Consider the following 59128-nt stretch of genomic DNA (forward strand, 5'->3'; position numbering starts at 1 on the left):
AGTAACTGCTGAACGAGGCGGTAATACCTCTGTTACTACCAGGTCTGGTCGTCAGGTTCGCACACCTGCATATCTGAAGGACTATAGTACATGAGTTGGTTACTGGTGATTTTGTTTGCTGGTTGTACACAGTAATGCTGTTGCACTGTGATGTGTTAAAAAAAAAAAGGTAAAGTGTAATAAGACCAGAGAATGTATTGCTAGAGTAACAGAGAAAAGAAAATACATTTATGTTGTAACTGGAGACAAATGTGTTATTCTATTTTTGAGCATATGAATACTGGAATGTTTACAAGAATGTTTGTTTACATATTGATGCACTTGAAAGTAAATGTTATTTAGGTAAGAGAAAAAAAAAAAGAGAAAGGATGTGTCAAGCAGAGTATATTATTACATGTTCCTAGGGGGACCATATTCGGTGTGGGACTCACCGGGGTCTAGTGAGGGCTGCAGTAACATGTATGTGCCTGATGTTTAATAAAGTTACAGTGAAGCAACTAAAGCTTAACGTCCATTCTGTTGAGTCTACGTCAAAGTGAGTAGAAACAGAATGAAACATCCTCAGGTCCAGACATTTACAAACTGATGTTAAAGAAGAGGAGATTTTCCCCAGTGGAAACATGGGCCTGGAAACACTTTATGGAGATCAGTTACTGTATCAGTTTCAATTTTACCAAATTTTTTACTTTAGATGGTTCATTTTCTCAGTTTAAACATTTGATATGTTTTAAATGTTCTATCATGAATTAAATCTGGGTTTATGAGTTTTACACAACATTATTTACAACATCCCAACTCTCTTTTGAATTGGGGTTGTAAGAAGTGGGTCGAGTTTGTGGTTCGGCATTTTGGATCCAGAGGGGCTCTGGTTTCCATGTGAACTGCTGTGGATGAATCTATAAGGTGATATATCTTTGATATAACATCAGGACTGTTGTTTCTTTACACGTCTTTCTCTCACGCTCTCTTTTTTTTAATGTTTTGAAGTGCATTATTTCATATCACAGCTTAAACACCAAACATGTTTTATTTTCTCCATTTGTTTTTATTTCAAAGTTTACTATAGGTCAAACTCAGTGCAGATACTCATTTCGGTGCAACACTCGCCTACTCCTGGGGCCGTTTGTAGTGAACAATGAGGAAGATCTAGTGTTTCAAAGGTCAGCAGTCCAATATGGACACTGCACAAGAGGTTTCAGGACTCTAGGGTTCCACAAGAACCTTTAAAAATTCACCAGGATTGTGAAGACCCTGCTGAATCCTCTAGGAGCATATGGGACATTTAACACCTGCCAAAGACCTTTCTTAAGCCTAAAGAAGCACACAGTCTGTACCCATGAAAGTGTTTAATGATCTACAAAACATCTACCACCCACTAATGTTACATGAACATCACAATCTTCAGATCCATTAGGAACTGATTAGAACCTGTCTCTGTACTTTCAGTCAGAACTCAAGGAGAGTCAAACCCTTTTCCAGTCAACAGGAGCCTGTAGAACTGGCGTCAGAAACTGTAAATCCTTCAGATGTTTAGGAAAACCTGGTTGACCCGGCACCAACCGCTCAGAAGCCCTTTATGTGGCAGTAGGCCTCCAGTGAGGAGAACACGATGTACATGAGCCACAAGCTGAAGAACAGGCAGGTTGTCAGGATCTTGGGCACTCGCGGTCCACCGAGCTCACCACCAATCTCTGGCCGGCGACGGTAGATGAGGACACCGATGCAGATGAAGGCAAAGATGGTGAAGAGTGTGACGGAGAAGGCCAGTGTGCCGGGGTTGACCTTAAACGGCTGACCTTTGGATTTGTGAAAAATAGCAGCGATGGACCAGGCCACGCCAATTCCCAGGAACACATTGACGGCATTACTTCCAGTCACATTTCCAATGGAAGCATCAGCATACTGGTCTTGGATGGCGGCCACCTTACTGGCAAAAGTGTCTGTGGGACAGAAAGTGGAAACAAGGCATCATGATAAAATATTCACACTTCAACCCAGATTCAGAAGAACCAGCTCATTTCATAGTTCACAGTAAAGTGATGTAATGTTCTTCTTAGATAAACATGAACGCCACCATCCTGTGGTTAAATGATCTAAACCTAGTGGTCAGAAGTAGAGCTACAACAGTATAATTTGTAAATCAAAGGCTGCATCAGGACACCGATCCTAGTTTGCGTCACACCTGGTACAGATGTTCCCAGAGCTACAAACACCACCGCGGTGACGGAGTCTTTGAGGCCAACGGTGCAGCCGAAGTGTGAGGCCAGGTCTCCGATGATGGCGGTGAGGAGGCCAATGACGGAGATGGAAACAAAGAAGCAGGCCCAGCCATTCCAGTAGTCTGTCGGAGGAACGAAGGCGAACAGGAGCTTCCAGAAGATGGTGAGGAAGTGCATGACGTAGTCGAAACAAGACGGCAGCTTCTCCTCACCATTCTCATCATCATCATCATCATCACCTGAAGAGAGGGGCAGAGCCAGGAGTCGGCATGGAGTCAAAGTACTTTGACCACAGTACTGAGGTTACATTGCAGTATGTACTCATCTAAGGTACTGTACACCTTGGCCCAATCCCAATTCACCCATTGGCCCGTCCCCTTACCCCTACCTCTCCATTTTGCGTGTTCATGTGAAGGGGTAGGGGGTGTCCCGATTCTCGATGAGTCGGGGGGGAAGGGCTAAGGGGGAGGGTTGTTTGGCCCTGGAAATTGATATTTTTCTGGACCACACTATAAATGGAGGGGTATGAGACATCTCCCATAATTCTGTTCAAATCACTGGCAAGATGGAGGTAAACACAGCAAAAAGGTGCAGCAGTGTGATGAAAGAAACACACAAATGTACATGTTTTCTTTGTAAACAACTAAATAATTTGATCAACCGTTCAATGCCGTTTCAATGAATTACACACTGCATTTCTGCGGTTTGCAGTTGACAGCCGCAAAAAGATGACCAAAGCCCCTGCAACAGAGATGGTTACAGCTGCTGACAGTATGGTGAATTCTTTTGGAAACAAAGTTGTTACATCTGTTTATAGTGGCATCGATGACTGCTGATGACGTAACAGGTTTCAAAGGGTTGTCTCATTTCATAGGGGAATGTTTCAACCCCTACCCCTTGCAATTCTGTTTCAAGGGGTAGGGGTAAGGGGGAGGGCCAAGGGGTGAATTGGGATTGGGCCCCTGTTACTAACAGTGTGTATTACTACTTGTAGTGCAGCGTTTTCTCCATTTAATAGTAGTTTTAACAGTGTGTTGTATCTTCATTCAGTAGCAGTAATATTATGTTACTCGTCCATTTGTGTAAATGCAGACTGAGCAGGATGGTTAGTTTATTTAAAGCTGTGTTGGTTTTCTGTACCAGAGTTCACTGTGATGGCCTCCACAAACTGCTCCCTCCAGCTGTTGGTCCCGATCAACAGAGCCAGGTTGGTCTTCTTAATCAGTTTGTCCACAGTGCTCTGAAAACCAGAAGGAAAACCGACATCCAGAAGACACAGATGAACCAAAGCAGATGTTTAATTTCCACCTAATGGATCAGGAATGAAGCTGGACAAAAGACCAGACACAGATGGACATAGTTTCAGTGCAGGTTCATCACCACCTCCATGTTGGATGAACCTTTTGATGACTTTATGAGTCATTGTTTCATAAACTCACCTTAAACTCGTACGACTCCTCGATGATGACCTCCAGTTTGACGTGTTCACCCAGCGTCGGTCTGCCCATCTCCGCGATCCGACGCTCCTCCTCTTCCTTTTTTGTCAAACACTCCTCACCTCCGTCCTCTGAGATGGAGGATGTAGGACAGTCAGTGGACACTATGATAAGCCCTCAAAGAAACATGACATGAACAGAATGATGACTGATGGGTGGAGGAGTGGACAGATGAACCGAATGGATGAAGGTAAAACACTGCTCATCAGGAATCAGAATCACTTCAGATTAGAGGACTTTTAATCATCTAACTGAGAAAAAGAAATGAGCGTTAACATTCTCAGCTCTATATAAAATAATGTATGGCTTAGCATAGTGGGAGTTGTAGTCCTAAATTTAGCAATAAACTTATACAAAATTCAAACCAGTCGAATATACAACTGGCAAAATGCAACCCCTGGAATCTTTCACACCTAGAGTATTGTTCATATTATATATATGTATAGTTTTTAATCTGTAAATGAATTTTAAATGTCCAAAACTAATTATGCTGAGATTACCATAGTCTATAGATGACTGTGAATGCAGCAAAAGATTAGATAATGTCATGTGTTCATGAGTTAAAGCTTTTCATTAGTAACAAACGGATGTCGTCAGTTATGACATGACATACCAACATTAAATCCAAAAATTAATAAAAAGATAAAAGATGAGAAATATTGATGAAAATATTGGTACAATGATGAAAATATTAGTACAATGCATGATAAATATATAGAAAAACACATAGTAATAAATAGAATACATTAAGCCAAGTGACATTAATCAACATTTAACTGATGAAATTTTAAGGTTTTGTTGTTTTCTGTCATTTTAAGGCACAAATTATTTTAATTCAAATTTAAATGGTAGAAAACTCCTCAAATGTTTTCAAATCTGCATTTTTGAGTATAAAATGTACCTGTAATAGTAACATTGATATATACAAATTTCATCAAAATAGTTAATGTTACCATTTTTAATGTGTAATTTTTGTTAAACATTTCTCTTGTATTTATCACTCATATATTCTGTCCAGAAGTAATTAAACAATAAAAATAAAAGTGCTGTAAGATGATCCTGAAAGTCTATGTACTAGTTATTTATTTTATAGAATATTAGGGTGTTCTATGTATTCTCATTGTTTAATTTAATTTCATTTGATTTCTAAATTAAAATTTTCTTGCTAAATTCTCTTAATTGATAAAAAGTAACTTGACCTGTTTACCTTGGTGTCGCTGCTGTTCTTCGTCGTATTCTCGTTGGTTAGTCATGAGTGACGTCAAGTTCTTGAACACCTGATTGCCCGTGGGCAGGGCCACTGAGTTAAGATATTGCTAGAGGACTTCGTTGAGGAACGCTAGGATAAGTTCTCAGAATAAAATGTCTGAAGGATGAAAATACTCGTGTTTAAGCACTTGTATAAGAGTTATTATGTAGTTGTGTTTACCCTTTAAGACTTTGTTTTAGGCCGTCGAACATATCTCTGGTTTCCAGCTAACAGTTTCTAAGTTAACAGCTAAGCTAATCCATAAGCTATTGGAAGTGAACCGGGACCATCATGGCTCCGCTTCTGGTATTGCAGGTCTTTCAATAGCCCAAAGAGGGACCAGAGGAATCCAGGTAAGACCACTGGTATCGGAGAGGTGACTACACAAATTTAACTATATTAACTATTCTTGTGTTAAAGTGAATTAGTGTTTGTTTCTTATCGATTTATATTAAATGTACCTTTACAGACTAGTTCAGTATCTGTTATTGAGGTATTATCTAATATTATAAAATGTAAAAAGTTATTTGTTTGACTTCTGTTTGTGGTGATTTCTTTCATAGAGCTGTTTTAATAGGGGTATGCTCATGCACATGAGTGTGTTTATTTGTGTCCAGAGCAGGATGTGTGTGAGAAGATCCAGTTCTTGTGATTTTGGGTGGAGGGGTCGGGGTCCGGATCTGTGGACGATGTACCTGTGATGGTGATGACGGCTGAAGGGGCGGGATGCTCTCGTCCTTGAACCTTCCTGTACACATCTTTACCTGAACAGATCAACAGGTGATTAGAGAGTGATGCAGAAGTTCAGAGCCACAGTGACAATCTCCAAAAACTCAAAACATAAAACAGAACAGGGATTCATTTTCACAAGACTTTTGAGGTCCAGGCTTTTTTCTACATTAATTTAAGTGCTTGGTTGTGGAATCTGGTGGCCCTTGTCATTTTTTAATGAAGATAAATAATTTGGTGTCAATTTGGGGCATTTAGTTGACTCGTATACATCTGAAAAACAGGAAAACAAAGCTTCCTGAAGCTGAAAATCATTAGATCTATGAAAAGGCATTTCAGTCCTTGTTTTGATGCTCTCTTCATTGATTTTAGATTAATTCATTTTGTGTGCTGCACCTAAGCCTTATAATGTTAAAGAATCCTGCAGTAGTTTAGTTTCCATTCATTTGTGTCAAAAATTTAGTGAAGTTTTGTAAAACTCCCAATAAAAAAATGCTGATTACCTCCGCTAGGAGGTATTGTGATCACTTTGCTTTGTGTGCGTGCGTGTTTATTTGTTAGCAAGATAACTCAAAAAGTTATGGACGGATTTTCATGAAATTTTCAGGAAATGTTGATACTGGCACAAGGAAGAAATGATTAAATTTTGGTGATGATTGGGGGGGGTAGATCTCTCTTGGCAGAGGTCTGCGCTCTCCGAGTGCTTTTCTTGTTTCTTCTTGTTTCCGTGACAACTGCTGTGGAAGTATTAAGAGTCGGTTTATCATGTTTCAGACTTTTCCAGTTCAGTGTAGTTATTCGTGCAATAACATCTGACCTCATCTGAGCAGCTGATTGCGGAGGTGATGGACATACAGTACCTTAGTATAGTTTTAGTTTCAGTCTATATACTGGACCTGGTCTGGATTACAGAATGTCATTTCTGATTCTGTCTCAGTTAGTCAAAGTCTTTAATTATCATTAACTTCTGCAGCTCCTCATACATGGTGGTGTTTCATAACTGTTTTTCATTTCTTTTTCCTTGTATAAATTCAACAGATGTTGTGTCTCTGCATCATTCCTTCCTTGTGGACACTAGTGTTTTCCTGAAACCACCTAAGTAAAGTAAAAAAAAAAAAAATAAAGAATTCATGCTCTCCACAGATAAAAATGTGAATAAAACAACTGAATGGAATCACACCTACTGACTCATTCAGTGATTTGACAGACAGACAGACAGATAGATAAAGAGACGGACAGATTAAGAGACATATTGTGGGTTTATCTTTGTGGAGTCACTGGTTGTGGTGTTAAGAGTTTTACTGTGATGTTTTTTGCTTTAAGTGTTTTTTTCTTAAAGTAAACATCCACAGCAGTCAGAGGTGTCTTACCAAACAGGTGTTTATCTGACAGGCGTACAGAAAACAGGAATTAATATCAAATTAATTAACATATTCATTTAATACATCACTGAAGAGAAACAACATGATGGACTTCATACCTGTTTTAACGAATCCACCTGAAAGATATGAAACCCAGAGTCAGAATGACAGTCTGAATGTGTTTTCAGTATGTGTGAAGGAAACGAACATGAGGACGCAGCGAGCAGGAAGAGAAAGGAAAGGGCAAACAAGACTGAGCTTACCAGCTTCCTGCAGCAACACAGCTGAAGAGAAGAATAAGAAGAAAAGAGGTGCGTTCACTGACAGTCAGGACAATTTTATAGCTGTTCAAAACCTGAACACAGTCTTAACAGTAACAGGATGATTTTGTTCACAATAGTAATTTTATAAATAAGTCAGGATTAAATGTTAATACAAAACAGAATCCAGTGAAACAGATGGTTTAATATCAACAAGCGAATGAGGGAATAAAACAACACAGGACTCAACACCTGTCCGCATCCGTCCAAATCTGTTCACACCTTTCCTCATCTGTCCACACCTGTCCTCTGTCAATATCTGGTCACTCCTTGTTAAAATCATCTTCTTGTTAATATAATTCCTAAGTCCTTTATGGTTGTATCCAGTTATGCAGAATCCAAATGTGGAACTGTGAGTGATGACATCTGTCTGGATTGAAACTCACACACAGACAAACGTCATGTAAAACATCAGACTCCACTGATTCTAATACACTATGTTGCCAGAAGTATTTGCTCACCTGCCTTGACTCGCATATGAATTTAAGTGACATCCCATTCCTAGTCTATGGGGTTCAATATGACGTCGGTCCACCCTTTGCAGCTATAACAGCTTCAACTCTTCTCGGAAGGCTGTCCACAAGGTTTAGGAGTGTGTTCATGGGAATTTGACCATTCTTCCAGAAGCGCATTTGTGAGGTCACACACTGATGTTGGACGAGAAGGCCTGGCTCTCAGTCTCCACTCTAATTCATCCCAAAGGTGTTCTATGGGGTTGAGGTCAGGACTCTGTGCAGGCCAGTCAAGTTCATCCACACCAGACTCTGTCATCCATGTCTTTATGGACCTTGCTTTGTGCACTGGTGCACAGTCATGTTGGAAGAGGAAGGGGCCAGCTCCAAACTGTTCCCACAAAGTTGGGAGCATGGAATTGTCCAAAATGTCTTGGTATGCTGAAGCATTCACAGTTCCTTTTACTGGAACTAAGGGGCCAAGCCCAGCTCCTGAAAAACAACCCCACACCATAATCCCCCCTCCACCAAACTTTACACTTGGCACAATGCAGTCTGACAAGTATCATTCTCCTGGCAACCGCCAAGCGCAGACCTGTCCATCAGATTGCCAGATGGAGAAGCGCGATTCGCCACTCCAGAGAACGCGCCTCCACTGCTCTAGAGTCCAGTGGCGGCGTGCTTTACACCGCTGCATCCAGCGCTTTGCATTGCATTTGGTGATGTATGGCTTGGATGCAGCTGCTTGGCCATGGAAACCCATTCCATGAAGCTCTCTGCGCACTGTTCTTGAGCTAATCTGAAGGCCACATGAAGTTTGGAGGTCTGTAGCGACTGACTCTGCAGAAAGTTGGCGACCTCTTCGCACTATGTGCCTCAGCATCCACTGACCCCGCTCCGTCAGTTTACGTGGCCTACCACTTCGTGGCTGAGTTGCTGTCGTTCCCAAACACTTCCACTTTCTTATAATACAGCTGACAGTTGACTGTGTAATATTTAGGAGCGAGGAAATTTCAAGACTGGATTTGTTGCACAGGTGGTATCCTATCACAGTTCCACGCTGGAATTCACTGAGCTCCTGAGAGCGACCCATTCTTTCACAAATGTTTGTAAAAGCAGTCTGCATGCCTAGGTGCTTGATTTTATACACCTGTAGCCATGGAAGTGATTGGAACACCTGATTATTTGGATGGGTGAGCGAATACTTTTGGCAATGTAGTGTAATAATAATAATAATAATAATAATAATAATAATACATAACTCCAATTGTCAACATGACTCTGACAACTGTCGACTTCTGCCATCAACTGTATGATTTTAAGTCTCTCTTTAAAAGCCCCTGATCAGTCTTTAACCTGTGTGGAATCAGTCCTAACTACTCTGTAAGAGTTCCAATCGATCTGTAACGAGTACTGACCAGTCCTGATAAGTCTGTAACCAGTCTGTAACTAAGTCCTTACCACTCGTGTATAAATAGTCCTAACCAGTCTTTAACAGTTTGTAACTAATTTTGATGACTTTGTGACTAGTTCTGGCCATTTTTAATCAGTCTGTAACCAGTCCTGATCAGTCTATAACTAGTCCTGACCAGTTTATTCTCATCCTGACCAGTCTAAACCAATCAAAGCTGACTGTCCATCTGCAGCTGAATGTGTTTAAAGGAGGAGGCGACAGAGCGACAATAAAGTGACCAGACCCAGACCCAGACTGGGATCAGCACCTGTCCATCTCCTCCTCTTCCAGTAGGGCTCCTGCAGTTCTATGTAGAAGGTCGCCTGCTTATCGTACTGCTCACCATCAATTATTCTAACAGCTATGGTCTTCCTGTGGACAAAACACAGTGGGGGTGGGATGGGGGGGTCAGAGGTAAGAGGTCATGCACTAGTACAGTGATGGATGAGGTTTGACGGGACTCTGACAGGAGATGATTTCCACGTGATTCTGAAGATGCAATGAACAACGTTAAAGTCACAACAAAGGAAAACACTATGGAAAGGACGTCACTTGTGTCCCTCATGATTAACTTTTTGCTAAAGTTATTAGAAAATAGTTATAGATTGAATTATAATACACTATTCTTATTTATCTCACTGTTTCAGGAAAGTTTAGCTGTTAATTAAAAGTTAGTGAATTAGAATTATTTATTTTCAAGAATCATGACATTTCTCCGGATGGGAGTTAAAATAAACTTAAATAACCTTTATTTTATTTGTTTGTTAGTTTATCAGGATGAAGGTGAAACAGTCACTGACAAACTGTTCATTTCCTGTTTATGTCGATACTTTAATGAAAACATGTAGATAATCCATAACCACCCTCTGTGGATGTTGTCTAATGTTAATTCATTGTGACTTTAAGTGATGTTTTAAATTATCTTTTTCCTCGATTTCAGTGAGTTTGGGTTAACAGGGGTCAAAGGTTGCAGACGGGGTTAGGAGGTGGGGCTACAGGTGACAGGTGACCCCCACCTTTCCTCTCACTCATCTCCAGAAGCTGAGGCTCTCCAATCTCCAGGAAGAAATTCTTGTTTTTCTCGTATTCTTCGTCATCGATTATATTGATCTGAATAGTTTTGCTGAAACAGAAAAATAATAAGACAGAGAAAAAGGCAGGAATCTGAGGCATGACGCGATGGAAAACAAGACGAACAGTGAAAACTGACCATATTTAAGTAAAGAACCAAAGGTGAACAACTGGACTTCAACAACAAATGTCCAATCACAGAACTTCACATTCTCCTTTTCATACTCAGCAAAATCTACTTCGTACATCAAACTGAAACAACAGACTAACAAAAACTAAAAACCCCATGAAATAAAAGAGGATGAGTCTGTGGAGGTTCCAGTTCAGACCAGTCTGACTGTTTCTGTTGGATCAGATCGATGGAGGTCACAGATGATGGGAAGTTGATCCTGATCTGCCTCCAGCGCTGGACGTTTCTTCGGCTTCAGGCAACGGCTGCTCTGATTGGAGGATCCATCCTCTAATGTATGGCCTCCAGTCACTCCATGTTTTATGAATTGGAGCAGATTGATGGATTTGAAGGTTACTGCTCACATTTTCCATCATATGGAATGTAACGGAGCTTCAGACCCAATGAACTTCACTGTAAACGTCCATGGGGGGCCATCATAGGGACTTCCTGCATCGGTTGATTTAACCTTGGTCATGTGGATGGGTGGAGCCTTTTCATTAGTTACTGTACATTAATAATCAGTTATTGAACCAGGCAGTAAAACAAAAAAAATGCAACCAAAACCTGGTGATAAACAGAGAGATATGATTCACATAATGTAGCTATAAAAAAAAGTATAATAACAAACAAAAAAACCTGGGAAGAAACACGTAAAACAAAAAACCTCAAGCCAAGAAAAGACAGGAAAGAGATGCTAAAAAAAATGATGCAAAATTATGGAATATACATAAACACATCACTGTATCCATTAGAATATGATGAAGCTGCATCACTCAGACACCATCATAGAGATAAAACTATGTTCAACACTGTCATGTTCTGACCTTTAACCCAGAATGAATTATATTAAAGGAAAAATAAGATCTGATGTCATCTGTGGCCACTTTCTGACAGAGACAGAAACTTCATATGTTGGTTCCTCAACTGTTTTATTTTGAAGTTATGCTTTCTGTTTCATATTGTAAAGTTGTGTGTTTCTGTTGTTTTCTTTCGTACCATTTAAGGGCTTTACAGGGTTATTCAAAAAGAATGAACTGATTTCAGTACGCAATATTTTAATAAGGAAAAGCAATAGAAAACTCCAGCGGAGTCACAAGTATTCTACTCACAATCAACTTTTATTTCTTGTCTTACAAGTGTTCAATGTGGCCACCACCTGCAGCACGAGCAACATCAGTGCGATAAGAGGATTCCTCCCAGACGTGTATTAGCATATCATGATCTACTGAGTTGATTGCCGTTGTTATTTGATGTTTAAGGTCATCAAGGTTAGTGGGTAGCGGTGGAACATAAACTTAGAAAACTCCCCTTGCAAATGGTCACTGACCAATGATGATGCTTGAGAACTGAAGCAATGCGTCATGAAATCGGTTCATTCTTTTTGATTAACCCTGTATATTAACCCCATGTCTTCCCTGTCACATTGTCTATTGTCTCTTCATGTTCATGGTTCTGTCATGTTCTTTGTCTTTGGATTTTCCGTTACTCATTGGTTTGTTTTGTGAGTTTGGGTTTTTGCCTGTTCACTATTGTTCTTCTGCTTCATGTCACCTGACTGTGTTTTGGAGACTGTTTCTGATCATTGGATGAAGATTGTTCCTGTGGACTAACCTAACCTGTTTTCCTCTGATCATTTCTCTAAGAAACTTCACATTTACTCAGACATGAATCCATATCTTGGAGATGTTTTAAGGGTCAAACTGTTGATCTATTAGTTTCCCAGAGTGTTGTCACACCATAGTGGGATTGGTCAGTGTGATTGATTTCATTTAGGGGGCGTTGTCTGCAGTCATTGTCTAGTTTATTCATAGTATGTCATTTTTTCTATTTAAGTCCTGTTTATTGTGACAGAGAAACCAGATGAAATGATCTGGAGTGGCTGTAACATTGTGATGGGATTTGATATTGGAGTGATTAGGACCTGTCATGGTGTCTAACTGTACAAGGCAGTAGTGGCAGGTTTGGAGGAAGCCCCCAGAATGAAGGTGACCTCCCCCATTGCTGGCTCTGAGGCCTGATGGGAACAGGCTGCTCTCATCCATCTGCTTTATGGGCCTAGAGCAGCAGAGCAGCCGCTGACGATGACCAGGATCCCCACACTGCTCCACAATGCCTGCCCTAAAAAGGAAGAGACCAACACAGCAGCCGCCAGATGTTTATCTGCCTGACACGACAGCAAAAACACAAGGACCCACTGAGACAAAAGACACAAGAGATGAATGCCAGCAAAGGCAGGAGAGAGGCTGACAGATCAGCTACGACGGCAGCCAAAGAAACCCAAGAAAACCGGAGAGACCCACAAAAACTGCATAAAGAAAACAAAAGGACCAATCAACAACAAAACCAAAGAAACTGAAGAAAAAAAACCCAAAGAAACACTGAATGTAAACATGACATCCATTTCTCAGAATGAGGCCAACTCAACTTTCATTTCCCTTCATGCAGTGGAGGCGATTTGAGTCTGAATTCAAGTTCGTCATGAAAATTTATTTGAGGTTATACATTAAAAATACCTACAAAGAAAGTGGTAGATGTTCAGTTGGTTTATGTTCATTGTCCTGATGTACATTCTTAACCTTCTCCTCCTCAGTTTTAGATGTTTGGTGTAAAAACAGGAAGTTATGGAGCTATATCTGTCTCTCTCTCTCTGCTTGGATTGGTATACTCATAACACTGCTAAGTTCAAAACGACACAGCGAACTGGAGCCCATTTGAGAGTTTGACAGAATTGTTTGTGGATGATGTTCTGATGTTGATCTGGTTCAGATCCAGTCCACATGGGATCCTAATAAAAGTAACGTGTATTGAGGCGTGATGATGAGTGTCAGTCTATATAAGGCTCTGCCAGCAGCTCCATCCATTAATAAACCAACACCTTCCTCAATCATTGTGTTTATGGTGTCATTACATTCCAACTGCTGGAAAACTCTGCCAGCCGCCACCGCTATGATCGGCATGCAAACCTGGAGGAACGGTCACATGACCTGGAGGAGGTGGAGTTATGGAAGCCCAGTGGCAGAGATTAGTAAAAACAGTGTGTGATGGTCAAATGAAGCTTAAATGGGATTTGTGTCATCTAATAATTTATGTGTTCACTGAAGGAAAAGACAGATCTGATCCGTCAGTTTTACATCCTGCATGTTTGTAGATCATCTTCATCCAATATTCATTCTTTCTAATATGGTCCAACAATCATCTTTCTTATGTTTTAACACTTCTCAACAAATTCATCATTAAGACAAAGAAAATGTAGAACAGAGACTTGAATCAAAAGATGACTGAAACCTCAGGTTCCTCTGAATCAAAAGTTTAACACCATAAACAGAGCAGATTCACTGGTTCCAAACATCATCCTTGGTCTTTAAGGGTTAAAGGAATCCTGTCACAACTGAAAACTCCTATTTCTGATAGTAGAAGTGAGATGAAATTGTACATCAAACCACTTTCAACGCATCATAGTTTCAGGCAACTTCCCAGTTTGACAAAAAGCTGAGAGTTTAGTTCATGTTGAGTCTGTTCTGTTGAAATGATCAAAAAGCAACTTCTCAATTTTAGGTAAAATCAAACATGTTTGCCACATGAACTCAGTCTAAAACTAGGAAAAAAACCATTGTGATTATTATATTGATTACTGAGAATAAAACATCCAGAGTAAAAACGCATATACCAAACTACATCTCCCACAGTTCTAGGGTTTTTAAAATCTTCACAGAACCAGTTTTCCAATATGGGGACTCAGTCAGTCTGAACGTGTATTTCATTTGTTCTGTGAATAAAATTAGATGATAAACTGGAGATGTTCAGTGAAGTTCTGTGATTGGCTCAGAGCTGATAAAGACAAGCAGACAATGGACAAGAAGATCAATCAACAGAAACCTACAACACAAAAGTCAACACCCCGGAAAGATTTGTCAGTTTGGCTTTTAATGTAAACCACGCAAACAGCAATTAAAGTTTTACTTGGGCACAGAAACATTTTCTTATTCCCTGAAGTTGTCATACCATGTTTTTTGTTCATCTCATGTATTTCTTAATGGAAGTCAAATTTCCTTCAATGTGGAACAATGAAGTAAATCTTTGATGGAATTATTTACAGATGTTTATTCGTATTTTAAAGAATGTATTTTGTCCAGTTGTTTAATGCTGCCCTGATAGATTCTAAAGGCTGTTCCATGTCAGCAGCAGAAAACAGCCTCAATAGCATTAATCCATCCATATCTGTCCACAGATATACAGATTGATGTGACTGACCCAGTGAAAGTTAATGCTTTGAATGTGAACGCACCTGGATCTGGATGGATCTGCTAGACCAAATCCACCCTCTCAGATTCATCTGGTCCTCAGGATAATTCAACACATGAAAATTTTGTGTTTCTGCATCAGTTTACAGTAAATATATAAACTTATTCTTACCAGATTTCATCGTTGTCGAATTCGAGGACTCCATGTGTGTCCTCAAAATCCTCACCACCTCCTTTCGCTGTCCCTTCCATGGTTTTATACGGCACCACCACGACTCCGCGGGCTCCGGAGGTCCGGATCACTTTCACTTCCATCATCCCAATGCTCTCGCTCACTGTCACCACCGGCTCCTCAAATGTGAAGATCCCTGCGTGGTCGTCATCAAAAATGGTGACAGTGGCCGTGCATGGCAGACCTAAGCCAGCAGGGGCATCCACGTGTTTTATCTGAGAGTCTGACAGGACCTTCACGTTGCTGAGGTGAACCAAGAAGTGTTCATCCTCCTCAAAGATGTCATCATCAATGATGTTAATGCGGATTTCCTTTTCAGTCTCACCTGGTTTGAAAACCACAGTTCCTTCAGTGAAGCAGTAGTCTGAGCCAGCATTTGCTGTGCCGTCTTCAGTCCGGTAATCCACAGACACCATGCTGGTGAGGTCCCCACCTTGTCGCACCACGTTCAGGGCTACACTGCCACAGTTCTCCAGACACTGGTAGGTACCCGGGTCAAAGAAGATCTTGGAGGCAAAGTTGTTGGCAGAAACCTCGGTGCAGATATTGTGCTGGACAGCCCTCTTGGCCTGGTCGGCGGCGTGCTTCTTCAAGATATTTCCAGCCCCGGTCATGATCCTGGTGGCCTGGCAGCGGTAAAAAGCCCGACTCTTTTGTTGCTGGTTTAAAACTTGGTAGTTGGCAAGCTCCATCAGCTGTTCCATCTCCTTCTCCGGGTGTTTTTGTTTGAGTTCCTTCAGGATGGCAGCCACTTCTCTGCGGGCTTCTTCCTCATCCAACTCCTTAACATCAAAGCCCAACTCTCCATCGATGAACTCTTCGCCATTTGCTTTTAGCATTTTTCCATCCATTTCAACATCAACCTTTGATGGCATCTCTGGTTCTCCCTCAGTTTCAATGATCATACCTTTTTGTTTCCCTGCTCGGTATCGTTTGTACACATATTTGTAGAAGAGCAGTCTGCGGTCTGCTATGTAAGCAAATCCAACACAAAGTGGAAAGAAGAAGAGCGTCAGAAGCCCCTCCCATATCTCCACCTCACCTGGAGAGAAAACGGCCAGGATCAGGTAAAGCCAGGTGTAGGCGAAGATGCTCCAGGATGCGGTGACAAAGAAAACCCTGAGATGCTTCACCTTCCTGGTCTCTCCTTCTGGAATCACGGACACACAGAGGCCGATGATGACGAACATGTTAAAGGCAGCGCTGCCAACAATGGTGTTTGGACCGAGCTCGCCGGCATCAAAGTTGTGACCGCAAACCTCGACCACCGACAGGAGGATCTCTGGGGCAGAGGAGCCGAGTGCCATCAGGGTCAGGTTGGAGACTGTCTCATTCCAGATTCGAACCGTTGTGGTGATCTTCTCCCCGTTTGGCTTTTTAATTGTGATCTGCTTCTCCTGGGAGGTGATGACTTCGATAGATGCCATGAAGCGGTCGGCGATGATGGAGACACCAAGGAACATGTAGAATAGGCCCACAAAGTAGATGGTGGCTCTGGCGATGCGGTCAGTGAAAGGTGGGTTTGTTGGTTGCCATATCGGCAGGATGACGCCCTCGATGCACTTGGTGCTGCCTCCACATTTGGTGTGGTTACTCAGTGTACTGTTGGTCAAATCTGCACCTCCTGCTGCTGAATGTGGGAATTGAACTAAGATGACTGTCAAGAGGAAAAACCGCTGAAAGGTGGAGAATGCTGAGAAGGTCATCACTCTGCACATGTCGACGTTCAAGCCCTGAAACCTTCAAAACATAGATGGACTTTAGTCTGTGCTGTTCAGCTCAGGTTTAGTTGAAAACATCTGAAGTTTTTGGTCTGAAATCTGATGAATTTACAATATTAAAACATTTGCACTAGGGCTGCACAATTAATCGTTAAAAGATCGTGATCTCGATTCACACATGAATGCGATCTCATTTCTAAACACGGACGATTCTTAAGCATTTTATTTCACGGCTGCATTACAAACAAATACCCACAAACTCAGAACCGCCGGTGTCTCTTCCCTCAACCAGTGGTAAAGCGTCTTTACAACGCATGAGCCTGTTGCTGTCGGCTGCAGTTGAGTGAGGAAAGAGTGAATGACAGTGGAGGAACGTCTGCGGTAAAGAGAGGGAAATGGATGAAAACCCCAGTGGTAGTGGTGAGAGTCACCCACCTGAACTCCTGCCCAATTAAGGTTCACTTTCGGCAGTGTTAATCTCATGTCAGTCTTGTTTTCTGCCCCGTACCCCCATTGTATAAGTAGGACGGAAACCGACACGCGTGGGTTACTGACTGAAATGCAAGCGCGTGCAACACCCCACCCCACCCCCCCCACCCCATTCCCGGCCGAACTGCGCGCTTGCGGCCAAGCCCCCCCAACCAAAACGCACATGTGTGCACCCCACGCCAAACCGCACACGTGCACCCCCCCATTACACACAGCCACACCAACAGATCAGTTCAACAGCAAACACTGCATAAGTGACCGGACTACTTGCAGAGTGATATGAAAGATGCGAATCAGAGGTAAAAGAACCCATTTTACTTGACAGCGGTCAAATAAACATTTTGTGAAAAAAATCGTCCCAGAGAATCGTGATCTCAATTCTAAGCAAAAGAATCGTGATTCACATTTTTGCCAGAATCGTGCAGCCCTAATTTACACAGATGCAACTGATACAGATTGGTCCAGGTCAAATGTCAAAATGACCCCAAAAATATGGATGTGTTTGAAAATTTCACAGGATAGATAATATTCAATGTTGAATGAAATGTTAAAATGTATCCAATATGAAGCAGAAACATGATTTTAGTAAGCACTGGATGGGGTCAAACTGACCTAAAACTCATGAGGGTAAAAACAGCAGATGGTCTGATGTCACATTTCACTTTCCAACGTGATATCATGAATTGCATAAATGTACATGCCATACACACCACTTTTAATTGGCGTGTTATCTGTACGCATTATAAGCTTTCTGCGTGTATGCTCACACCCCGGCAAATACTATGTGATAAGTGGTTAGGTTTAGGGTTAGGCCTAGGTTTAGGGTTAGGGTTAGCAGTTACAGATATGATACGCCAAATTCCATAAGAACTGGTATGACATACAACGCAATTTCATGAGATCAGTCTGCATTTGCAGTAGAAAGCTACATGACTGTTATAATTTCATAGCAATAGGACATGAAAGGATTTAGAACCCCCCCCCCCCCCCCCCCCCAAAAAAAAAAAAAAAAAGTTTCATTGCTTAAATATGGATTAATCACTTGATTATTCATATCAGACACAGATTAAGACTCAACAGACACTGGTTCTGAGTGGATCATTGTATCAGATGCTATTTCTATTTATTTATTTTATCTGATATTATATTCACTGTCAAATAAACAGAGTTAACCCAATGATTTTCATCTGTAGTCAAGGGATAGCGAGGTCGGAGGTCACCAATTGGTCCTGATTAGTTTTACACATGTTCAGCAATATTATTTTATGGCATTAATATTTAATAATTTCTTGGATTTAAAAGCAATAATTATCAAGGAATTAATGTTTAATCAAATACATTTATGTTATGTTTTCAAACAGTCAAATTATCCAATAAAGTAACAGTTATTAGTGGTGACGGATCCAGTTTATTAATAATCTTCATTGGAATCTATTCATTTTATATTGATACTATTGACTGTTTAAAACCTAAATTTATTCTAATAAATCTGTGGTTATATTTATTATTTCTGCTGATTATGGTGAATTTAAGCAAAGAAAGTTTCACAACTTGACAAGTACAAAAGAATCTAGAACAGTATGAGCAACAGGACTTAGTATTCTTAGATAAAAGACATTTAAATTTTTTGTCTTTACTTCTAGAAACGTCCATAAATTATTTAGAAATATGACATTTAGTTTTATTCTTGTGAATGTGTAGAACAAACCAAGTTTACAGTTTGGATCTGATGATCAATGACATATTTTTAATTCACTTTGAAGAAATATTTTTACATTGTTTATGTACTTTACTTAGTTTAAATGTACACTGTGGATGTGGATTTTCAACTCCCTGAATGTTGGAGCCTCATCAGTCAGCCGCTTGTTGTGACGCTGCTGTTTCCATTTTTGGATGTTGTTTAATGACATAAATTTGAAGAGTCTAAGATAAAACCTTGTTGGGTTCTTCACTCCAGTTCCACAGGGTTTGTGGACAGTTTATCCTCATTCTGTTTTCATCAAATTTATTTTAGCTGAAAATCCATCATTGTCAGACACTGAAACTGATTGAATTTATAGATTATAGTATGTGATCATTTCAATTGAGTCAGAGTATCAGTATCTTTTAAAACATGTCCACATCAGTGCAGATTTTAACTAAAAGATAATGAATTATACAGTGTAGTTTAACTTTAATCAGCATTTGTATTCACTCAAAACTGTTTCCTAACATAAAATATAAACCAATTTGCCCCACAATGTTACTGCATTCATGTTTTATCTCTTTATTTCTCTATTTGCATCAGTTTTACATGAAAATAAACCTTTAAACCACAACCTGATTTAATATCACCTATAAAAATGTATAAAGCTCATATGACACTGATGAGATTTTCTCCTTATATTTGGTAACAAATGACAAAACATTGTCTGACTTGATCATGTCTAAAGTTCATTTCAGTTCCAACTTTGAATAAAAACTATTTATTTCAAGATACGATGAAGAAAAGCATCAAATGTGCAGAACTGAGGAGCTGCAGCCAGTGGCATTTAGGATTTTTGCTTGATAAAATGATAAATGATTGTAGTAGTTTTGATGAGTTTTCTTTCAGTCAGTGAATAAACTGCAGCTCTTTCCTTTTTATTCTCACCAGATGCAATGGGATCTGTTTAACTGGGGCTAGTCTACAGTCTGTCCATGGACAACAGGTATACAATCACAGATTTATAATATACATCACCACACTGTTGTTACATAATACAGTAGGAGTCACTGAAACATAAATATACAGAATGTGTGTAGGAAACCTACCGTCGCTCAAACAGAAGAAACAAAAATCCTCAAAGAACCAGCAGAAGAGTTTTCATGTCAACCTGAAGGTGAATAAGAAAATAATCCTAAAGTGATGAACGGCAGCAGCTCTACAGAGTCCAAGTCTGATTCTGATTCAGATCCAGATCGTCCTCATCCACCCCCGCTCCGTCACTGCACCGTCTCAATCCTCCGCACAAAGTAGGACTGCGTTAGATAAACACATTCTAACAGCTCCTGTTAACTGTTACAGTTCCGTTTTTGTCACCATTTGTTCTCACATTCACTGGGTTTCTTCTCAAGAACTAAAGAAGCTCGGTTTGAGGTTGTAAACTCTAACAACTATATCTGTATTTTATACCCCTCACGTGATCCAAACAAATGTAGTTTTTATACATTTGAGGTGAATTATCCACTGGTTTTACTTCATATCACTGAAGCAACAACATGTAAAGACGATCACTGTGTCCAGTTTAAGAATTAAATTCACACATGTCAGCATTAGGCTTGAAATACATAAAAAAATAAAAACATACATAGTAATGGAAAAAAGTGTTTGGACACCGTAAAAATTTGACACAAATATGAAATATATGTGGAAAAATCTTTGTGTTTCAAAAGTTGTAGATGCCTCAGATACAAACAAATGCAAATGATTTTTTTCATTTATTGTTAATGACAAAAAAAATAACAAAACTAAATTCTTGACAGTTTCAACATGTCAGTTCCTAACATTATCTGTATCAAAGTCAGCAAATAACAGAGAATATGTCCAAAACTGAACCAAAAAATAAATAAACCATCATATCATCAGATGAATATTTAGTATTTGTGTCATTAGCAGTAGAACTCTAGTCCTGGCTGTTCTTGCACATGAAAGAAACTGCACATGGAGACTGGAGACTGATCCTTCATTCGATATATCACAAATGCATGGGGTGAACAAAAACCTTTTTCCACTGCTATATAATGGAAAAGACGTGTTGGTGTGTCATTCAGCTGAAAAAAACTAAATACATCTATCAGAGAAACAATGACAACATTAGAAGTGAATAAATCAATTTGGTTCATTCTGAGAAATAAAGAATCCACTAGTGAGTTCAACAAAACCTAAAGACCTGAAGAACATGGAAGAAAACTCCTTTTAGAACATTCCATCCAACTCCACAACAAGTCAGCATCTACAGACACAAGATCACAAATTGTCACCGTCCAAATATCTGTGGACCTGCCTGTAAATGTGAATAAACCTGGTTCATACGGTAGCTCAAAGGATCATCACACTGCAACCACGTTAAAAAGCAAAACCTTCAGTTTGACAACACATACACTGGTTACCTCCGCCAAGGAGGTTATGTTTTTGCCAGGGTTTGTTTGTTTGTCTGTCTGTCTGTCTGTCTGTCTTTGTTTGTTTGTTTGTTTGTTTGTCTGTCCGTTAGTGTGCAACATAACTCAAAAAGTTATGGACAGATTTGGATGAAATTTTCAGGGTTTGTTGGAAGTGGGATAAGGAAGAAATGATTAAATTTTGGTGGTGATCGGGGGTGGGGGGGCCCACGGGGGGGGCCACTGATCAGCCTTGGCGGAGGTCTGCGCTCTCCGAGTGCTTCTAGTTTCATATGAGACTGTTGGTTTATAGTATTTGTACAGTTTTGAGAAAGGACAACACTTTTTTTGCTCTGCATTTTTTAACTTTTATACTATTTATTCTTTAGTACGTGAGAATCAAGGATAAAACAGAGTTAAAATCCTTGTTTGTTATACAAACGTGGCCAATAAAGCTGATTCTGATTCTTCACATATTCACAACACAAGTGGTAGAAATTTCACCTGAATTTACTGAAGTTCTCTTTTCACATAGTATGACCCATTTGGATGTTCAGAGGCTCCGTTGTGAACGTAACAACACCATCATCTTCTACAACTTTTATTCACCGGTAAAACCCGTGGAGTTGGATCAGTGATACTTGATTTATGTTCAGTTAATGATATATTTTACTGAAAAAGTCACTCTTCAGTTTTGTCTGTTTTGATATCAAACTCTGTAATTTATTCTGAGATTTAATGAATATGTACATTATCAGTAAATTAAATATAGATATTATAATAATTGGTGATAATTACTTTAGGAAAGGTTCAATGGAGAGAAAAATTAATTTGGAAACAGTTTTAGGTTTTTATGGGTTAAATAATTTTTATCACCAAATGACAATAGCTGACCTCAGTAACTACCGAAGATATGGCAAAACCAGAACCTAAGAGCAGGCCTGTTTTTGGTTTAAATCCAATCTAAATGTTTTCACTTTTGATGATCTTTAAGCACTGTGACTGGAGAAACTACAACCCATTATAAAGAAACATGTCTCAGACCTGGAGATCAGCTCAGAAAACTAACGAATACAATATTAAAGTGAGTCCATCAGTGTCAACACAGACCTGCACATCAGCTCCTGGACGGCGACCCGGTGGGTTGTAGTTTTTTGTCGTTTCTGGGAGCCCGTACTCACCTGCGTCCCGTCCTAGCAGCAGACAGTCTATTCGGCATGTCTGAGGGGGGGTCCGCATCCGATAGCGGCTCTAAATATAACAGAAACAGACACTAAAGGCTCTAAACATGGCCTCAGAGCCTCTTATCGGACGGCTCCCAGTGGACTGTGGCCATACAAGGCTGTACAGGGCCTGGGGCCATCCAGCAGCTCCTCGTCCCCTCCACATGGGACAGATAACAGGACATAGCAGCCAGGACTGCTGGGATAACAGCCCCCATCACACATGAAACCAGTGTCACCTTCAGAGAAGAGGTTTCATCAGATGTCAGAGTCTACGGATCAGATCCAACATCAGCACTGATGTTTAAATAGAAATACACTAAACTCCAAATCCAATTAAGTTCATCCAGTGTCTGGACTTTAATTCCAATGTGTGATCATGAACCACGTAAATATACACACCACTTTTAATTGCCATGTTATCTATACGCATTATAAGCTTTCCGCGTGTATGGTCACATGTATGGTTATTAGCCCCCTGTTCAACCTGAATCCATGCATCAATTGCCGTACACTGAGGGTGAGGGGTTAGAGTTAGGGTTATGTGAACCGGAGATCTTGGTGTTGAATAACATGTGAAAGGTTGAAAATGCGTACGTATAGCACACCAAATGCCATAAGAACTGGCGTGACATACAACACCATTTCATAAGATCAGTCTTTTAATTCAGTGATAGATTTTCTTTTACTCCATTTTATTTACTTATTAATGATCTGATGGCAATGCCATTGGTTTATCATTGGCTCCAGTGTTCTGAAATGTAACACAAATGTATGATAATACTGGTCAATAATCATTACAAAACCTAACTGTGGTCAGACCTCTATACCCCCCATACATCCACCCAGATGTTCCACAGACCTCTACAAACCCACACCCAGAGTTGCCATCTTCTACAGGAGGACAATGTGGACTTTTACCAGCTTCTCTGAGCTTTGTCTTTTCATTGCACATAGGGTTGTTCTTCAGGGAGAGAAACGATAAACACCTCCAATGTCAAATAACCATCACATCAGACTGTTCTGTCATTTTCACTCCTGTTTTATTCATCTTTTTAATTATTCTCTGCGTTCTGAATCATTGTTTTATGACCAGAACTCACCTCTATCTGTTTCAACATCTGACACAAACATCACGACTCGCTGCTGTTTAACAGTTTATAATGAACTGATTCCTGCTAAAATTTGATTCTATTTCAATATCACATGCAGTCAGTGCTGCATCTCAGTCCAACAGGAAAAACTAATGTCTGTTTGATGGGATTTATCAACACAATTTATGATAACATAACAACGGAACACAACTCATGTTGACAGGGTGACATGGTGGTGCAGTGGTTAGCACTTTTGCCTCACAGCAAGAAGGTCCTGGGTCCTGGATTCCTTTCTACGTGGTGTTTGAATGTTCTCCTTGTGTCTGGGTGGGTTCTCTGCGGGTACTCTGGCTTCCTCCCACCATCCAAAGATATGCACTGATTGGTTAAGCTAAATTGCCCATAGGTGTGAATGTGAGCGTGATTGGTTGTTCGTCCCTGTATGTCGGCCCTGCGATGAACTGGTGACACGTCAAGGGTGAACCCCGCCTTCTCCCATAGGTTGATGGGATAGGCCCCAGCTCCCCCATGACCGTTTTGAGGATAAAGCGGTTCAGAAGATGAATGAATGAATGAACTCATGTTGACAGATACTTACACACATTTAATGAAAACTAACTTTACTTTTACCCTCAAATTTAATGATAATTAGGTTTATTCCCATTTGCTGTAAGACATAAATACATGTCGGCACTAATGAGTTAAAGGCGCTGTAGTTTATTGTGTTTTATCTCCTTTCACTGTGACGCTGTCATGTTCTTTGTCATGTTCTGTTCTTCATACGGTTCCTCCTCAGTGCTCTGATAAAGAAGCAGCTGAGTTGTTTTCCAGCAGCAACATGTCACAGTTTATCTGTTGGGCCTCATTATCACCAACATTCTTCCTTTCATTTATTTTTACCTGCGTGAGTCTAAGTGTTTCTGATGTCGAGTTGTATGAACCCCAGCGACCGACCTCAGCAGATAAATGATAGGACTAGTGGGTTTATAAAGACTGTTCATCAGTCGTCTTATTTCAGCCCAGTTTATGTTTTTGTTTCTAAGCTGAACAAAACTTGGACCATGACTGTGTCTCAGCAGAAAAAGCAACAGTTAGGTTGTATATTTAATCTTATTTGTGGCATTTATAGTAGTTTCTGCAAATGTTGTGTATATTTTCCATTTTGTTCGCCTTTCTGATTATTCAGGTATGAACCAGGTCACAACCTTCACTCTGATGTCATTTATTGATCTTCATTGAACCAGAGATCAATTAAAAAACCTGTTCTCATTCACAGTGATAACCAGGTCTGACTCCATTTATTTAGCACCTTCTAAATACAACATGCATATTTAAAATGTTACTATAAGTTAACAAATAAAAATGAAAATGAATTAACACGAGATGTTAATTTTCACAGCAGCGTCAGTATGAGGAGCAGTCCACCAGCATCATCCTGGGTACATGTGGAGGTCATCATCAGGGTCATGATGTGGTGGTACTGACACTGATGATCACATTCACACCAAATGTAGACAGTTCAGAATGTTCTCATTGCTCACTGTGGTCATTTCACTGCATTGTCTGCTCACAGCCACCAGGGGGCACTGTGGGGTAACCTCTGTCCTGAGGCCCCTGGTCTCTGTTTATCTTCAAGAATTTAAAATGTGGATGTTATGTCTGTAAAGAGGTGGAGGAGGTGGAGGTTCATCAGTCGGTGAAGAGGAGATGGCAGTTTTCTCCAGTAGAAGAACAACAGACAGAGGTGGAAGGTTCAGGGTTTGTTTGGAGTTGTGTACATTTGTGAAGGATTTTGATACATGTACGGACATTCTGGAGGTTCAACCACAACAAAATAGCAATTTTCAAGTTTCTCAACAATATGTAATTTCACAACATTTTGGATCATTATCACCAGATTTTTGTGCAAAAATTTTGAAAAACTGGAGCTGATGATAAACCAACAGCATCTTGATCAGATTATTAACTTTTAACTTCTTTACTGCAATAAGAAACAACAAATACAGCCTCTGAAGTGTCTTCAAACTAAATATATGAAGAAGGACATCCACCTGCTTGGACTGAAACAGTACAGATTATATTGTGTAGTTGTAAAAGTATTGAACTAAATAGAATGAAGATGGTAAGACCAGGTTCTACAAATCAAATGTCCTTGATTTATTGATTATCAGTGAATGTGACGACCTCCATGACATCAGACATTTTGTCAGTTCGCTGAAGTGTTCAGGTGAGTGTTAACACAATGTTTAGGGGGAAACTGGTTCTGGGGTCAAAGGTCAATTCCAGACCATCTGAAGACCATCATTCTAATGTGAAGATTATTCACAAGTGGAAAACATTCAAGACACATCCCAGAAGAGTCAGCCCATGTATAACTCAGAGAAACTGCAAAAACCCAGAGCTACATCTCAGAGTCTACAGGCCTCAGGTAGAAGGTTAAAGGTCATCACAGACAATCAGAAGAACACAGGACTTTCAGTCTTGTTTGTAAGGGTTACCAGGACAAAAACTCTTCTGTCTAAAATCATCATGGCAGCATGGATTAAAAACTGAATCTGGACAAACTACAAACCTATGGACAGACGAGACCAAAGTGGAGATGTTTGACCATAATGAACAGCACCACCTTTGGAGAACACCAAACAGTGCATCAGTACAAACACCTCATTCCAACTTTCAACACAGTGGACTGATGATCTGGACTGGTTCTGAACCATAAACTCTTCTGTAGACCAGAATGTCCCAGAGTCGTGAGACCTGGGAGACCTTCTGTCCACGGGAGAACCTGGACTGAAACATTATGGTACATTAATCCAAACGCAGAAATAAATAAATAATGACAGCGTGTCATTAAAATAACCTTTAGACAAGTGGTTCCAGGCACAACAAACCCCACCCCTTGCACATATTGTAGCTTATTTTAGCATCAATCCAGCTGATGTCATCATGTCTATGCGTCTGCTGATGTCAACGTATCAATTGCCTCTATGTACTGTATGTGCCAAGTTTGAAGTAAATTGAAACAAAATTGATGTTTTTATAGACATTTGAAATGTCGCCCATTATAAGTAAATGGGAGAAGAAAAAAGAATTTAAATATTCATAAAAAATTTTTAACTTTGACCTACTTTTCCCAAAATGTAATCACATCTATTTTGGGTCACCGGCAATCTCTAAACCCACTTTGGTATGAATTTAACCAACAGTTTTGCTTCTACAGACATTTGAAATTTTGCCCATTATAAGTTAATGGGGGAAAAAAAAGATTTTAAAAATTCATTAAAAAAATTTAACTTTGACTTACTGTTCTCAAAATATAATCAGATCTCTTCTGGGTCACTGGCAATATATAAACCAAATTTGGTATGAATTCAACCTAGAGTTTTGCTGATAGAGTGTTAACAAACAAACCGAAAATAATACCCCTTGCCTCCCCTTCGGGGGACAGGGTAATAATTGTAGAACGCAGTGAGTGTTTTACTCTGCCCTGATACATAAACCCATGGAGGACAGAGGGTGGCCTTTGTTTTGTCACAACAGTAAAAGTAGATTTCATCTGTTGCTTCATAGTTTTCTTCTTGCTGTGTTTGTAATGTGTGATATTCATGGATAGTTTCACCAGAGATCATCTTTTCCACTGTATGTTGTTATTTCACCTACTAGTGCAGTTGGACACTAACCCTTGTAAATGCTGCTGGAGATCCATGGATGTTGTAGAGGCTGGAGTTGTTTTTTTAGTGTTTAACGTGGCGTGACAGTGTGATCTGGTGATTGACAGGAAGGTGGGGCCTTTGCAGAGGCAATGCGCTCTCTGAGAGCCCTTCTATGTTATCGGAGGATCAGCGGTTTGTTGTCTGTGATTTAGGTGAGTGTAGTCGTTGTTCAGACAACCTGCATCCTCACGGAGCTGCTGCTGGATTTGGTTTCATGGAGATGCTTCGCTATTATCACCTGCTGTCGCCAACTCATCTATAATAGATCACAGCTACAGTTCACTGACCCAACGCCGAGGGTGGAGGAATACCAGGAAGATAGTACTAATACACTGAAAATACTGCTGCTGGAAATCCTGTTTATTCAGGCCGTAGATTAAGCTACAGTACATTTAATTTCCACATGAAAAACTGAAATCTCATCTCTGTATTTATTCATTTACGTCTATCACTTTTACAACAGTTTTCCAATAGTTGAAACTCAGGGAATGTGTCATAATGTGTAAGTTGGTGCATTAAATTAATCAGGGTCTTCATAGAGCCACATCCTGGACTGGATTTACTGGTTTCATGGTCCCGATGTTGATGTGAGTCTCACTGGACCCATTCAAAGAACCACTGAACCCACAGGAAACATGGATGTCGTTACTGAAACTGAAGAATGACGGAAAATGAACTCATGCCTGTGGTTTGGTGATGTGTGATCATGTGACGCTACTGATTCAGAGGTAAATGGTAACAATAATGATTAGTTTGATCATGTGGTCAGCATTGGGGAACTCCACCTGACTGACACCGTTTGTAGTGATGTGTGACCTCTGACCTCCAGCTCCACCTGATGTCGCTGCCAATGAAATATTAATGAGTGTCAACATCAGCAGCCCCTTTGTCGCCCTGCGTTACCACGGAGACCCTGAAACAGCACGGTGTCATGTGAAGGATGTTTCGAGTTCAGGCTGATTGGACCTGAAGCCGATCTTCATCCTGACGAGTTGTCAGAATTGTGAAAATCTAATGTTAAACCCTAACTGACCAAAGGTTAAGTTTCAACAGCAGATTAAAATGAACCAGGGTGCTTTATGTGTTAAATATTTAAAAACAAAACATTTTTATTCATTTTTAATGAATTCAACAGTTTCCAAAAAACATTTACAAAAAAATGAAGCTGTCAGTTATAAATGTTACAAAATCATCATTTACATCCTGGTGGATTTAGTTCCTGATCTTTGTTTAAATTAATGTCATGACAGAATTAAAGAACCTACAAAAATTAAAGTCAAAATGAAAACCAGATACAGAAACGAATCAGTCTGTTCCTCAGACGAGTCCAGATCTTCATACGATTCGCTGGTTTAATCACAGGGAAAGAAATGTCCAGACGCTGACACTTTGACTCTGTTCTTAAAACTACGAGCTCAGGTTTTAGAGCTGAGGTACAAATTCTGCGTCAGTTCTGAGCTTCACCACATTCAGTGTCATCTCAAATTTTAATTTCTAGTCGCTGTTAACAAACTCCATTTCCCACAGTTCCCTACCCTGGTCAGATTTGTCTCCACATGGGACTGTAGTGTCGTGTTTGTCTTCATTCTTTAGATGTTGGAGACTGGTTGGTACAATTCTGAGCTGGAGAAGAAACACAGCTGCAGAACATATGAACATGTTTTACCAATGCAGATACACGCATGAACTTCAGCTACAAATTTTACAAGATGGAATCAATTTAACCTTAGTATTTATTTTCCTTTTCCTCTACATTTAAACACCAATATACGCAGTTTGTACTCTTTGGCTTGGTTTTACCACTGGCAGTGAATTATTCTGTGTGAATAGATGATGATGGTGATTGAACATCAGTTTGTTCTTCTGCTGGTGGAAACCATGGTCAGACCTTCCACCACCTCTGTTTATTTACTTCATCAGCTCAGAATCTGATTGGTTCTAATTTAAACCTATAGAAAGATGGTAAAAAGTTAAAAAAAATGAGATCAGAAAGAAACTAAACCTGAAACACAATGAGACACAAGAAAAAGCCTCCAGAAGAAACAGATGGAGACAAACAGTGGCGGTGGCAGCGGCAAGGTTTGTTGCGCCGGAGTCATTGTCCTCCTCAGATGAACCTGGCATTTCGTTCCGCACCCTCATATTCACAGTAAAAACAGTTCTGTTCTGGTTGTGACAATGTCTAGAAGGACTTCCACCGGATGGCCGATAGGATGGTATGGACGAAGTACAGCAGAGTCGCCACATAGGAAAACACCTGGAAATGACAGCGGGTTTAGGCTTGAGACACGGACGGGCGGATGGACGGATGGTACCGATTGGTGGATGGACTCACCACTGCAGAGATGTCCAACTGGTACACCTGGAAGTTCACATGGGTGGAGTTCACCTGCTTCTCTATAGTCACACGGGCCAGACTCACTGAAGCACTGAGGTAGAAGAAGGCAGCGAGGCCGTGGTACGCAAAGTCCTGGAGGGGAGGGGTCAGAAGCAAGACATTAATAAACATTATCTTCATGTGTTTTGAAACATTGTGTTTCCTTTTGTCTGATATGACTTCGTGGTTCTGGATACAACAGATGTATCAGTTTGTTTGTCTCTTATCCTCTTCATGTTGTTTCCTCGTCTTTTTACATTTGTGTTTTAACCCAGGTTCAGTTTAGCCTCCTGCTGTCTGAAGAGCTCTCTGATTGGCCGCTTCATGTCCTCCCTCATACAGGTGATCCACACATTGACCACAGTTTAATAAGGAAAACGTCACTTCTGCTAAACGTCTGGTTCTGAAGCAATTCAATTAAACCGTTCACACATTACACATCACTGGTTCACTGATTCACCAATAATTCACTGATTCATCAATTTGTTGATTCACCAATTCATTGATTTACCAATTCATCAATTCACTGATTCACCGATTCAGATTAATCGATTCACTGATTCATCAATCCACTGATTCACCAACTCGCTGATTCACTGCTTCACTCTCAGATTTGAAATCTGTGTATTTTCAGACTTTTTTTATTAATAAAATCACATGTTCTTTTCGCCTCCACTGAGGTAACATTGTGGCCTTGCCTTTTGGCCCGTTGCCACGGTGAACTGACTCATCAGCTAACCTCGAGCTGAACATTTCAGAAGTTGTTGTAGTTTCAGAATGTGCTGGACCTGGTTCTGGGCCATGGTCCTGATTTATGGACCTGCTGTATTTGGTGTTGTGGAGGTTATAGACTCACGGCGGCCGCCCAGCTGCCCTTGTTGTGGTGTCCTCCACAGGCGAAGACCAGCAGCCAGATGAAGGTCATGACGAAGCAGAAGACGGACACAAACATCACCCAGCCCTGAGGGTTCTCTGGGTCCACCAGAGTACAGGCCACCAGGATCCAGACCAGACCACCGAAGATCTGCAGAAATGAAAACCCAGAAACAGCACCACTCATACAGGTAAGAAAAAACACCTTCAATTAACACAGAGATGACCATGAAAGTCTAGAGCCACTTTTACACAGAGATCCCCGCAAAAAGATGGGAGACAGCGGGTACGTATGGAGGCACTGGCATGGATTCTGTGGCCGCCACTGCCGGCTTTTTGCCCGCCCAGCCGGCTTCATTCCCAGGTGAAAATGGCATGAAGCCGAAGAATCATGCCACTGCCTCCATATGTGCCTGCTGTCTCTCCCACACTGGGGGTTGCCATCATCAAAACGACACCTTAGTTGCGGAACGAGAGATGTTCCTTTTACATAGTGTTCCAGAATCATGATCCCACCTTTATCACGGCTCTGTTACTACCTCCAGAGGTGTTACAAAGCCACGATAAAGGTGGGACCAAATGATCCCACCATTTCATTTACACAGGCATCGTTCCGGAATAAAGGCGAAATACTCCCGTAACAGAAGTGCTGTGTAAACGGGGCTTATAATTCAACTTTTTTCATCTTCTACAGATCAGGACCTGATAGAAGACTAAAAACTCAAACTAAGACTGACACTAAGACCCAAGGCTACGGACAGACTAATATTCTTAACTATATATTGCTCCATATATTCCCTCTTTGGGTATATATCATATATATATATCATATGACCGTTCTACAAAGGGGGTGATCACTTTTCATCCTGATCTTTGGCCTTTGACCTTTGCAGAGTAGTTTTAAAATGGACATGAGTCATGCTGCTGGTCTCAGAAAAACCTCTGGCCCAGTTCTGACAAGTTAGAAAATAATAAATAAATACTTTTATACACGTAAAAGTGTATGACATGTTTACCATATGAGGCTTCTCATATGGTAAATCTAATGTGACCTATTCTATTCTATTCTATTCTATTCTATTCTATTCTATTCTATTCTATTCTATTCTATTCTACTCTGTGGTTAGAATAGTTTCACATCAGTTCTTCTTTACGTCATCTGTCATCTCTTTTGTTCTGTTATGTTCTATTATGTCTGACCTGAAATCCCGCCCTGTCTGATCTCTATTCATGTCATGTGACCAAACTGTCTGGTTTTGGTTCTGAATCCCTGGGGGACTGGATCCTGTCCCCAGAGGATCTGGCTCTAGTTCAGGAAGTTTACCACAGATCCAGATCTTCATCTAGTTGGCCTAGTGAGTCCATTAGTTTAATAATTAAAACCTGTTTGGTTTGATTTTATCTTCTTAAATGTTCATTTGTTTTGTTTGCTCTGGGACTGAAAATCTTTGAGTATTTTTGGTTTTAGAAATATTTTATAGAAAAAAAACTATTGATTAAACCTTTTTTAAAAATGAATTCAACAATGAAAACCATCTGTAGTTTCAGACCTACATGAGTTTTATATAAGACAGTTTCACATTAATGACCTGTTGACTCTATATTGTCTCTACATTATCTGTACATTATCCAAACTATCAAACAGGTATTTACCAAAGAAACAAATCAAATGATGATTCAGATTATTTATCACAAAGTTTCATCTGTAGAAAACATGACATCGACTTTCAAGAAAAACTCCACAAATAAAAGCCTTAAGAGAATGAAACTGTCTACCGCAGGGGTGTCAAACTCATTTCTTCCAGGGGCCACATTCAGCCTGATTGGATCTCAAGTGGGATGGACCACTAAAGTAATAGCATCATAACCTATAAATAATGACAACTTTTTCTCTTTGTTTTAGTGCAATAAAAAAACATTAAATTATGAAAATATTTACATTTACAAACTATCCTTTAACAAAAAACATGTGAATAACTTGAAAAAAATGAAATTTGTAATAAAAATAAGTGCAGTTTTAACAATATTATGCATTAATTTATCGTTTATTCATGTGTATGACACAATGTTACACAAACACGTGGTAACAAGCAGAATATTAGTATTAAATTTGGAGTCTGGAACTAAAACATGAACAATTTCTCATTTGCCTAGGTCATTGTTCTTCTTGGTAGTTCTTAGAACCTACAAAAATGGAGTTGTCACTATTTATAGGTTTATTATGCTATTATTTTACTTTAGATCATATTGGTCTGTATGTGGAACCTGAACTAAAATGAGTTTGACACCCTTGATTGTTAGCCCTATAACGCCAAACGTATCATATCTGATACATGATTTTTGAAGCCCTCTACATGATCAGGGTGACTTTTTTTCTTGAAAATCCTGATGTATACAATTAGATAAATGCAATGCACTTCGCAAATTCATCCTGCGAGCCAGATTGGACCTTTTGGCGGGCCGGTTTTGGCCCCCGGGCTGCATGTTTGAGACCCCTGGTCTACAGAGTCTGAACAGGAATCAGAGGAAATAAACAGAAAAATGCTGACAGAAAAAAAAACCCATCACAGTTAACAACAGAAACATGTTAAGAGGTTTCACTATGATCCATTAGCATCTACTGAAACAGAACCAGGATGTAGAGTAAAACATGTTCATCGTACTCTGACGTCACAGATGTTTTAGGTAAAACTCAACGAGATGCTCAGTGTAGACGACGGTGGACACCACTGAAATAAAACACCAGAAGGAGGAGGAGGAGTAGATATGAATGAGTTTATCAGATGTTTGTACTGTCAGATCCTCCTGAACCCAACACACTGGACCTTTAACCCTTAAAGAGATAGAACTTATTTTATGGTGACTTCAAATTAACTTTTTCTCTGCATCTAAATTTTCCTGAGTGATTTATCAGAAAAGTGACTTTTTCAGTGAACTGAACATAAACCAAGTGTCTCCATCCACTGTCATTGATCCAACTCCATGGGTTTTACTCATGAATCAATGTTGTAGAAGATGACTGTGTTTCAACATTCACTACAAAGCCTCTGAACGTCCAAATGGGTCATATCTGATAACCATTAAAAGATGACAAACTGCATTTTACAGCTATTATTTACACGTATTGATAGCATTAGTGAATCAACAGTTATTAAACATTTTACATCAGTAGACAGTTTGAGGTTTAACCAGATTCACAGTCTGAATGTTTGGTAAAAGCGGAACGAGAAGGTCCAGGTTTTGATCTATGGACATCTCATGGACCAGATGAATGACTGACAGCTGCACCTCATCCTCACAAACCAACAACACCAAAGAAACAGGACGCACAGCAGAACTACAACACACAACACAATCAGAAGAGCCACCAGGACATGGACCACAAAAGGTTCCAGAACACCCAACACCTCCACACATGAATATCCCACAATGCACTAGGGGCGACCAAAGAACACATGTAATTAGACAGACAATGAAGGACAAGAAATAGACAGACACCAGTGGTAATATGTCCAGTAATTTAAGGATTATCTGTCAACGAAGACACCTCGATAAGACACGTTCCAACACAGAGCATCAGCGGAAAACATCTACACAGATGAACGCTGCTGAGGTTCATCATCTTCATCAGGAACGTTGAAAGGGTTAAAGGTGGTTGGTCTATTAGGATGAGATTAAATAAGACTCAAAGTCAATAAATGGATCAAATGATGGCACATAGAGAGGATGATGGTTTGGTGAATCCAACAAACACAAGATTGTTATAAGATCATTGATCATTATATTATTATGATCGGAAACGTCCTTTGAAGGTCTCAGACTCTTCTACTCAGACCTTTCACATCCTGGAGATGGTCACTTTTCCTCCAGTAAAGACTCAGTTCTACTTTTCTTCTACTGAAAGAACCACTAATGATTTGACTCAAGTGTCTCAGCTTCGATCAAAAACAAAGACACTGAGGTTGGACAGAAGATGGTCCATCAGAACCCCACCAGCTAGAAAAAACACCTGATGCAGACCGACCCGGAGTAGATCATCTGGTCTATATGACTCAGATCATCATGAGTCCAGAAGGATGAAGAAGAGGAGGATTCACCTTCATCCTTCATGTGGTGTTAAAGTCCATCCAGTAAATGTCATCACTCAGATCTACGTGACATACGGTTCCGAACTGTGACGTTTCGGTCCGAGGTTCAGAGCATCAGAAAAACTAAAACAACGACTTTAGATGAAAGAACCGACAGGACCACAACCTGACCAGAAACCGGCCTGATCCGCATCAGGACTAGAAACCGACCCGACCCGGACCCCTTGGACTGGGTCAGGTCGGTTTCTGGTTTAGTCCGTTTTCTGTTTTTAATTATTAAATCTCAAACTTTACGCACAGACACGAACGCGCGGAGCCGAGTTCAGTGCGTCCGCGGCCCCGGTTCGGATTCCGTCTCCGATTCGGGTTCGAGGTGGGTCTTACCAGCTCCGGCAGGTAGAGAATGTCCGGGATGGTGGTGCAGATGCCGACGCCGCTGGGGAGGTTCCCCATAGTGGCGGTGTTGGAAGCCATGCTGCTGCTGCGTCCGCTGCCGCCGTCAGTCTGATCCGTGCACTGAGCCGCTGCCGTTTAAAGGAGAAGCGACCGGAAAAACCGGAATCCCCATCGGAGCCCCGGACCCTCCTGACCGTCACCGGACGCACTGACGGAGGCGCGGACACGGAGGCGCTTATCAACCGTACGTCACCACGGCAACGGGGGTCTGCATCATCAGAAACAACAAAAACAACAACAAAAACAACAACACCTGCAGCAGCAGCAGCAGAGGACACCCAGACGTCTGAGAATACCACAACAGAGTCAGAAACATCTACAGGACGAGTTTATTTAAAACTTTAATATAAAACTTTACATTTGAATTTCAAAAACCACTTTAACAAAAAAACAAAAACAAAAAAACCCTGAAATGTCAGAGGTTTTACATCAGTCACGTTACATACTATATATAAAACTATAACATCCACTTCAGGGGCGATTCTAGGATCAGAGGTTTAGGGGTGCTGAGCACCCAGAGTGCTGCCTGGCCAGGCAAGAAAAATTTCACTGTTTTGTTCATTTTAACGCAATTTCAGACCATCGTTCCCACATTTGAGAAAGAAAAGCGTAACATTTTTTGGGTATGAGAAACTCTGTGACTGAACTAATCTGACAAAAGTTATTTAAATACTGAACCACAGTAAAAGAGGAATGGATTGGAATCATAAAAGAAATATACCCTAACCCTAATTTCTGGTGGAAGACAATCCTCCATTTTGATACAGCAGCTCCTCTACCTATACCTACACTTATACCTATACTTATGCATATACGTATACATGAGAATGGGTTTAACTCCAGAGGAATATTAGTCTCAGAGCTACCAGATCTACTTCAAACACTGTCTGTACATGACAAGACATTCACTTTACAGGTTCTATCAGTGGAACATTTAGACATCTGTTGGACAAATGGACATAAACCAATATATATGTGGTATAAACAATTTATCATATATCGTCAAAACATCAGCAAATCAGCGCTTTTGTCATTTGTTTTCCAATTAATCTGATTAAAATATGTAACATTTGGCACATTTAATCTGAGGCAGATAATTTGAAAAAAAATTGTAGACCAGTGTATATGTTCAGTGTCTCTCTGCTCTCCTCTCTCTCTTTGGGTGTGCAGACATATGCCCACAAGACAAATGCCCACAAGACAATTGCCCACAACCTTAATGAAAAAAGAGATAAATGCCCACAACTTTATTTCATAATATTTTATTAGCAACAAAGGTAACAAAATTATATACATTGTTAGGGTTAGGGTTAGGGGTTAGTATTTGCATGCTTCATATAGTCCCCCATTGGAATAATGCCATACTACAAATTGTGGGCATTTGTCTCTTTTTTCATTAAGGTTGTGGGCATTTGTCTTGTGAACATTTGTCTTGTGAGCATTTGTCTTTTGGGCATTTGTCTTGTGGGCATTTGTCATGGAATCCTCTCTTCGTGCTTTAACCAAAAGGCAAATAACCAAACAATGTGTTTTATATCGAATAAGAGATATAAACTGGTTCATTTATTCAACTTACAACATCATTGTAATAGAATATTTGGTTGCTGTGGAAAATGAAGTACACTCTTACCTGAATCTGGTGCTTTTTTTTTTTTTTTCTTAAAAAGCAAACAAAAAAACCCAAACAATCGTACGTTCCTATATACAAAAAATAAAATCATGATTTTTTTTTCCTCTAAGAACTGGATTTTTGATTTCGATTTTTGGGTAAAACTACAAAAGACAACAGACAACCTCAAATCTGTGATGGTATCACATGATGGGCCCCACAGAAGTTTTTTTTTTTTTTTTTTCCATTAAATCTTTATTGAATGAAGTAGAGTATACAAACAATGTATACAACAAGAAAATAACATAACAAGTTTGCCAGGGGGAATGCACTACAATACAATGTCCAAATCAGAGCAAATACTGATGGTTTTTAGAGCCTTTTTGATTACAGATTTGTCTAATAGCTTTAAATAAAGTTCAACATCTTTCAAAAAATAAATACTATTTAGTTTTGTGTTACAGAACTTACATTTGTGAATGAAAAATTTAGCAAGCAAGAGAAATAAATTAATTACTTTTTTTTTTTTCTCCCTTTTTGGGGCATCTGGGCCCACAGAAGTGATACCACTGTAAGACAGGCATCAGTCGTGCGTGCGTGGACCACGTAATATGAGTGATCCCCATGCGGTTCTCCTTAAACTGGTGGATCCGTGCATGGAAGAGACCGACCCAGGACACACCGGAGGGATTATATCCCCGGAGCTGGTGGATGTGTCTGGGCAGAGGGCTGTCTGGGCTCCTCTGCTGAGGCTGCTGACCCCAAGACCCGGACCTGGATCAGAAGAAGACAGTACAGTACGGATCCGGAACAATGTAAGATGAGTGATCCCACCCTCCTCATTTTATGGCACCAAGACAGGCAAGTCATTGATTTTTTTTTTTTTTTTTTTTTTTTTCAGATATCATGCTTCCGTTCCTAAAAACAAGTTTTTCTTTAATATCAAAAGTCTAGACTTCTGTTTAGTACGATTTTTTAAAAGGCCTAATAATTTAACCCTTTAGAAATACATTTATTCAATGTTCTTTGTAGTGGACATCAGGACTTACTACCCCCCATTTTGAATACGGTAGGGAGCAGAGGGCAAAGTTAGGCAGAGAGGATTTTGCAAGGAATTGTGGACGGAGATTCAGATTTAAGCAGTCTGAAGATGAGGTGGAGGAAAGGAGGGCCAGAGAGAGGAAGAAGATGAAAGTTCAGAGGAGGATACTGCACCCAGTGAGGAGCTCTCTGACTACTTCCCCAGAGGGCGGGGGTTTAGAGATATACCAGGAATTCCATCTGTCCATCTGAGATTTTTGTCCTTTCCATTTCTGAGAAATCCCAATTCTCCCAATTCTTTTCAAATTGGACACACATGTTCTTTGTCACTAGGAGAGGTGCTGTGCACAGTTTGATGGCAGAATTTGGGGATTTTTTAAAAAATATTTTTGAAAATTTCAAATTAGACAATTTGTGAAGCCGGTTTCTCCAACACTATTTACCCAATTCTTTTCAAATTTCAAGCATGTTCTTTACATGAGCCTTTCTCTCAAGTTTTGCTTTATTTTTTTTTTTTTTACAAATTTTTTGAAAAGGTTTTCATAAGATTGAAAGTTAAGACTCAAAATTACTCCCTGGGTAGGCAGGGGATCAGTGAGCAGGAGGGGCAGTGTTGTGCGACGGGATATTTAGGGGCCGTTTACACGGCGTCGGACTCAGTCGACTCCGGGAAGATTTCATCGCGGATTAGCCTTCTGTTAACATGGAAACGGTGCCTGAATCCGGAAACTTTTGATACCAGGGTCCAGGGTGGAACGTTATCGATACGCTCCGCATTTCAGCTCCGTGTTAACGCGAGTCGGAGCGTTCCGGGGTAAAATATGACGTCACCGCATGCGCGCGCAGCCAAGAACCGCCAGTTAACCCACTCCAGGCCAGTTGGTGGCGGTAATGCGCCTCCAAGCTGGTTTGTCAGCCTCTATGACACAATAAAGCTGCAGAAAAAGAAGGAGCAACCACAACAACAATGGCCGGTTTCAGAACAACATACGTGCTGCTAACTGTGCTCAGCTCGTCTGTCCAGACAAAGAAGTCCTGCGTCTTTGTACGACCACTCCCCATTGTTGTTTGTAAATAGTGTTGTCCGCCTCTTCTTCTTCTCCTCATTTAAAGGCTGTCTAAACCGGAAATCGTTTGTGCGCAGGCGCGTGTTTTACCGCCACTGTTTCACTACAGCTCTACATCGCCAGCTACTGGTCTGGCATGGCCACTACAGCGTATTCAGCCGTCCTCGCGGCCTCATGTTAACGCAGATCGTTATCATAGCGGCTTCGTCTTAACGCGGAATGATTTTATAACGGAAAGGAGAAATCTTTGCAGAGTGTTGCCGTGTAAACGTACCCTTAGTAAACTCTGCTTACTTTGTCATTTGTTTGTTTGTTTTTAGACTGTGTTTATTTTTGCCAGTGTTTGTTAATTTTCAGCCTGTGTTTGTTTGTTTTTGTGTCCGTCCTCTCGTGTGTTTTCACACCTCTCCCTGTAAACACCGTTCCCATAGAAACCCCAGGCATTCAATGTGATCTGAGCTATTGGACGAACACCTCAGATAATTGGTGCCACGGATCCTGTTTCCTGATGCTGAAACTCGATCCTCACGCTGGAAACTGACTCCTCACATGTCATGTGACCTGTAAGTCGTCGGCTGTGGCAGCATCAGGTTTGAACAAATGAGATAAATTCAGGCTCTGTTCAGTCCAAGTGGAAACCACTGTGTTCGTGGAAACAGGTATTATGGTATGTTTAGACCAACCCCATTGCCAGTGGCAACAGGAGGCTGATGATGTCCCAGCATCAGTTTGTAAAACAGCACAATGACTTGAACATTTAGTCAACTGAGTAAAACAGGATGAAGGTTGTTTTGATTAAACTCATTTAATCAATCATTGATTACTGATAAATGTATTTATGTTAAACAATAAAACCAAACCGTTTCAGACTTTTATTTTCATTTATAGTGAATTTTATCAACATTATATCAAAACAGCAAAACATATGAGAACCTTGGACAGTGTGGGTGTGGTCTGGTTCTGGTTCTGGTTCAGGTTCAGGTCCAGTCTGTGGACACTGAGGTTTGTTTCCTTTCGTCACCAGACAAAGGTTGAGTCTAAACCTAAACCAATTAACCCTTTAAGCCTAAAATTCTTTTCTTATTTTGACTATAAAAAAGTTAGAAAAATATGCTGTTAGTGAGTCCGTTCGCCCATTAACCATTTAAACTCTAAGCCTAAAATTCTTTTCTTATTTTGACTATTAAAACGTTAGAAAAATATGCTGTAAGTGAGTCCGTTTGCCCGTTTTTCCAGAGCACTTTTTTTCCCTCATCTTTCAAAATCTCGCAATCATTTACAATTTACTGCATGTTATAATTCTGCTGAAACGGCTTCTTCTCCAGCTTCTAGTACAGGCATGAGTGGAATTACTGTAATGACCCAATAAAACCTTTATAGCGCAACATCTCAGGTTTCAGAAACCATTGGAATTTTTCCAATTGCAGAAACAGTGAAAGAGTTACAGCCATCCAAACTGCATATGTGCAGGGTGTGTCAGTGATGACACGTCAGGTTTTAAAGAGTTAAAACATGTCAGAGTCATTAAAGAGACGGTTTTCAGATCTGACATGATAAACGTCATCATCAAACACTGACATAGATGACAGGTCCATAAATGTGATGATACTGGTTTGTATTCGCTATGTTTATGTCATTGTCTCCGCCTCCTTCCATTACTCCATCTTTAATAAACAACAGTTGGTTTGTTTTCTTTGTCTTTCCTCATCGTCCTCCATGTTTTTCTGATCTGATGAAAATATCTGGTCTGTTTTTCTCTGACTGTAAACCTGGTTAATATCAGAGATAAAACCTTCATCATGTCTCCCTCTGAAATGACACAGTGAATTCGGGGGCCATAAATCCCCGTCGGCCCCCATTAGCCCCCAGTCTGTGGTCTGGTCTGGGTTCAGTTTCAGACTTATGTAACTGGATCCTCTGCTCCTCTTTTATCCTGCTCTGCTCTTATTAGATAATGGTTCGGTGTGGGTTATCTAATCTGCATCTGAATACTTCATGGTAAATGCTTTAATGCTTTACCTCCGCCCAGACGGCATCCCCTACAGGCCATCTAACACTGCAGATGGACCCTAGGTGAGGTCTGGACCTGGTCCGGTTCAGCTGGAGTCTGAATTCAGGACTTTTACTGGCAACAGCATTGGTCCAGCCCTGGTCCAGATCTAGTCCAGGTCTGGGTCAGTCCACTGTGGTCCTGGAATAGGGGTCACAGTTTTCCTGGTTCTTTAAATGTGGACACAGTTAGTTGTGGCGTTGTTAGGCATGAGGACAGGTTGTTGTTCTGAAATGTCTGAATCCTATAAATAAAAACGTATATCTTTAAACATGCTCTTCATTTTGCTGCATTTCAGCGGTTAATGGATTTTGAAAGAGGAGAATGAAGCTTACACTGAAGAAATCTCATACTTTCCACCAAAGCATCCACCTGTGCTGAACCAGGATCAAACAAGTCCTTCCTTTCCTCAAGTTCCTTGGTTCTGATGAGATGCAGGTGGTTCTACTACAGCCCAACAGTGTGAAGACCAATGGAGACATGATTGTTGATGAGCAGCTGCTGATCCAGGACCTCTGTAGAACCTGGACATGAGGTCTGATAGTTTGTTAAAGTAGGACGACTCTGTCCAAACCCCAGAGATGTTCCCACAGATAGACGGAGGTTATTCTGTATCTGCCTCTGCTCTGATGTCATGACATGTGACATCAGAGCTGTTGGTGTGATGTCACTGAGCATGCTCAGAGGTGACCCTGGACTTGGTCCAGAGTACTACCATGTGGACATCTGAGGTGATGCAATCTGTTTAATTTCAAGAGACACTGAGCCCGTTTACATGATCATAAATATCAAAAACTATAATAATCAGATAATTGTAATTGATCAGATCTGACGCTTTTACATGCACCTCAGAAATATGATAATTGATTAACCCTGGTTTAGATGTTTCAGTCCATCATTAACACTCACTCCCCACCCCCACCCCCTGAAGGGGAGGCAAGGGATATTGTTCTTCATTCGATTTGTTTGTTTCTCTGTTTGTTAACACTTTAGCAGCAAAACTGTTGGTTCAGTTCATACCAGATTGGGTTTATAGACTATCAGTGACCCAGAATAGATGTCATTACATTTTGGGAGAAGTAGGTCAAAGGTTCCCATTTACTTATAATGGGCAAAATACATAGGAGGGATGGGGTTTGTTGTGCCTGGCACCACTTGTTAAATGTATTTCAGAGTTTGTACATACGTAATGACAATAGAATCAAACTTCCTCTCACTGGGCCTCATTCACTAATATGTTCATGGAAATGTTCTTACTTTGTGCACAAAATAAGTGCGTAGGCAAAATCACTGAGGGATTCATGACACCTGTGCGCCGGCCAATTTTGTTCTCACTACCTTGTGTATGTGTGTGAATTAGAATCATTCTATATTGACAGGCACGTGCTCGCAAAAAACAAAAGAACTTTACAAGCACAGAAATCAAAACAATTGTGTCCAAGGTGGAAGCCAGAAAGTGAATACTTTTCAAGAGTGTCTCTTCGGGGGTGACGATGGTTAAAAAAAAAAAAAAAAAGATGCTTTAACTGCAATAACCGAGGCAGTCAACATAGTATCCCCGGAGAAGTGCACTGTGGCCCAGGCACAAGAAATTGTTCGGAATGGGTGATCATTATAGGCCAAAACAGTTAAATGAAAGCCAAAACTGTTAGGACTACATTTGGAAGTGTACATTCTCGTATATTCCTTTGTGAACAAGGACTGTTGTTGAATTTGTAATTGTCACAATGATTAGGATGAAAGTGTGTCACTTCCATGGTTGTTTAATACATTTGGCCATTATATTAGTAAATTAATGATTTTTTAAAAAATGTTAATTAAATCTCTTTTTCATGAATTTAGTTTTATATGCTCTGCATGTACATAAAAGGATGTGTTTGCATTTTCTAAGTCAGTTCGGCCTTCCTCATTTGTGTGTACACATGGTCTGAGGCAGTCCTAAATTTTTTTTCTTCAGTTTTCTGTGGTTTGATACACTATATTGCCAAAAGTATTCACTCACCCATCCAAATAATCAGAATCAGGTGTTCCAATCCCTTCCATGGCCACAGGTGTATAAAATCAAGCACCTAGGCATGCAGACTGCTTTTACAAACATTTGTGAAAGAATGGGTCGCTCTCAGGAGCTCAGTGAATTCCAGCGTGGAACTGTGATAGGATGCCACCTGTGCAACAAATCCAGTCGTGAAATTTCCTCGCTCCTAAATATTCCACAGTCAACTGTCAGCTGTATTATAAGAAAGTGGAAATGTTTGGGAACGACAGCAACTCAGCCACGAAGTGGTAGGCCACGTAAACTGACGGGGGTCAGCGGATGCTGAGGCGCATAGTGCGAAGAGGTCGCCTACTTTCTGCAGAGTCAATCGCTACAGACCTCCAAACTTCATGTGGCCTTCAGATTAGCTCAAGAACAGTGCGCAGAGAGCTTCATGGAATGGGTTTCCATGGCCAAGCAGCTGCATCCAAGCCATACATCACCAAGTGCAATGCAAAGCACCAGATGCAGTGGTGTAAAGCACGCCGCCACTGGACTCTAGAGCAGTGGAGGCGCCTTCTCTGGAGTGGCGAATCGCGCTTCTCCATCTGGCAATCTGATGGACGGGTCTGGATTTGGCGGTTGCCAGGAGAGCAATACTTGTCGGACCGCATTGTGCCAAGTGTAAAGTTTGGTGGAGGGGGGATTATGGTGTGGGGTTGTTTTTCAGGAGCTGGGCTTGGCCCCTTAGTTCCAGTGAAAGGAACTGTGAATGCTTCAGTATACCAAGACATTTTGGACAATTCCATGCTCCCAACTTTGTGGGAACAGTTTGGAGCTGGAACCTTCCTCTTCCAACATGACTGTGCACTAGTGCATAAAGCAAGGTCCATAAAGACATGGATGACAGAGTCTGGTGTGGATGAACTTGACTGGCCTGCACAGAGTCCTGACCTCAACCCCATAGAACACCTTTGGGATGAATTAGAGTGGAGACTGAGAGCCAGGCCTTCTCGTCCAACATCAGTGTGTGACCTCACAAATGCGCTTCTGGAAGAATGGTCAAAAATTCCCATGAACACACTCCTAAACCTTGTGGACAGCCTTCCGAGAAGAGTTGAAGCTGTTATAGCTGCAAAGGGTGGACCGACATCATATTGAACCCCATAGACTAGGAATGGGATGTCACTTAAATTCATATGCGAGTCAAGGCAGGTGAGCAAATACTTTTGGCAATATAGTGTATAATCTCTGAATTAACTGAGTCTTCATGAACTTCTATATTAAACATAGGAAAACATAATTTACAGTGAAAAACGGAAAATCACTTAAGAATGGTTAAATAGAGAGACAAATTAATTTGTGAACTGCCACAAACGTAGCGCTGGCTCTTTACAGGTCAACAGAATGTTTCTTCTCGAGGCTCATTGTGATGGTTTTCTGATATAATTATATTGAACTGAATGATGATTTTACATCATCGTCCTCATGCTCTGAATGTGTCCCGTTGTTCTTGACTCTGGTTGACTTTGTCTGGTCCAGTTTTATTGTGACTCTGTGATCTCTGAGTCTAATCTCAGACTGCGTGTTGGTGGGTTATCTTTGAATAATCTGGTTTGGTGGGAATGTGGATGAACGGGTTGGTTTTCATCAGCATTACATCAGCGTTATCAGCGTTATCAGCCAGACCTGCTGTTGAAAAAACCACGTCACTGGAATCTGAAAGGACGCGTCCAATGGTTTTAGAACCAGCAGGTTTAGTTCAGCAATGTCAGTTTAAACACTGATGAAACCATGTTACAGATGGATCAGAGGTCGGCCATTTACATGTGATTCCACCTGTATTTTAGTGAAACAGTAAAGCTGTGATGTATCTGTTTTACTTTCCAAATAAAATAGAGTCGTATCAGAAAATAATTCTATTTTCATCTGTTTCATCATCTACAAACAATTAGAACAGTAATAGTAATCGATGAAGGGTCATTTGAATATGTTTTTGACATAAAATGAACAGAAATTAAGACAGAAGAAAAATGTGTCGAAGAGTTGGGTGACGAAAAGTTTGATCCAGATTCTCTGACACTGAATGGTTTCATGAACTTGTTTCATCCTGTAGTTTGTTTTCAATTCAATCTTATTTGTAGAGCCCAATATCACAACAAGGTCACCTCACAGGGCTTTACAGAATTTGTTGAATTGATTAAAAAAACCACAATGAAAATAAGCAAACAGTCAAAAAATTAGTTAGTTAAACTGTCGATGAAGCAGATGGATTAATGTCCCGGTTATCCCCCGTTCTTAGACCCTCCTTCTTGTTAAAGGAAAACTCCAAACTCCATTTGCTGATGTAGTTCCAGTCCATAATAATGCAGTAGGGTGGGGGCACATGCAGACAGCTGAGGGGGTACATCTAGTCATCTATGAGGGTGAGGAGGTCCACCCGGACAGGTGAGGGTATGGGACGAGGTCCAGGGTCACAGGTCAGGACAGGATACAGATGAGTCACCCCAGGTCCTGTCATCATTGGGCCTCAAGCAGCTACAGCTGAAACAGTAGCCACTCCCCCAGAGGGCAGTTGGGAAAAGGGACACAGGGTGAATAGTGATGAACAAACTAAGTAAACTAAATATTGGAAATTATAAGTACAAACAAAAGTGGTCCGTAGTACCAGAAACAGGTGATAGAACACAGTGCCCTGTACTTCCCCCAGCATAATTACTCCTAGGGCAGCTTAGACTGAACTATGGGGTTCAGTCTGTTTTTAACTAGCCTGACCATAAGCCTTTTCAAAGAAGAACGTTTTCAGTCTGATCTTAAATACAGAGACTGTGTCGGCCTCTTTAATATTAGCTGGAAGCTGATTCCATAAGACAGGAGCGTGGTAACTAAAGGCTCTAGCTCCTCTTTTTACTTGTAGAGACCCTGGGAACTATCAGTAGACCTGCATTCTGAGAGGCAAGTGTTGTGTTAGAATGGTACAGCACCAGAGCATCTTTGAGATAAGAAGGGCCCATACCATTAATAGTCTTGAAGGAAGATTTTAAAGCTAATTCTAAACTCCACTTGCAAGCCAGTGAAGGGCTTGTAGCACAGGGGTGGGGTGCTCTCTTCTATTAGTTCCTTTTAATAGTCTTGCCGCTGCGTTTTGAACCAGTTTTCAGTTTATCTCTGTCTGGTCTTAACTGATTTGACATCTGTGTGATGTGGAATTACAAAACACCTTCCAGATAAAGGTTCAGGAATGTGACTGAACCCAGATATGAACCCAGACCGACATCATCATGACGCACACAATAGATTCATGGGTAATGGAAGAACCTGCCCGATGATGTGGCATGATGTGGATCTACAACATCCAGACCAGATAAGATACATTTAAAACTTATCACAGTCTTCATCATTTACAACAGCTGCATTAAAACATGTAAAATGTTAGCTATCACATGAATCATCCATTAAATACTGAAACAAATATCAGTAAAACTGATTTCACAAGTGGTTGTAGGCACAACAAACATCACCCCTCACACATATTGTAGCTTATTTTGGCATGGATCCAGCTGATGCCATGTCTATGCGTGAGGTAATGTCAGCATATCAGTTGCCTCCATATATGTGCCAAGTTTGATGTAAATTGAAGCAAAATGGATGTTTTTATAGACGTTTGAAATTTTGCCCATTATAAGTGAATGGAAGAAGAAAAAAGATTTCAAAAATATATTCATAAAAAGTGTGAACTTTGACCTACTTTTCCCAAAATGTAATGACATCTATTCTGGGTCACTGGCAATCTATAAACTAAATTTGGTATGAATTCAACCAATAGTTTTGCTGCTGGAGTGCTAACAAACAAATAAACAAACTGAACCAAAAACAATACCCCTTGCCTCCCCTTCGAGATGTGGGGTAATAATAAACCATCAGCACAATGTTTCTGTGAGTGCCCCCCAATGCTTTGTACTGTTTCACTTTGTTCTTTTATTTTTGTGATTTCCTGTAGAGTATGGATGTTTCATTTTGAAAAGCTTTTGTAAATGTTGATGTAACGAAGACAGCGAGACCAGGAGAGAAAAAGGATTAAAAAAAAAAAAAAAACAAGGAGAGAAAAGTAAAAGAAGACAAGAGAGAAACGAAAAGAGAAAACGAGAAGTTTTAGCTTCAGCTGGGAAATGGGAACAAGATAGACTATAATGTGATTTATGCGTGTTTATAATTATTTTAATAGTTTCTAGCTAAGTTGCTAATCTCCACAGCAATTACGGGCTGTTTTATTTGTTCTATTCTATTTAGCTCTTACATCGGCCTGTGAATGTCTGTGATTATCTGAGCAATAAACATCAGAGACCATAAGTTCAGGCTCACTTTTTCTCAAGTTGGAAGCTACAGTTTCTAACATAATTATACAGATATTTATTATAATTATAAAACATATATTTATTAGTAGATCCTGTATCATCCAATACATAGTTTTATTTCTGCATGCATTTTCCCAGCGGCTCTCGGCTGCCCCCTGCCGGTCGAAGTCCTCTAGTGCCGTATTATGATAAAAAAAATTTTTAGGGAGAGAGAGAGAGAGAGAGAGAGAGAGAGAGAGAGAGAGAGAGAGAAAGAGAGAGATCAGGTTCTTCTTCTTTGGTCTCTGTTTAACGGTAGAGGTCGGTTTCTTCTTCGTTGGTTCCGGTCTCACGGCTCTGTGTACTGACGGAAGCTGGAGGCCTGTTGTCATTTGTCGGAGTCCTGTTCGCTAGTGGGCCGTCTCAGTTTCAGTTCTGGTTCCTACCGGTACCGGTTCATCGGTTCGCGTGTCCGTTTGTCGCCGCCTCCCGTCGGCCTCCACAGCTCAGGTAACCCGGCTGGGTCTGCTTTAGCCCGGTCCGCGGTCCCGGAAGAACCGAGCGGACCGTTGCAGTCAAAACACGTCCAGCTGTTCCTGCTGCTAATTGTCTCCACAGACACAGGCCCGTCTCCCGTCATGCACCGGTCTGTTGTTGCTGTAGGTGCTGTGCTCATGGATCATACATAATGAACACATATTCCAGCTGCGTCACGTGGAGACATAAGATCAGACGAACGTTAGGTATCGATCACCGGACTGAAAATACAGACGATTTAGGAAATTCGCATCAAATATGACTCAGATAAATGACTGAATGTTTGTAAAAGATTCAAGATGTTTTAACTCCAGGCTTGTCTTCATGAATGTGCAGTTTAATTATGTGTGGACATTAAAAATCACAAAACACATGAAAAAAGAGTAAAACTGAATGAACCCGTTTACATTCACACTAAGACTCTGATCAGTGCCTGATTTGTGGAGTTACTTGATTATTAGTGATCATGTATACCTGTTAATCTGATTAATTTTGTTCTTTTACATCTGCACATGTGGAAAAATAATTAAATAATAGAAAAAGGGAGTAACAGTTAAATATGAGCTGAAGACACTAACAGGAAGTTTAATTCTTCCATCATTTTGTATGTACATTCCGTGAAAGTAATCCAGAAATGGACAGAAATGTTTATCGATTATTATATTTCTGAAGTGCATGTAAATGCATCAGATCTGATTATTACAGTTATGTAATTACAACCATTGGATTTATATGGTCATATAAACAGAGACAATTATACAGAGCAACTGATTGTATTAGTGGGTGTAGTCTAAATGTAACCAAACTCCTCAGGTGGGTGTGGTCCAGGTGTCAGCTGACCTGTATATGTCATTACAGTCTGATGTGTCCTCGATGCCCCGTTGGAAGGTGTTCTTCCGTCGGTTGGTGCGCTGGCCCCGCCCCCTCACACAGGCCGTGGTGCTGTGCGTGGTCACGTTCTGCGTGGTTCTGCCCATCACCTGCCATCGTCTGCTCTACTCCTATTACTTCTTGCGGTTCCTCTACCTGGACGCCATGAGTGAGGCGGTCCTGGAGGAGAGTCTGGATCGGGGTCAGGACGCGCTTCGCTTCTGGCAGTCTGCTGCAGTAGCGCCGCTGTCCTCCGCATTCAGTGATGTCGCCATGCATCCTGATCTGCTGGTTACTGTGGTGACAGCCAGGCGGAGCGAGGGGCGGGACTTCCATTACTTGCTGCAGGTAATGCAACAGCTGCACAACCTCCTGGGGGGCTGTGGTGGACACCGGTGTGCCGAGGTGCTGGTCTGCGATGTAGAAAGTGGGTCCCAGGAGAACCAGGACGCAAAGCTGCTGGAGGGTCACTTCAGGGTGGTCCGCCGATCACCTGAGGAACGGCAGCAGAACCGAGACCAGGTGAACACCTTCGAAAGGGAGAAGAGGGACTATGTGTTCTGTCTGCGTAAGGGGTGGGAGCTGGTGAGTCTGCACCTGAACGCATCCTGGAGATTCAGGATTCGAAAAAATAAGGAGTTCTAGATTGAGCTGCTCTGACTGTTCTTTGATTCCTCAGGTGCGGCCTCAGAATGTGGTGGTCCTGGAGGATGATGCTCTGCCCAGGAACGACTTCTTCAGCGTCATCCAGAACCTGCTGTCACGGCGCTTCGCCCTCCACACACTGTACATCAAGCTGTACCACCCTGAGAGGCTGCAGCGCTACTGGAACCCCGAGCCCTACCGTATCCTGGAGTGGGTGGGGCTGGGTGTGGTTGGGGCCACAGCGCTGCTCCTCAGCCTCCCCTACTGGAACCCCCGAACCTCCTCCTTCACGCTGTCAGCTGGACACCTCCTCTTCTTCACAATCTACTTCATGGCGGTGGCCGAGCTGCTCGGCCGTCACTACCTCCTGGAGCTGCGCAGGCTGTCGCCACAGCTGTATGCTGTGTCTCCAGCCACCGAGTGCTGCACACCTGCCATGCTGTTCCCTGGAAATGCCTCACTGCGGGTCGCAGAGTACCTGGACGGATCCTTCTGTGTCAAGGGTAACGCCAAGGACATGGTCCTATATGAGCTGTCCAGGGTCGTCCCCGAGGAACGGTCGCACAGTGTCGAACCCAACCTCATCACCCACATTGGGGCGTACTCCTCTGTCAGGCCCAACCCTGCCAGACCCAGACTCCTCTGACCCGGTGGACCAGGACTGGGACTGGGACCATCCTCACCGGATTCTGCTGTGTCAGTGCTGTTCAAACCTCCTCATTCTGCTGTTTTCTGACCTGCTGAGATTTGTTTTTCTTATGTTTCTCATTAAACCAGTGTCAAATGGACCCGACGTCGGGTTCTGTTTGTTCACCGCTATAGGATTAAGTCTGAATCAGATCTGAAATGTTCACCTGATGTGAACCCGCTTTACAAAGACGCACATCACTGCCGCATCTCAGACCAAATGCGACCACACTGCCTTCCAGGCCAAACCAGTTCAACAATGACTGTGAACTATCAGAAGACACAAGGTCAGTTAAGCTGTAGTTAAAATGAAAGACACGAAGGAACTCGGAGATTTACACATGTGATGAATGTTATGACAACACAACTGCTACACAACCACAACAGCAACAACACAACGACAACCAACCAAACTGTGTCGATACAAGACAACTGACAGTTTAACCAACAAATGTTACATCACACAAGTCACTGTGTTGTGTGTTTGTTTTTTCATTTGTTGTGTTGTTTCCTGTTGGTGTCCGGTGCATTTCCTCATAGTTTCCTGATACATACCATTGCATTTGCATAAACATATCACTTTTTTTAAAGTTACATTTTCAGATTTTCACATCAGAAAATTAAAATTAGCATTGACGCACATTTTTGCTGGCAGATCAAAACACCACTTAGTGAATGTTTAAAGCTGTACCTACTGATCTGGCATGTCTCACAGCACTTAGTAAAAATTTGAACATGAACAACCTGCCTCCCTCCAAAGCCCCGCCTGCTTCCTCCAGCCTAATGCTCTCCTCCTCACTTAACACGTGGTGGGAAGCAGAGGTGTCATGGTCCACTCCGATGTGGCCGCAGACCCCTCCCTCAGCAATTAGACACATCATCATTCACCTGCTGGACTCCTCTATCATTAGGAGACCCTGTATTTAAGGGTCTGGTCTGTGCAGTGCTGGATCATTGTTTTCACTGCACCTCATCACCTACAATAAATGCTCCAGTTGGCCGGACTGTGCTGCACTGTGAGTGTGTGGACTCTGCGCACCCTCTGTGGACATTTGAGGTTTCATAGTCCATACATTTATCATCCTACATCATCCAACATTGTGTGACACCAAGTACTTGTATGTGGATTCTATGCGGTCGTAAAAATTGAGCTTTGGGCGGAGGTGTCTATGGAGTCAAGTGCGCCCGACTCCTGGATCTCCATCCTTCATTCACGGACTCTGACTGCTTCAATCTGGTTTTTCTGTTTGTTCCCCTTGGTTGTTGTTTCTGTTAAGAAATCCTTTGTTTCTCTTCATCACCATCCATTTGAGTCCAATCCACACTCCTAGACAGGAGGAGCAACGCACGTGAAATGTCAGATTCGGAGGCACCTGTATCGGATGCGGGATGGCAGTAATGGATGATAGACAGGATACTCGGCCAATTATTTTAGTCGGACCGAATAAAATGATTGGTCAGACTTTTATCAGAAATATATGAGACTTAAACATTTTTGAGTTTCAGACCCTGTCGGATTTCTTTCACATTTTAGTTTGACACACACTTACTAGGAGCATTTTAAGATTACAAAAGAAAAGTGTAAAAATGCCACATCATACAGTAAAGCTTTAAGTCACAACTCATCTTCTACATATTTTCAGTGCCACCTTTTGGTGAAATAATGTATCCTCGATGATGCGTGACCAACCAGTTCATTGACACAGAACATCGTGAGTTCAGTTCACGTCGTACTGACCTGGACCAGGACCTGAGATCTGGACCCAGGACCTCGGATCTGGATTTGTTTTTTAAAGCAATGACCTCCCATTTTGTCGATATCGATAATCTCCCTTTAAATTTGCAGATTTTCATATCAATTAAATCTTTTATAAAAATCATCATAAATATCAAGTATTGATCAGTTTCCTGTTTATCCTGATTTTGAAGTGTTCAGTGACCCCCTCCTGTGTCGTTCATGTCTGTATTGATCAATTCTTCTGTACAAAGTGGAAACAAGGCATTGTGTTTGCCTAAGCGCCTCCTGTTGGAAACGAGGCCTTATTGACACTTGCGTCTCTTTCGGTGTTGATTAAATTATTTAATATTTTAAAGTCAAAGCTGCTTCACATCAGGTCAGACGATCAGCTGATTAATACATCTGATTAACCTCCTGTCTATCAGTAAATGTTTGTACATAAACTGTTTACAGAAAAGACATATTTTTGATCTTGAATCATCTGAGTTTTTGTTTTTTTTTTAATTTAGAATTTTTAACGAACCATTGGAATTAAAACAATGCATCTACTGATCATTAATCAATCATGTAAAGGGCTGGTCTTGATCTCAGCATTAAAGCACTTTATTACAGATGTGAAAACAAATCCAAAGTTTAATTCGATGAATGAGTCGAAGGTTTTTTATAAACATCTGTGTTTTATGTTTAAGATAAAATGTGAAAAAAGAATCGAGGCTTAAATGTTTTTCTGTTTGCTTTTTTCTCACTTATGTCTGGGTCATTTTTCTGACGTTTGCTGTGGTTTTTGTCACAGATGAAGCTTGTTTGGGTTGAACTTTGACTTTTCAAAATAAAATGATTTAATTCACATTCTGGTTCATGAAGTGTATTTTGTTCAATCAAATATTGATAACTTGTATTAAATGAAGGGTTCAATATAAAGAGATGATGTTTACTTAAACTGGGTATGTACTGAACATCATACATGTTTATTATACATTTAAAAACATTAACCAAAGCAGGGGCCTGTTTCACGAAACTAGGATTCCGTCAACCAGGATGACTGACTAAGCCGCGTTCAACGAATCCAAAGCATGGGTTTCCAGGCTTAATCGGTTTCACAAAGGCCAAGCCAGGATGAACGGACACGGATTCATCAAGCCAGGTGTAACTCATCCTGGATAAGTGCGCGCACCCGGCTTCCTCAATAGACTCCGAGATCGATCACAGATTCACCGATTCACCATGGTAACCAGAGCAGCGGACTTTACCCCGTCGGACGCAAAACTACTCATTTTGGCTAACGAGGAAGTAAAGGACCGAATCAAAAAGAAAGACAACACCGCCACAGTTACAAAAACAACGAGAGACAGTGGTAAAGGACTACAGACCACCTGAATGAGTAAGTAGTGCACAAACACACACTGTTCTGTACGGTGGCCCAGAGGTGCAACAGGCCAAAAAATTATCCACTAGACGAAAAAAATTATCTACTACAAGAAAAAAAAAAGAGAACAGCCTAAAAAAAATTATCCACTAGATGAAAAAAATTATCTACTACAAGAAAAAAAAGAGAACAGCCCAAAAAAATTATCCAGTATAAGAAAAAAAAAAACACAGCCTAAAAAAATTATCCACTAGATGAAAAAAATTATCTACTACAAGAAAAAAAAGAGAACAGCCCAAAAAAATTATCCACTATAAGAAAAAAAAGAGAACAGCCTAAAAAAATTATCTACTAGATGAAAAAAATTATCTACTACAAGAAAAAAAAAGAGAACAGCCTAAAAAAATTATCCACTAGATGAAAAAAATTATCTACTTCAAGAAAAAAAAGAGAACAGCCTAAAAAAATGATCCACTATAAGAAAAAAAGAGAACAGCCTAAAAAAAATTATCCACTACATGAAAAAAATTATCTACTACAAGAAAAAAAAGAGAACAGCCTAAAAAAATTATCCACTAGATGAAAAAAATTATCTACTACAAGAAAAAAAAAAAGAGAAAAGCCCAAAAAAAAAATGATCCACTGTAAGAAAAAAAGAGAACAGCCTAAAATAAATTATCCACTAGATGAAAAAAAATCCCCTATAAGAAAAAAAAGAGACCAGCCAAAAAAAATTATCCACTAAAAGAAAAAAAAGAGAACAGGCAAAAAAAAATTATCTACTAGCCCAAAAAATTATTCACTATAAGAAAAAAAAAAGAACAGGTGGAAAAAATTTATCTACTATGAGAAAAAAAAGAGAGCAGCCCAAAAAAATATCCACTATAAGAAAAAAAAAAACATCATCCACCTTTTCAATTACGGGGGCGCTGTTTTCCCGAAAGGTGCCTTGCTTTAAAATTAAGACCACCACAAAAAATAAAAGGATAGGCTGAAAAATTTTAAGGCTTTCGGCTAATGTGGCTAATGCTAAGGAAGTACCCCACCGGAAGTGGAGGTCGTGTGCTAAAAAATAAAGTTATTTTAAAATATAGATATTTCCATTGATATAGTTTGCAAAGCAGTTAAATGATTAAATACGGTTCCAGTGTCTGCTCAAGGTTCGGCATGGGCGTTAAATGGTTAAGGTTATGGTTAGGGTATGGTTGGGGTTAGTTTTCAGTGGTAAATGGCCCTTGTGTGCACTGTGTGAAGGTTCGTTGCTAAGCTAATGCTAACGCGAAAAGTTGACGGCAACTTTGTGTTATTTTATTTTGAGAGGAGGAGAAGAGGAGCTTCCTGTGGAGCTCCACTATCATGGCATCGCCCATTTGTTTGCAGGTAGACCTCTCCTCCTCAACTTAAACGGAGTGTCTTCACTAACACTAGATCAAGAAGGACATTTTGTGGAGATAAAGATGTGTGCCGTGGTACCGCAGTGCCTCGGCACCTGGCAACGAGCTGAGCTGTGGTACCGAGCCATGGTACGCGGTGCCGTGCTGGGGTACCTAGCACTGAGCCGTGGTACCGCGGTACGTCGCGGCACCAGCCGAGGTGCCACGGCACCTCGCGGCATCAACCGTGGGGCCGCACCAGCCGAGGTGCCACGGTACCTTGCGGCACCAGCCGAGGTGCCATGGCACCAGGTGTCGGTGCCGCAATATGCACTTGCTGTCTCTCAACAAATGGGCGATGCCATGATAGTGGAGCTCCACAGGAAGCTCCTCTTCTCCTCCTCTCAAAATAAAATAATTTTAGAACTTCTTGTAGCGAATATTCATCAAAAATGATATTGAATGTCAGGCAGTTGAACAATTCAACTCCGTAATCACACAATTGTTTACTCGCACTGGTAGTTCACAAAGTTGCCGTCAACTTTTCGCGTTAGCATTAGCTTAGCAACGAACCTTCATACAGTGCACACAAGGGCCATTTACCACTGAAAACTAACCCCAACCATACCCTAACCCTAACCTTAACCATTTAACGCCCATGCCTAACCTTGAGCAGACACTGGAACCGTATTTAATCATTTAACTGCTTTGCAAACTATATTAATGGAAATATCTATATTTTAAAATAACTTTATTTTTTAGCGCACGACCTCCACTTCCGGTGGGGTACTTCCTTAGCATTAGCCACATTAGCCGAAAGCCTTAAAATTTTTCAGCCTATCCTTTTATTTTTGTGGTGGCCTTAATTTTAAAGCAAGGCACCTTTCGGGAAAACAGCGCCCCCGTAATTGAAAAGGTGGATGATGTTTTTTTTTTCTTATAGTGGATATTTTTTTGGGCTGCTCTCTTTTTTTTTCTCATAGTAGATAATTTTTTTCACCCGTTCTTTTTTTTTTTCTTATAGTGAATAATTTTTTGGGCTAGTAGATAATTTTTTTTTGCCTGTTCTCTTTTTTTTTCTTTTAGTGGATAATTTTTTTGGCTGGTCTCTTTTCTTTCTTATAGGGGATTTTTTTTTTCATCTAGTGGATAATTTTTTTGGCTGTTCTCTTTTTTTTTTCTTATAGTGGATAATTTTTTTAGGCTGTTCTCTTTTTTCTTGCAGTAGATAATTTTTTGTCTAGTGGATAATTTTTTAGGCCTTTCTCTCTTTTTTTTTTTCCTTATAGTGGATAATTTTTTTGGGCTGTTTTCTTTTTTTTTTTTTTTCTTGTAGTAGATAATTTTTTTCATCTCATGGATAATTTTTTTTCGGCTGTTCTCTTTTTTTTTCTTGTAGTAGATAATTTTTTTCATCGCGTGGATAATTTTTTTAGGCTGTTCTCTTTTTTTTTTTCTTGTAGTAGATAATTTTTTTCATCTCGTGGATAATTTTTTTAGTCTGTTCTCTTTTTTTTCTTGTAGTAGATAATTTTTTTCATCTAGTGGATAATTTTTTTAGGCTGTTCTCTTTTTTTTTCTTGTAGTAGATAATTTTTTTCATCTAGTGGATAATTTTTTGGCCTGTTGCACCTCTGGGCCACCGTAGTTCTGCTGAAACCATCAAAATTACAACCCAAGTAGTTAATTAACATCTGTGAAAACGGAGTTGTGAAATTGTAAGTTAAACTGACTGTAGATGTGAATGAAACTGTGTAAATGTAACTGCATCAGACTGAAAAACTCTGATGAATAGATGAGCTCACTGACTTCAGTGAATTTATCTTTGGGATTAATAAAGTTATCTTATCATGATTCATGACTTTATGATATTGTTAATTAACCCATAAACATAAAGACCCAAACATCCATCACCAACCAAAACCATCTACTGATCTAAACTGTTTAATTCCTGTTGATCCACTAATCCTATCAATACATGTCAATAATTGGTGTAAAATACAGTTCTTTGTCTTCTCATGGTCATCAGATATGGCCCATTTGGACGTTCAGAGGCTCCATAGTGAACATGGAAACACCATCATCTTCTACAACATTGATTCACCAGTAACATCCATGAGTTGGATCAATGACAGTGGACACACTGGGTTTATGCTCAGTTAATGACAGATTGGACTGAAAAAGACACTGTTTATTGTTGTTTTCTCCGTTTCTGATATAATAACCATGAACTTTAATCTGAACTTTAATGAACATATACATGATCAGTGAATTAAATATAGGAAAATATCTGATTTATACTGATAAAATACAAACTACAGAAGATAATATTATAACAAATGGAGATAAATAACTTAAGAAAGGTTAGATATAGAGAACATTCATTAGTGAACTGACATTAAAGTAGTGCTGGGCCTTTATGGGTTAATGAACACTGTTCATTGTTTGTGATGTTCATTGTTCATTGGTTTCATATTCTTCATCTTATCATTTCAGATGGTCCATGCTGACTGTCTCATCAGTGTTGTGTTTCTGTGGTCTGGTTCTGGTTCAGTCCATGACTCCTGAGTCTATTGGACCTCTGGAATCTGTCAGCGCCGATCACAAGGTGAGCCACACAACCTCTATTAAGAACCGCTTTTTACATAATATCTGTATCCAGAATGTCACTGTATTTATGAGGTTGTGATGCAGGCACGTGCATACACAGGGCCCAAAGGGGGCTTGAGCCCCTGCCCTTTGTGCGTCGTAGAAAAAGTGCCCTTTTTACTTTTAAAAGAAAACGGCTGTATAAAAATGCCACGGTTATCTACCGTACGCATTTCCTTGTTATAGCGCGTACGTATGTTGAGTCTGATGACGCTTCTCTGTCCACTGTCTCTGACTGAGGGGCGGGGCTTCCCTATGCTGCACGCGCACATGGAGAGAGAGAGAGAGAGAGAGAGAGAGAGAGAGAGAGAGAGAGATACAAGCCGCGGTCACATCTCCACTGTGTAGTCCCTGCACAGATGAGACGGGACAGTGGATTGACTTCAACCTTTGTGGCTTATCAAGCCCCCCTCTCTAAAATTACTTGAATGTATTGAATCGGAAACAGGAGGAATCATTCACTCCACCTGATTTTACTGACAATTTACATTTGTTTCCAGATATTCAGTTTATTGTGCCTTTGCTGCTGTGACTGTTTCTCCAGTAGGAACAGGAAACTCAAACAGCAGTCACAGTAGGACTGTTTAATGTGTAGCCTGGACTTTTTTTTTTTTTTTTTTTTAAATGAAAGCTGCGTTAATGTGCACCTTGGGAAAAATATCATATTAGCCTTAGCTTACCAGTTTGAAAGTTATGACTCTGTTTTGGGGAGTCGAAAATTGTTCTAGTTTATTGTGTTGCTAATCTCAGGTCTCAGACTATGTTAGCTATGCTATATCAACAACAAATCATTGAGATCAACATGTTGACTGCAGTCCTGTAGGCATGCAGGCTGAACTACAGACTAAACAGGACTGTTTTTCTAGTATTTATTTCTATATTTTTGTCAGTATTTCACAGTTGAATGTTCATGTGTTACAATCTTTATCTTCAACAATAAATAGCCTGATAAAAAGCCAATGTTTTATTGCTTTTTAGAACTACAGCTGAATCGCGTGTCCTCCAAACCTCAGTATTATGATACATGTTGACAATAATTTGATGACACAAGAGAAACAGCAATTGCATCACTCACAGCTACACAATATACACAGCTATGTTGTTGTTGTTATTTATGGCTACTTTATTAATTTTACATTAAGCCACATATTGTGTTATTAAGGCCTGAAAAAAATTTGGCGCACACATACTGCCCTTTTGTGACTTTGAGCCCCTGCCCCTCTATAATCCTGTGCACGTCCCTGTTGTGATGCTGAGGTTTTGTGTTGACAGGTGAATTGTCTGGTGTGTTTCTGGGGGACAGGGGGTCTACCTACCAGCCTTTTCTCCTGACACCATACACAGACCCCCAGGAACCACAGCAGGCCTACAGTCATGCCCATGCCAGGACAAGGACCAGGATCCAAATGACCTTTGACCTCCTGAAGAAACGCTTTTACTGTCTTCACCACTTAAGGGTCAGCCCTTGGAGGTCATGTGACATCACTGTGGCCTGTGCTGTCCTTCACAATGTGGCATGAGGAAGGAGAGGGAGGGAGCCCCCCCCCCCCCAAAAGTGCATCACACATGGACTGGGACAGTCCTGCCATCTTCCCTGATGACCGCAGTGGGCAGCAGGTCAGCTGGCCAGGGACCAATATGTGTTCAATTATTTTAGTTCACATGCATGATTTAAGGTAAATATGTCCTGCAGGGGCAGAGGAATTTTTTTTTGTTTGTTTTGTTTTATTATTACTATTCAATTTAAATTGATTTGGCCTGTTTTGATGTTTGTGTTACATACTGTGTATATACTGTGTGTATACTGTGTATACTGTGTGTACTGTGTTGCAGGGAGGCTATTGCATCCATTCATTTGTCTGGTCATTTGTTACGTATGGATTTGTCCAGCATTTCTTTCAGTGTACAGACGTGTATTTCTTTCAGTGTATAGACGTGTATTTCTTTCAGTGTACAGACATGTATTTCTTTCAGTGTACAGACATGTGGGCTGTATTCTACCTTTGAATGTGTATTTATTCTTCTGTTTTATCATATGC

General features: G+C 40.6%; 3 protein-coding genes and 1 long non-coding RNA gene across 6 annotated transcripts; 2 read left to right on the top strand and 2 right to left on the bottom strand.

Moving 5' to 3' along the window:
• Positions 1–835: 835 nt before the first annotated feature.
• Positions 836–16557, bottom strand: slc8a1a (solute carrier family 8 member 1a). The gene is made up of 10 exons (XM_030157394.1): positions 14936–16557; positions 10296–10402; positions 7318–7338; positions 7174–7191; positions 7064–7078; positions 5660–5728; positions 3659–3786; positions 3360–3459; positions 2183–2458; positions 836–1940 (listed from the first exon to the last, which is right to left on the bottom strand). Exons 1-10 carry the CDS (start codon positions 16456–16458, stop codon positions 1564–1566), a joined length of 2634 nt encoding a protein of 877 aa, XP_030013254.1. The 5' UTR covers positions 16459–16557; the 3' UTR covers positions 836–1563.
• A 9558-nt stretch (positions 16558–26115) lies between these two features.
• Positions 26116–45785, top strand: LOC115437000 (uncharacterized). The gene is made up of 3 exons (XR_003937902.1): positions 26116–26128; positions 30490–30491; positions 45621–45785. It is a non-coding gene; the product is annotated as an uncharacterized LOC115437000 (long non-coding RNA).
• On the bottom strand, positions 28444–35280 carry LOC115436634 (myelin and lymphocyte protein-like). Its single transcript, XM_030159569.1, has 4 exons — positions 35077–35280; positions 30588–30755; positions 29690–29824; positions 28444–29611 (listed from the first exon to the last, which is right to left on the bottom strand). Exons 1-4 carry the CDS (start codon positions 35164–35166, stop codon positions 29537–29539), a joined length of 468 nt encoding a protein of 155 aa, XP_030015429.1. The 5' UTR covers positions 35167–35280; the 3' UTR covers positions 28444–29536.
• A 1756-nt stretch (positions 45786–47541) lies between the features above and the next one.
• Positions 47542–52550, top strand: pgap4 (post-GPI attachment to proteins GalNAc transferase 4). 3 transcript variants are annotated; one of them, XM_030159001.1, is made up of 3 exons: positions 47542–47967; positions 48620–49216; positions 49311–52550. In XM_030159001.1, the coding sequence occupies exons 2-3, from the start codon at positions 48635–48637 to the stop codon at positions 49920–49922; spliced, it is 1194 nt and encodes a 397-aa protein (XP_030014861.1). In that variant the 5' UTR covers positions 47542–47967; positions 48620–48634; the 3' UTR covers positions 49923–52550. The 3 variants fall into 3 exon arrangements, with proteins under 3 accessions (XP_030014861.1, XP_030014708.1, XP_030014790.1); XM_030158848.1 differs by having other exon boundaries at positions 47542–47883; XM_030158930.1 differs by having other exon boundaries at positions 47543–47734.
• Positions 52551–59128: the final 6578 nt, after the last annotated feature.

Source organism: Sphaeramia orbicularis, chromosome 1, assembly GCF_902148855.1.
Source record: "Sphaeramia orbicularis chromosome 1, fSphaOr1.1, whole genome shotgun sequence".
Taxonomy (NCBI): Eukaryota; Metazoa; Chordata; class Actinopteri; order Kurtiformes; family Apogonidae; genus Sphaeramia; species Sphaeramia orbicularis.

Excerpts from the sequence above, each read along its gene's own strand:
- slc8a1a (XM_030157394.1), bottom strand. The coding sequence starts at position 16,458 with ATGTTCCTTGGTGTCTCCATCATCGCCGACCGCTTCATGGCATCTATC. Across the intron at positions 3,787-5,659 it reads AGCCGTCATCACCATCACAG|AGGACGGAGGTGAGGAGTGT; the intron begins GTACATCGTCCA and ends CCTCCATCTCAG. Across the intron at positions 2,459-3,359 it reads GGCCATCACAGTGAACTCTG|GTGATGATGATGATGATGAT; the intron begins GTACAGAAAACC and ends CCCTCTCTTCAG.
- LOC115436634 (XM_030159569.1), bottom strand. The coding sequence starts at position 35,166 with ATGGCTTCCAACACCGCCACTATGGGGAACCTCCCCAGCGGCGTCGGC. Across the intron at positions 30,756-35,076 it reads TTCTCTACCTGCCGGAGCTG|ATCTTCGGTGGTCTGGTCTG; the intron begins GTAAGACCCACC and ends TCATTTCTGCAG. Across the intron at positions 29,825-30,587 it reads AGGGCAGCTGGGCGGCCGCC|GACTTTGCGTACCACGGCCT; the intron begins GTGAGTCTATAA and ends CCTCCCCTCCAG.
- pgap4 (XM_030158848.1), top strand. The coding sequence starts at position 47,863 with ATGCACCGGTCTGTTGTTGCT. Across the intron at positions 47,884-48,619 it reads TGCACCGGTCTGTTGTTGCT|TCTGATGTGTCCTCGATGCC; the intron begins GTAGGTGCTGTG and ends ATGTCATTACAG. Across the intron at positions 49,217-49,310 it reads TGCGTAAGGGGTGGGAGCTG|GTGCGGCCTCAGAATGTGGT; the intron begins GTGAGTCTGCAC and ends TTGATTCCTCAG.